The sequence below is a fragment of the Bubalus bubalis genome, chromosome 3, assembly GCF_019923935.1.
Source record: "Bubalus bubalis isolate 160015118507 breed Murrah chromosome 3, NDDB_SH_1, whole genome shotgun sequence".
Taxonomy (NCBI): domain Eukaryota; kingdom Metazoa; phylum Chordata; class Mammalia; order Artiodactyla; family Bovidae; genus Bubalus; species Bubalus bubalis.
In genome coordinates this window covers 53,765,137-53,820,083 of record NC_059159.1, presented here as the reverse complement: position 1 = coordinate 53,820,083, position 54,947 = coordinate 53,765,137, and the positions used below count along the sequence as shown (strand labels likewise).

Genomic DNA, 54,947 nt, shown 5'->3' with positions numbered 1-54,947 from the left:
ACAGGAGACAGATCACCCTTCAGGACCTACCTTCACATCTCCACTGACTAAAGTTACTGAAGACATTGGTTCTTTCCCCAAACCTAGGTTTCTAAAAGCATGTCTAAGAACCGTCCTTATCCTCAATGGCATTTTAATGATTCAACCTCTATTCAAGTGTGAATGAAGAAAACTCAGGACTTTTTAAGTCGGATTCTTTGAAAAACAGAGCGTATTTCCTTTTGAACTTTACTAATATGATTACTAGTCGTAATGAATGAGGTTTCTATTGATCACCAATTCAACAGTAAAAACAAGCAAGACAACAAGTCTAGTTGAAACACTCACTTTATTGTTGACTGATTGAAATTTTTTGTGTATAAGGTGCTGAAATACTGAGGTGCTAGTCAGGAACCTTGTCAGCCTGTATCAGACCCTACTGACTAATTTACACAAAGATTTTATGTTATCTTTTGCCACTTTTCCAAGACAGTAATGATAGCTTTAGCTGATGAGTAGCAGGCATGTGAGTATGGCAGGAGATCCAGCTCCCCGATCTGTTGTATCAATATATAAAAAAACAGTTTGGAAAGCTGATAAAGGCATTTCATTAATTAAGACTCAAAAACAACTGAAACCAAATCCATGTCAAGGTTCCTGCTTGACACATGTTCCTCTAAAGATATTATCTCTTTCAACATATATGAAGCCAAGAAAGGCATAGCTAAGGGAAGGAATATCACGATATTTTACTTATCAGCTTTTTCAACATGACAGAGAAAAGGCAAAGTTCCTTCATTTAGAAACTGGGTCTCCTCTTCACATACTCTACCAAAATACAGAGTCTGACCAAAAGATGTAGGAGTCTTGATAATCCATTCATCTTTTAAACCTTGCTGATAAAGATAAATAAATGTTCATCACATCGACATGGACTAGTCTAATCAGATAGACCAAAGAGGTCACTTTTCAGAACCTATTTTCATATCTAAAGTGAGTCACTGCAGACCAAAACAGAGTTCATCCTTTTCTAAAATACTACTATCTCTGTAATACTTCCAGGGTTTGACATCAATGGGAAGGCACAATGCAATTTAAAAAATGTATTGTTACACCCACCATGGCTGAAAGAGTATTTATGTCACATATCACTACGTGCCTTTCCTTTCTCACTAGTTTCATATTCCTAGGCTTCCCTTTTGTTTCTGCAGTGCTTATAAGGAAAACTGAGGCAGAATCCAGTAAGAAAGTTCTAGTCAACTGAAAACTTTAAAATCAGAAAGCTTCTTGCTGTCATTGGATGAGCAAGTGAGGAATCAACCACAGAAACTGGATATCCAAGATACCTCTCCTAAAAACCAGTTCCACAATTCTACTATTCGAATTTAGGATCCTAAAGAGGGGATGAGATAAAAATGTTAAGTCTATCCCACTATCCAAACTTCTCTCAGAAGCTTAAACCATACATAAACTGTTAAAGGTATAGCTTCTGTTAGGTAACTACTAATCAGTTAGTCCCAAAATTTGCACACAGTATCTTTTACAGCTGAGAATTTATACTTACTGAATGTAAGTATAAACACTGTGTTAAATCTCTTAATGGTTTTGCTCACACATTGTACATTCCCCTTTAAAAATAAAAATATTACACAGGCATCCTTTATCTTTCTACTCACAATATTAATAAAAATATAAAGCTTTAAAACTTGAAATCTACCAGCATTTATAAATACAATTATATTAAACAAGTTAAAATACTTTTCTTTAGAAGATATATTAAACAAGTGATACATTAACAAAACCTTACCATTTATGATACTGTATCATTAAAATTAAAGAAAGATATGAAAATAGAAGAAAGTTCCCATTAATAGAAAAGAATAAGGGGCTGTTAAGTGTGATGGATGGTCCAAGTCCGGATGCCCTGCTCTTGAAACAGAACGCTGGGTGAGGAAGTGAGAGCATTTCCTGGTTAATCATTTAGAAAATTAACTCTTCCCCAGAGTTTCTTCCCTGGAATTCCTGACCCATTTAGACCTGTGATCTTGGTGACCTCACATGCCTTTGCTTCTCACACTCTTCTCTAAAAGGATCACACTGCGATTTGAAACAGATAGACTGCACTCCCCAGTGGAGCTGCACTGACTACTGTTGGAAGTGGCAAGACGACAAATCAGCACACCCACACAGACTGCTCTCCGGCACCGTACACGCAGCTGTTTTTAGGTGCTTCTTGACTGTAACAGAAGGCCAGGACTTTTCATTTGAAAGGGATCTGGGCAGCAAACAAACAAACAAAAGACGGCTAGATGTTGTGTAGTTTGTCAAGGTGAACAATCTGAACGGAACAGCTGTAGTAAATATCAAATTCCAATTCTCAATTAACAAAATTCTCAATTAACAAAACAAAAATACTTTTTTTTTCCTTAACAGAACTGAAAACAATCCCAACAGTGTGTCACGCGCAGGCTGGCCTGCCTCCAGCTACAGCTAGTGCACAACGTCACAGTTTCACCCGTTCCTCACTCTTTTAATTCTTCCTCATTTGGAAAGTGTTCCTGCTTGCAGGCAACATCCACCAGCAGATGAAGATCTAGAAAGAAAAAAAAGGTTTGTTTATGCTGTTTCTCAAACTGTAGAGTTTGATAGACAAGGCTTTCAACAAGAAGAATAAGCTGCCATGTTTCACCTGTAGAATGGGCTCTAAAATTACATTATCTCATCAGATTCTCAATTTTTAGGGCATTTCTGTACCTCTAAAGCACAGATGCAGCTCAGTCATTAACCCAAAGAGACTAACAAAGTTTAAAATGTCTCTCCTTTTAGTGATGTCACTAAGCCTTTTTTCATTTCAGCTGACTTTTATTATAAGTATAAAATTAAGAAAAAGTGTCAAAAAGATCGAAGTACAATAAACACACATATGAAAATTCATTTCTTCAATGTTATAAAAATAGGTTCCAGGATTATGAAGTAATGCCTTAAGAAAAACAATGTTAAATTAAGTAAACACTACCTTTCCAAAGTTGATTGCCTCCATAAAATTTCCACCTATTGACTAATGCAGCTGATTTGCTTATAAAAGTGTCTATCTGAACTGTCGGTAAAAAAAATAACCTTCAAGGAGGTCAAGAGACAAAAAGTGGGTTCATTAAGAATGGGAAGAAGTAAAAAAGTGAGCTCTCAGCTCAGGTACTAGGTTCTATAACAAAAAAAAACTAAGGCTATGTATAGAAACAGAGTTAAACAGCCTCAGTAACTAATGTGACTTCCAGGCTTCTCAGGCGGCTCAGTGGTAAAAAAAAAAAAAGCCGCCTGCCAATGCAGGAGCAGCAGAAGACATGGGTTCCACCCCTGGGTCAGGAAGATCCCTTGAAAAAACGAATAGCAACCCACTCCAGTACTCATGCCTGGAGAATCCCATGGACAGAGGAGCCTGGCGGGCTACAGTCCATGGGGTCACAAAGAGTTGGACAAGACTAAGCAACTGAACAAACGTGGCTTCTACATTCAATCTAATTAGTTTACAACTTGTAGAATAGCATGGCTTCCCTTGTGGCTCAGCTGGTAAAGAATCCACCTGCAATGAGGGAAACCTGGGTTCCATCCCTGGTTTGGGAAGATCCCCAGGAGAAAGGAAAGACTACCCACTCCAGTATTCTGACCTGGAGAATTCCATGGACTGTAGTCCATGGAGTCGCAAAGAGTCGGACAAGACTGAGTGACTTTCACTCACTCACTCTCTCACTCAGAATAACATGACCTGGGAGCCTTTTTAAGGTTGATTTTTAAGCTTACAATTTTGTCCTAGTAGCATTCTGGAGTTAAACTAAACTACACAGAATGAATCCTTAATTTCCTACTAGACATACAGAGACTTCTGTTACGATATTTGTAAAACACAACTTCTGTGGGACTGATCAACAGCCTGAGCAGGAGAGATGAGAGACAATAATTCTACCACCACCTTTGAGAAAATCTAGAGAGCATTTGGAACAGTACTTAATTTTTGCCCTCTTTTGTAAAAGGAAGATCAATTACTAAAGAAAAGTACTAGCTCATCTGGTGAAAAGGAGTACAACCTATCCATGAAGAACAAGCAATTTCGAAATTCACTGGCAATCTGGTGGTTAAGAGCTCCATGCTTCCACTGCAGGGGGCATCAGTTCGATCCCTGGTTGGGGAACTAAGATCCTGCATGCTGTGCCTTGCAGCCAAAAAAAAAAAAAAAAATTAGTTAAAAAAAGAAAGTATAAAAAAAAAAAAAAAAGAAAGTGTAAGTGCAAGTTGCTCGGTTGTGTCCGACTCTTTGCGACCCCATGGACTTTACATTCCATGGAATTCTCCAGGCCAGAATACTGGAGTGGGTAGCCTTTCCTTTCTCCAGGGGATTTTCCCAACCCAGGGATCGAACCCAGGTCTCCTGCATTAAGAACATGCAATTTATCCAGATAAGCATCTTGCAGAAGAACAGACATCAATTTATCACTTAAAATGGGCTTCTTGTATATCTATGATCATGGCAGCATTATTTACAATAGCCAAAAGGTGAAAGTAATCCAGGAGTCCATCGATGGATGAATGGGAAAATAAGTGTGGTAGATATATGCAAAGGAGTATTATTTAGCCTTAAAAAGGAAGGAAATTATGACACATGCTACATGAATGAGTCTTCAACATGAATGATCTGCAACATGAAATAGTCACAAAAGGACAAATATTGTACAATTCTACTCATATGAAGTAGTCAAATTCATAGAAATAAAAGTAGAATGGTGGTTGCCAGGGGCTGCAGGGAAGGATGTAATGGATATGGTTTCAGTTTGGGAAGACAAGAAAAGTTCTGGAGATGGATGGTGGTGGTGGTGGTGGTACATAATGTGAATGTACTTAACACCCCTGAATTGTACACTTAAAAACAGTTAAAAAGGTAAATTTTATGTTATATATATTTTACCACAAAAATGGCTTCTTTACAGTCTAAATAACAGGGATAATGACTACAGTTATATCTTAATTTATAGAACATCTTTTTTTCAAGTAACTGAAATGCAGTTATATGGTCATCTAATTAATCCTGAGTAATAAAGAGATGACTGAAAGAACCTCTACACTAAATGATTACTAAAGCCAATGGTTTCTAAATCTTGCTGCAAACTGGAATCACCTGGGGATCTTAAAAAAAAAAAAAAATGTGATCTAGGGCTTCTACCCCCATACATTCTGATTTAATTGGTACAGAGTGCAACCTAGGCATCAGAATTTTAAAAAGCTGATCAAAGGATACAGAATGAGTAATATGTAAGTATGATCATTCTCTAAACACTTCAACTCCACATCAGAATAAGGAGGTCAGGGCATGTAGTAATAGAAAATACTAAAACAAGATTTTGGAATATGAATAGACCTAACTGCAGCCCTCTTCTGAAAGCAGAGCAGGAATTCCTGATAATGACAAAGGCTGTTGTTGTTGTTCAGGTGCCAAGTTGTGTCCAACCCTTTGCGACCCCATGGACTGCAGCAGGCCAGGCCTCCCTCTCCCTCACCATCTCCCGGAGTTTGCCCAAGTTCATGTCCACTGAATCGGTGACAAAGGGAAAGACTATAAAACAAGGCTTAAGACTATAAAACAACTACAGACCTCTTATGGGGAGGTAGACTGAAGAACAACAACAAATCCTCTTTTTTTCAGTAGACAACTGTCATTTATTAAAAACTTTATCCTACTGATAGGTTCAAACAATGAACAAGAGCACATCACAGATAGGCATGTTTAAAGTAACAGTAGCTCAGTGGATAACCAACAAGGTCCCACTGCGTAGCCCAGGGAACTGCGCTCAATGTTATACGTCAGCCTGGATGGGAGGGGAGTTTGGGGGAGAACAGATACATGTATGGTATAGGTATGGCCGAGTCCCTTCGTTGCCCACCTAAAACTATCACAACATTGTTGATTGGCAATATCCCAAAATAAGTTTTTAAAAAAAAAAAGTAACAATAGCCGGTATGGCTCTATAACAGCCTCAGAATGAGTTATGTAGTGTGAGCAACAAACCCTCTTAGCCTTAATGACTGGGATTTGTTGTTGTTCAGTTGCTCAGTCATGTCTGACTCTGCAACCCCATGGACTGCAGCACGCCAGGCCTCCCTGTCCTTCACCACCTCCCAGACCTTGCTCAAACTCACGTCCCTTGAGTCAGTGTTGCCATCCAGCCATCTCATCCTCTGTCGTCCCCTTCTCCTTCCGCCTTCAATCTGTCCCAGCATCAGGGTCTTTTCTAATGAGTCAGCTCTTTGCATCAGGTGGCCAAAGTAATGGAGCTTCAGCTTCAGCATCAGTCCTACCAATGAATATTCAGGACTGAATTCCTTTAGAATTGACCAGTTTGATCTCTCTGCAGTCCAAGGGACTCTCAAGAGTTTTCTCCAACACCACAGTTCAAAAGTATCGATTCTTCAATGCTCAGCCTTCTTTATGGTCCAACTCTCACATCCATACATGACTACTGGAAAAACCATAGCTTTGACTAGACGGACCTTTGTTGGCAAAGTAAGGTCTCTGCTTCTTAATATGCTGTCTAGGTCTGTCGTAGCTTTTCCTTCAAGGAGCAAATATCTTTTAATTTCATGAATGCATCACCACCTGCAGTGATTTTGAAGCTCAAAAAAATAAAGTCTCTCACTGTTTCCATTGTTTACTCATTCTTTTGCCATGAAGTGATGGGACTGGACGCCATGATCTTCACTTTCTGAATGTTGAGTTTTAAGCCAGTTTTTCACTCTCCTCTTTCACCTTCACCGAGGGCTCTTTAGCTCTTCTTCGCTTTCTGCCATAAGGGTGGTGTTATCTGCATACCTGAGGTTATTGATATTTCTCCTGGCAATCTTGATTCCAGCTCTGCTTCATCCAGCCCAGCATTTAGCATGATGTACTCTGCATGTAAGTTAAATAAGCAGGGTGACAATATACAGCCTTGATGTACTCCCTTCCCAGTTTGGAACCAGTCCATTGTTCCATGTCCAGTTCTAACTGTTGCTTCTTGACCTGCATGCAGGTTTTTCAGGAGGCATGTCAGGTGGTCTGGTATTCCCATCTCCTCAAGAATTTTCCACAGTTGGTTGTGATCCACACAGTCGAAAGCTTTAGTGTAGTCAATGAAGCAGATGTTTTTCTGGAACTCTCTTGCTTTTTTCATGATCCAGCGGATGTTGGCAATTTGATCTCTGGTTCCTCTGCTTTTTCTAAATCCAGCTTGAACATCTGAAAGTTTTCAGTCACTTACTATTGAAGCCTAGCTTGGAGAATTTTGAGCATTACTTTGCTAGCATGTGAAATTAGCGCAATTGTGCGGTAGTCTGAATATTCTTTGGCATTGCCTTTCTTTGGGATTGGAATGAAAACTGACCTTTTCCAGTCCTGTGGCCACTGCAGAGTTTTTCAAATTTGCTGGCACACAGTCCCCAATTTGGGGCTGCCAAAGTCCCCAATTTGGCACATAGCTTCTAATAACAAGTATCTAAACCTGATAATTTTATTATTAAGGTGAGCTTCCTTCATTAACAAAACTGCCAATCAAGGAATGAAGAGCATAGAGACCAATAAAAATGCAAAAAGACAGCAACTAGTCTGATGCTACTAGAGGTTTCTAGGACTTTATTCAGGAATCTTCTATGCTCATCAGAGAAGTAAATATTTGAGAATCAAAGTAGCTGAGTTTATCTGAGAGCCAAAAGGCCTCCAGGGACAGGAGTATTGCATCGACTCATTTGGGAATTTTTTTTGACTGCACCTCACAGGATTTTAGTTCCCCCATCAGGGATGGTACCCAGGTTCTCAGCAATGAAAGCACAGAGTCCTAACCACTGGACTGCCAGGGAATTCCCTGGAAATGCAAATTCCTACTAAGAGCACTCTCTAGGGCTTGGGGGCTATTACCTTAATGAAATCTCATCCAGAATCCTGCAATAGCTGTAGGAAAATGAGAAGTCCTTTCTTCAGGAATGGACTGAACTTTGCTCTTAAATGTTCAATTTCCCTTAACTATAAAGTAACCTATCAAAACATAAGAGAGTGTAGCTTCTACAACAAGACTAATATCTGGGTGTATTTGGTTTAGGGTAATTTCATTGTTGGAGAAGGAAATGAAAAGACCCTGTACCAGGCACTGTGGACAACCACGCTATATGAGCACCTGTTGCCCAGGCTGGTCACCAAAATGATGAGTTCCTTGTCAGCTCTGCTGAGCTGGCCTGTTTTCTTGTTACAGATGACATTGTAATAAGCAAAGAAGGCTCTGAATTCCAATGGCCGGTGAGACAACACTTGAAATACATTTGGGCTGCAGTCCATGGGGTCTCAAAGCGTCCGACAGGACTGAGTGACTTCACTTTCATGCACTGGAGAAGGAAATGGCAACCCACTCCAGTGTTCTTGCCTGGAGAATCCCAGGGACGGGGGAACCCGGTGGGCTGCCATCTATGGGGTCGCACAGAATCATTGTAGAAACTGGACGAGCATTATTGAGTCTAATTTTCTGTACTTGATTTTTTTTTATCTGAATGGTATTTTCTTAAGTCAACACGTGTTCAAACGGCCTACACAAGGCATGGCAATGACTGTCGTTAACAGCCTCCTTCTAACAAAACGCACATCTACTGAAATCAGTATGATCAGGACACCTCATCAACCTGAAGTGTTACTTGAAAAAAAAAAAGTCAAAGAAAAAGTGTGAGAAGATAAATTTTCAAAACAGTTCAGTTACAGAAGGGTCTCAGATTCAGTCTCAGTTCAGTCTCAGATTAAGTTCTGAGATACAGGACGCCACAGTTCAGTGGGCTACTGAGCAACATAATGACATCCTAACAGTTAATGTTGGCATCACAGTACTTCAGAATTTGGGGCCAAAGAAGTCTTCAGAGATGATTTTAATAAACTCTCTTATTTTTACCATAAATAATGTGAAAGCTGGAACTTCACTGAGGGAAGATACTCTTAATGATACTTACAACTGAAATTCAAGTGATACTTTAGAAATTTTACATTTAGGAATGTCGGTTCTCTGCCGTCTCGGCGTCGTGCAGCCGGCGTCTCTTCTTCACCTTGTGACCAATAAATTTTGGAAAAAGTTGCCTCTGGTGACCCTGAACTTGCGCCTTTATGAGTTTCAGCAGCAGGAAGAAAAATCCAAACCCATCAGCCGTTACCCCATTCCCTACAAAAAGGACCTGCCTTTTGACATTTTAGAGCTCATGGAGGAGATAGAAAAGAAGACAGGATTTTTACCAAATGTATTTCAAGTGTTGTCTCACCGGCCATTGGAATTCAGAGCCTTCTTTGCTTATTACAATGTCATCTGTAACAAGAAAACAGGCCAGCTCAGCAGAGCTGACAAGGAACTCATCATTTTGGTGACCAGCCTGGGCAACAGGTGCTCATATAGCGTGGTTGTCCACAGTGCCTGGTACAGGGTCTTTTCGAAAAACCCAGTGCTCTCTGACCAGGTCTGTATCAACTGGAGAAAGTCTGACCTCCCTGCCCGGGAAAAGGCAATGCTGGAATTTGCACTTGCTATTTCCCAAGCTGATGACATAACAGATGACCATTTCAAAAAGCTTGAGGTGCATGGCTTCAACCAGGAAGATGCCTGGGATATAGCTGCAATTTCAGCTTTTTATGCCATGTCCAACCGCCTTGCTCATTTTGTCAATCTTGTTCCCAATAAAGAATTCTATTTGATGGGCAGAACCAATGATGTCAAAGACATCAGGAGTGAACCTGCTGCTCCTGAAATATAAAAGCCTGAACAGAAAGGCCAGTGTTTACATTTCTAGCACATTTCATTATAAGACACCAGTTGGGAAATAATTTTTTAAAAAATGTTTAGTCAACGGATAGGGAAGAAAGTAAACAAATTTGTTCTCTGCCTCCTTAATGAGATTGATGCTAAAAGGACATGTGATGGATATCACATGTGCTTTTGCTTTCTTTTTTTTTTTTTTTTACTTTTGTTGTGATTGGAAAGGCGCATCGGGATTAGAAAAGAGTATCGGGGCAAAGGATTTCAGAAGATGCTTCAGACATTTCTATTGAATTGATATCTGTGAATTTCAGCAGTTGAAGTTGAACATTTTTTAGTTTTTTAAAAAATAGCATTGCATAGAAATTGGTCTATAGACTGCAGTTTGAAATAGATTTCTTGTTAACACAGTGGTATTTAAGGGCTCTGAAAGGCAGGTAAATAGAAGCATGTATAGAGTTGTTCTGTCTTTAATGCCTTCTCTGGTAACCTCTAGCGATTTTTTTTTTTTTCACTGAAAGGTTTTAAAATAATGGTGAAACATTTTAAGTAGAAGTGTAAGAAAAAAAACCCAAACCTAATATTGCTAAATGGTTACCACAACCACCACCTTAGATTTGTGGCTATCTTAACTTTTCAGGAATCATTTTCGCTATCTAACTTTTAGATGTATATGCAAATCTACAAAATGTTTTTGTTTCCATTGGATTTCTTTAGATTCTCTAAGTTGCCAGTGAACAGTTCTTAATCAGTTTGGGAGCAATAGTGAGTTAATTTTGAATTGCCTCAACTGTGAAACCTGATTATCTTGAGATAGCACAACTCTTGTTGCAGAGCTCTGTTGGAATTATATCTTAAATACTTTGGAATATGTAACCTTTTAACATTGAGTTTTGAGGGAAGGAGGCAGACAAAGGAAAGAAAGTTGAGTTTTATTTTACTTACTGAGAAAGTTAATAATGTTGGTGAATATCATGGTCAAAGTTTTATAGACCAAAGAAATTTTAGCCATTGGCCATAACTTGGAATCAAGCAGAGGACCTTTAATAAACATTTGTTGCAGTCAAAAAAAAAAAAAAAGAAATTTTACATTTAGTTCCTATCAATAATACTTTAAACTTGGAATTTAGTATCTACTGAAATAAAAAATACTTAGTCATCTATGAGAACTAAAATGAATACTATAGTTCATTTTGAGTGTTCCCCACAAGTATCTACTGACTCTTTTTTTTTGGAGGATGCTGAAACCCAGGAACAAACCAAGGACCCCTCTTGATTCTTAAGGGCTTCTCTGGCCATCAGTGATCAGGGCTGTGAAAAAATGAGAAGCTAAGAATTAGGACTTTCTAATGCAGGGTGCAACAGACTGAATGTTTGTATCTCCTCAAAATTCTTGTATTGATATTAAAACCTAACCCCCAATATGATGGTGTTAGAAAACAGGACTTTGGGGAGGTGATTAAGTTCTGATGGTAGAGCTCTTAAGAATGAGATTTGAGTCCTTTATAAAAGAGACCCAGAGAGCTCCTCTGCCCCTTCTGCCACGTCAGGACACAGCAAGAAGGCAGTCTATGAGCCAGGAAGCAGACTCTCAGCAGACACTGAATCTGTTCGCACCTTGATCTTGGACTTCCCAGCCTCTGAGACTGTGAGGAAACATACATACACACACACACACACACACACACACACACACACACACACATACACACACATGATCTTGGACTTTCCAGCCTGAGACTGTGAGGAAACACACACACACACACACACACACACACACAGACTGTTATTTATAAGCCACTTGGTGTGTGTGCGTGCTCAGTCGTGTCCAACTCTTTGCAACCCCATGGCCTGTAGCCTGCCAGGTTCTTCTGTTCATGGGACTTCCCTGGCAAGAATTCTGGACTCGGTTGCCTTTTCCTACTCCAGGGGGATCTTCCCAATCCAGGGATTGAACTTGCATCTCCTGCATCAACAGGTAGACTCTTTTCCACTGAGCCACCTGGGAATCCCTTATAAGCCATCTAGTCTATGTTATTTTTATTATAGCAGCAGAATGAAGTAAGACACAGAGTAAGCTACACGCTTAGCTTGCAGGCCATATAAAAACAAGTAGTGAGCTAGATTTGGTCCACAGGCTAGTTTACTGACTACTGCCCTAACAGCACACACTAGGGCTTTAATCCAGAGAAATTTAACCAAAACAGGAGAATATTTCATCGAATGGAGTATTATTATTCAGCTGTCAAAAATATCTTTTTCTCCAAAGAAGATCTACAAATGGCCAACAAGCACATGAAAAGATGCTTAACATCATCAATCATGAGGGAAATGGAATTAAAACTACAATAAGATAGACAAATCTACTTAGGATGACTATAGTGATGATAAAAAGTGAAAAATAACAAGTGTTAGGGAAGATGTGGAGAAATGAGGACTCTGGTACATTGCTGGTGGGGATGTAAAATGGTTCAGCCATTATGGAAAATAGTTTGGCAATTCCTCAATAGTTAAACATAGAAATACCATCAATTCAGTTCAGTTCAGTCACTCAGCTGTGTCTGACTCTTTGTGCCCCCATGGACTGCAACAAACCAGGCTTCCCTGTCTATCACCAACTCCCAGAGTTTACTCAAACTCATGTCCATTGAGTTGGAGATGTCATCCAACCATTTCATCCCTCTGTGTCCCCTTCTCCTCCTGCCTTCAATCTTTCCCAGCATCAGGGTCTTTTCCAATGAGCCAGTTCTTCGCATCAGGTGGCCAAAATACTAGAGTTTCAGTTTCAGCATCAGTCCTTCCAATGTATATTCAGGATTGATTTTCTGTAGGATTGACTGGTTTGATCTCCTTGCAGTCCAAGGGACTCTCAAGAGTCTTCTCCAACACCACAGTTCAAAAGCATCAATTTTTTGGCACTCAGCTTTCTTCATGGTCCAATTCTCACATCCATACACGACTACTGGAAAAACCATAGCTTTGACTAGACAGACCTTTGTTGGCAAAGTAATGTCTCTGCTTTTCAATATGCTATCTAGGTTGGTCATAACTTTCCTTCCAAGGAGTAAGCGTCTTTTAATTTCATGGCTGCAGTCACCATCTGCAGTGATTTTGGAGCCCAAGAAAATAAAGTCTGACACTGTTTCCGCTGTTTCCCCATCTATTTCCCATGCAGTGATAGGACCAGATGCCATGATCTTCATTTTTTGAATGCTGAGTTTTAAGCCAGCTTTTTTACTCTCTTCTTTCACTTTCATCAAGAGGCTCTTTGATTCTTCTTCGCTTTCTGCCATAAGGGTGCTGTCTTCTGTGTATGTGAGGTTACTGATATTTCTCCCAGCAATCTTGATTCCATATGACCACAGAAATACCATATGATCCAGCAATTTCACTCCTAGGTATACCCCCAAAAGGATTGAAAGAAGATACTCAAATATATGTACAGTGTTTATAGCAGTACTATTCACAATAAGCAAAAAGTAGAAAAAGCCCAAATGCCCATCAGGAGATGAATGGATAAAAAACTGTCATATATATACATATAATATATTAATAATATTGTTCAGCCATAAGAAGGAATGAAGATCTGATACACATTACCTTGTGGATGAACCCTGAAAACACCATGCTAAGTAAAATAAACTATTAGGTTGGTGCAAAAATAATTGTTGTTTTGCACTGCTGAACTTTGCCTTTTGATACTGGGATACATTCCTAAATAAATGTTATATTACACATCATTTAAATGCACATTTCTCACTTTATGTTTTTTTGCTTATGACATTACTTGCTGTTTATTTTTTATTCATTTTAGATTAGAGAAATGATGTTAGACAAAAAGCAAATTTGAGCATTTTTTGTTTGAATCCAAAATGGGTAGTAAAGCAGCAGAGACAACTTGCAATCTCAACAGTGCATTTGGCTCAGGAACTGCTAACACACATACAGTGCAGTGGTGGTTCAAGAAGTTCTGCAGAGATGAGTGCCTCGAAGTCGAGGAGCATAGTGGACAGGCCATCGGAAGTTGACAACGACCAACTGAGAGCCTTCATCAAAGCGGATGCTCTTACAGCTATATGAGAAGTTGCCAAAGAAATGGATGTCAACCATTCTACAGTCATCGGGCACTTGAAGCAGATTGGAAAGGTGAAAAAGTTCACTAAGTAGGTGCCTCATAAGCTAACCAAAAATAAAAAATACTGTCATTTTGAAGTGCCGTCTTCTCTTATTCTACCCAACAACAGTGAACCATTTTTCAATTGGATTATGACGTGTGATGCAAAGTGGATTTTATATGACAACCAGCAATGATCGGGTCAATGTGTGGACCAAAAAGCTCCAAAGCACTTCCCAAAGCCAAAAAAAGGGTCAGAGTCACTGTTTGGTGGTCTGCTGCTGGTCTGCTCCACTACAGCTTCCTGAATCCCAGTGAAATCATTACATCTGAGAAGTATGCTCAGCAAATCGATGAGATGCACTGAAAACTGCAACGCCTGCAGCTGGCACTGGTCAACAGAAAGGGCCCAATTCTTCTCCACGACAATGCCCAACCGCGTGCTGCACAACCAACACTTCCACAGTTAAATTAATGGGGCTACAAAGTTTTGCCTCAACCACCATATTCACCTGACCTCTTGCCAGCCAACTACCACTTCAACCATCTCAACAACATTTGCAGGGATAACGCTTCCACAATCAGCAGGAGGTAGAAAATATTCTCCAAGAGTTCATGGAATCCTGAAGCATGGATTTTTACACTCCAGGAGAATAAACAATTTTATTCTTCATTGGCCAAAATGTGTTGATTATAATGGCTCCTGTTTTGATTAACAAAGATGTGTCTGAGCCTAGTTATAATGATTTAAAATTCATAGTCCAAAACCACAATAACTTTTGTACCAACCTAACAGACACAAAAGGTCACATATCCTATGATTTCATTTATACAAAATATCCAGAATAGGTAAATCCATAGAGACAGAACACAGACTGGTGGTTGCCAAGGGCTTTGGAGAGGAGGGAACGGAGGGCAGCTGCCTAAGGAACAGGGTTTTCTTTTGGAGTGATGCACAGTCTTGGATCCAGACAGACAGCGCACGGACGCTATGAACGTCCTAAACAACACAGAACCTTTCACTTTAAAGTGGTTGTTTTATGCTATGTGAATTTCCCCTAAAAATGTATACTTTCCTCAGTCTGAAATGATGGGACAAAAAGGAGAGGAAAGCAGGAAATGGCTATAAAAAATAACTCATAACCAAACATATCTCAGTTTTCACGGTCAGAGCACAATAATGAGATGCAGAATGTTTACCTTTAGTAAGACACGTGTAGTTCTTAGTTCCGGCAGAATAGAACTGCAGAGGGCGCTACTTTCATATCCCTAGAGTCCCTAGCACTGGACTGACCCTAGGGAAGTTATTAAAAAGCACTCATTAAAAGCAACCTATGGGGTGACTGACTCCTCAGATGTTCAAAACTTATCTTTTGGTGGCTAATTAAAGACTGTTCATAGAGACAGAAAGTAAGATAGGTTTTCCAGATGCTGGTGGGTGAGAAGAAAAACAAGAATTGTTTAATAAGCAGAGTTTTGGTTTTACAAAATGAAAAGAGTTCTGGAGATGGATGGTGGAGATAATGCAGAACAGTATGAATGGACTGAAGGCCACTGAACTATACACTTAAAAAATAGTTAAGATGTTGAACTTTGTTTTGTGTATTTTACCACAATTTTTTTAAAGATCATTTTTTCCCAGGATCTTTTAAGCATATGAATAAGATCTAATGGTACATAAACACTGAGTGCCACAGGCAATCCTGCAGGGGCTGGAGATGAACACAACAGAATTCTTGTCCTCATGGAGCTTACCTTCAGAGGGAGAGAAAAATAATATAAAATGTCAAGTAGTGATGAGCACTATAGAAGACAAAGGAAGATGAAGAATAGGGACTGAGGGAGGGCAGGACATGGGGAATAGGGTACCTATTACAGACAGGATAGTCAAGACGGTTCCCACGATGAGCTGGCATTTGAGTAGAGAACTGGATGTAATGAGAAAGCCATGTGAATACCTGGGTAAAGAAAAATTTCAGGGAGGGAGAAGACCAAATGGGAAGGCAGGACCATGCTTGGTGTGTTCAGAGAATAGTGAAGAGGCTGCTGTGGCTTGAACAGATGAGGGAGATGGAAGGTGGTATGAGATAAAGTCAGAGCAGTTGCCAAAATCATAGTACGAATTTTTACATTTTCCTCTAAATGTGATAGAAAACCACTGGAAAAATTGAAGCAGGGAAATAATTTTAAGAGGATCACTCTGATTGCTGTGTGGAGAAAAAAAAAACCCAAAAACTGGAGGAGCACACAGTGGAAGAAGATTAGGCAAGAGATGCAGTGGCTTGGACCACGGTGACAGCATGTAAAGGTGGCAAGTGGTCAGATTCTGGATCTACACTGAGATAGAGCTGATAGAATTTGCTGATGCATGGGATGTGAGCAAAGAGAGTCAAGGAAGACTTCAAGATTTTTGGTTGACTAGAGGTAGCTAGAAGTACTATTTCCTGAAATAAGTAAAACCAGGAAAAGGAGTTACAATGTATTTGGGACACTACTGGACATACAAATGAAGAGGTAGCATGGGAAAAAAAGGTATGCACATTTGGAGTTCAGAGAAGATTGAGACTTAAGATATAAATTTAGGAGTCAGCACTATGAAGACAATAAAAGCAATGAGACTCGTTGATACAACCTAGGAACTGACTAGAGAGAGAAGAAAAGAGGTCCAAGAATTGAGCTCTGGGATTCATCAATATTTAGAAGTGAGGGCAGACAAAGAAGATTTAGTGAAATAAACTACAGGGTGGCCAGTGAAGCTGAAGAAAATCCAGGAAAGGGTGATATTCCAGAAGCCAACTGAAAGTTGAGGTTGTCGGTTCAATGCTGCCGAGGTGCAGGGGACTGAGAACAGATAGATCACTGGATTTGGCAACATGGCAGTAATAGAAAACTTTGATAAGAGCAGTTTCAGCTGAGTAGCAGGAATGAAAACCCGATTAGAAAATCTGGTTGAGATAAGGATATGCTTTCAAGGAGCTTTTCTCTAGCGGGTAGAGGAAAAAATGTAGTAGCTGGATGAAAATATGAATGAAGGGAAAGTGAGAGGAATTACTTTCAACACAGAACCTATGTGATGGCATGGTTGTATGCTAATGGGAATTATCTAATATAAAAGGTAAAATGTGATTATTGAAGAGTAAGGGGAGGATAACTGTTCAGGGCTAAGTCTGTGAGTACACAAAAGGGGATTTTGTACACAAATGGAAGGACTGGCCTTTTCCCATTATAAAATGAAGAAAGGCAAAGTGTAGGGTTACACAAGTGGTAGACTGATAGATTTGTTAGTGGAGAGATATGAAAGTTCTCTTCTAGCTGCTTCTATCTTCTCAGTAAAATAAGAAACAAGGTCAAAGCTGAGAATGAAAAGAGAAGAGTTGTGTTGGAAGTTGGAGCAGAGATGATATGATAGAGTGGCTTTGGAAAATGGGGAGTGTACTGACTAGGGAAATATTACAGGGCTGCCAGGAACACTAAGAGCTCTCATGAATTTAAAATGAGACCACTCATTTAGAAAAATATTTGACAGTAATAAACATCAAAATAATAAGTATTATGAAAATAACAATTTTGCTAAAATTCTATTGCTACCATGTATTTTCTATATATCAGGCACCATACTAAGCCAGTTATATGTTTTATATAAACATATGTCTCCTTATTATCCTCATTTTACAGATGAAACTGAGGCTCAGTAAACAATCCGGATTTTAATTTAGTTTTTTCTAATACCAGAAGGTTTCTTCCTGTTGACTGTATTGTACAGCCTCTAACAATATGTAAATCTTGCACTGAATGTGGTTAAAATCTTTTAATGCCATAGGACCTTATATGTACCAGTGTTCTTATAGCCCAGCTGTTTGTTAGACTAAGTTCTATCAAGGAAGAATAATTTGCAACTATTTCTCCTTACATTTGCATTACAAAAACTAATTCCTGGGAACTTCCCTGGTGGTCCAGTGGCTAAGACTCCATGTTACCAATGCAGGGGGCTTGGGTTTTATCCCTGGTCAGGGAACTAGGTCCCATGTGCTGCAACTAAAGATCCCACGTGACACAATGAAGACTGAGGGTCCTGCAGGTGGCAACTAAGACCCAACAGCCAATAAATACATTTTTAAAAATAAATATTTGTTTTAAAAGCCAACATTTTATCATGGATGTTCTAGTTTAAGCATAAGTCATTTGCTCCCTGCCCCTAATAACATGAAGGTGTCATTAGATGTCATAATAATATCAACATTTCACAACTCCTGTTTCACGGCAGGAAGCCAAGGTCAATTAAGACTCACCTATCAACACCACTGACCAAAGAATTAGGCTTTACTGAGGAATGGAGGCAGGGTTGGGGTGGGGTAGGGGGTGGGGTGAGGGGGTGAGGATGTAAGAGTTAAAACAAATAATATGCTAACTACCTTATCAGTTACAACCATAGTATGGAGGGAAAGAGAGGAAATTATTATTTTAACAGCAGGTACCAGAGTCCCTCCTGGGGAGGTAACTGTCTGTTGAAGAATATATCTTGACAATATATCCTGTTTTTGCTGGGCAAGATGAGGTCTCAAGGCCTCATTAGGAAACAGACACCTAACCTTTTCTGCCTATGACACAGAATTAAGGGCCTATTCATCTCACACGCTAGTAAAGTAATGCTCAAAATTCTCCAAGCAAGGCTTCACCAATACGTGAACCGTGAACTTTCAGATGTTCAAGCTGGTTTTAGAAAAGGCAGAGGAACCAGAGATCAAATTGCCAACATCCAGTGGATCATGGAAAAAGCAAGAGAGTTCCAGAAAAACATCTACTTCTGCTTTATTGACTATGCCAAAGCCTTTGACTGTGCGGATCACAATAAACTGGAAAATTCTTCAAGAGATGGGAATACCAGACCACCTGTCAGGAAGCAACAGTTAGAGTCTTTTCCAATGAGTCAACTCTTCCCATAAGGTGGCCAAAGTATTGGGAGTTTCAGCTTCAGCATCAGTCCTTCCAAAGAACACCCAGGACTGATCTCCTTTAGAATGGACTGGCTGGATCTCCTTGCAGTCCAAGGGACTCTCAAGACATGGACATGGAACAACAGACTGGTTCCACATAGGAAAAGGAGTACGTCAAGGCTGTATATTGTCACCCTGCTTATTTAACTTATATGCAGAGTACATCATGAGAAACGCTGGGCTGGAAGAAGCACAAGCTGGAATCAAGATTGCCGGGAGAAATATCAATAACCTCAGATATGCAGATGACCCCACCATTATGGCAGAAAGTGAAGAGGAACTCAAAAGCCTCTTGATGAAAGTGAAAGAGGAGAGTGAAAAAGTTGGCTTAAAGCTCAACATTCAGAAAACGAAGATCATGGCATCTGGTCCCATCACTTCATGGGAAATAGATGGGGAAACAGTGGAAACAGTGTCAGACTTTATTTTTTTGGGGCTCCAAAATCACTGCAGATGGTGACTGCAGCCATGAAATTAAAAGACACTTACTCCTTGGAAGGAAAGTTATGACCAACCTAGACAGCATATTGAAAAGCAGAGACATTACTTTGCCAACAAAGGTCCGTCTAGTCAAGGCTATGGTTTTTCCTGTGGTCATGTATGGATGTGAGAGTTGGACTGTTAAGAAAGCTGAGCACCGAAGAATTGATACTTCTGAACTGTGGTGTTGGAGAAGACTCTTGAGAGTCCCTTGGACTGCAAGGAGATCCAGCCAGTCCATTCTAAAGGAGATCAGTCCTGGGTGTTGTTTGGAAGGACTGATGCTGAAGCTGAAACTCCCAATACTTTGGCCACCTTATGCGAAGAGTTGACTCATTGGAAAAGACTCTGATGCTGGGAGGGATTGGGGGCAGGAGGAGAAGGGGACGACATAGGATGAGATGTCTGGATGGCATCACCGACTCAATGGACATGAATTTGAGCGAACTCTGGGAGTTGGTGATGGATAGGGAGGCCTGGCATGCTGCAATTCATGCGGTTGCAAAGAGTCGGACACGACTGAGTGACTGAACTGAACTGAACTGATAGAACAGAAAAAAAAAAAAAGGATATCAGAGAAGAGAAGCTATGGTCCCAGTACAAGGAAAGAGGATAACATGGCAGGAGTCCACATCGACTAGTGACAAGCAAAGATGAAAGACTAGTAAAGTAACTGAAGGTCTTTTAAAAAGAATAGCTAATGTTCCATTTTAAATTATTTGCAATATTTTAAATGCAAACCCCTTCTATTCCATCAAATCAGAAAAGTGTGAGACACATATGAATACCTTATGTAACTGCTGGGTGTTGTGGGCAGAGCAGTGGTGGGCGGGGTGGCGGGTGGAGGGGGCAATCAAAGCTAGGGGGCTGACTCCACACATGGTCCGGCAAGGAGCAAGCGGTGAGAAACTGATGAACTGAGAATTAAGCAAAAGCAGAAACTCAAAACTAAAAGCCACTGTAAGCCCTAGAAGTTCTCAGAAATCCTGAAAAAGAATTTTTGGTGTGGGATAAGGTTAGCTTGAGTCAATCATATCTAAATCTCAAAAGTCACATTAATATTTGGCACATAAAATTTTTTTTCAAAACACTTTTTAAATTGATCTCTTCTATTATTTTGAGGCTTTTAAATTCGTACTATAAAGTATAAAGAAACTCTTGACAGTATTTAAACTATATTAAATTTTTTTCAATTTTAAAAAACTAGAAAAATACAAAAAGATAAATTTTCCCATAATCCCACCATTATGTATACTCATACACAAATTAAAAAGTAAAAAAACCTTTCTACACCTCCAATTTTACTTCCTCAGAGGTAACCACTGTTACATGTATCAGTTTTATTCACTTTCAGACTTTTTAATATAATTTTACAGTATATATTTTTCTTTTTCCCTTTCTAGAAAGCAGGTTGTACTAGACATGTTGTACTGTAACTTGCTTCATTCACTTAACATACTGTGAACGCTATCTTTCCAAGTAAAAACATATCAACCTACTTTATTTTGTTAAATGATTACATAGTATTTCATTACATGAATTTATCACAGTTTGTCTAGTTCTCCATTGTCAGGCATTTATGCTTTTTTCCAAATGTTTGTTACTATAAATAACACACTATACTGAACTTTGTAAGAAAGATTCCTAGGAGTAGAGTTTCTAAGTCAAAGCATATGAGCATTTTAGTTATTTACAGACCATGCCAAACTGCCCTCCAAAAGGCTCTACAAATTTACATTCCAATTATCAAACAGTGTATCCTACATCTTTGTCAAACCTGGATATTATCAATAGTTCAAGTTTTGTCAATCAGATTGAAAAATAAATGTTTTTGGTTGATTTAGTACTTGCATTTCTCTCATTACTGATTTTGCTGAATTGGTTCAACATCCTTCTATACACTTACTGGTCATTTGTATCTCTTCAACTGAATTACACATTAATATAACTTTATTTCTTTGTATTGGATTGCATTCTTCTAGTTGTAGAAGCTTTTATGTATTATGAATACAATGTTCTATATTTTGTGTTGTAAATATTTTCTCAAAGTCCATGAAACAGAGACTTCTGGTTGTCTCCTAATATTTATTCTTCTTCTAAAAAGGCAAATAACCCCCAGCTAAAGATCATATTTCCAAGCTCCCTTGCAGCCTGTTCAACCAGGTGACCAAGTTCTAGTCAAACTGATGTGGCATAGCCATGATTATGCTCATAAAAGAAAGGGATGTTTACAGCAATCTGCTGGCTGATGAGGGCAAAGTGATGAGCCGTCTTTAACCATGTAACACCTGAGGGCCAGCAGAGAAGCGAAGCTGCCACATCACCTCTGGACATCTTACTCTCAGACTGTAACACGAGGAAGAAAATCAACTTCTAAATTGTTTAAGACACTGGTATTTTGCTTTTTACAGTAGCCTAATTCATACGTGGACTAACATGGAATTTGGAATCTATAGTGAGGTGCTGCTTGTAATTCAAATAAAAATATGTGATTCTAGCTCAGCAGTCAGACGGCAGGTGGTTGACACACAGTGGGCTAGAATGTTGGTGATCTCTGTAATCCACATCAAAACATTTGGTAAAATCATTGCCTGTGACACCCTGGAAAGCAGACCACATGCCAATGGGCATGTAACCAGAAGGGGAAAGGCTGAAAACATTCACAATGTGTTGGCTGTTTCCTGACACATTCAGCAAAGCCCAAAAAGATAAACTCTAGCTAGAGGTAGCTGGCATGCAAGTAGAGACGCAAGAAAATATTCCTCTGCCTGTGGTTGGTCACCAACTGACTAGCGCTCAGTAATGTGAGGCGTGCTGTAATATCCCAACCTGAAACAGTAGTAAAGAGGTACGTCTAAGCTTTTCTCAAGTACTTCTGACTATGACGAAAATCAGATTAGGAGTGTTATCTTAAAAAAAAAAAAAAAAAAAGTGTTATCTTTCCAATCAAACCCATCTTTTCAGATATCTCAATATAAACTGCCATTAGGTTGAGGGAAGAGGATGGGCAAAGTGCAAACAGTAAATCAAATACCAGACTTTTCAGGCTTAAAAACTACCTAGATGAGATCTCTAACACACACTTGGAACGACCAAAGAGAAACAAAAGTCTTCCAAGTTCTTTCGAAAGAATTAAAATGCCAGAGATATAAAAAGCCTGGCCTGTTAAAATGTGTGATTGTTCAGCCTCTGAAGTAATCCTCAGACCCTTTAGGTCCACTCTAGCAGAAGCAGGCAACAAAAACTGGATTGCTTCAAAGACACGCATATTCCCCAGCACCACTTCAACATAATGATTTGTGTGTATCAATAATGTGTTCCCTTTGATTGCTGAAAAGCACTCTATAGCATGGATAGACTATAATCTATCTGTTCACTTCTTAATGGACGTCTGCAGTAGTTTCTAGGCTCTCTGTGTATGTGTGCTTAGTTGCTCAGTCCTGTCTGACTCTGCAACTCTATGGACTGTAGTCCGCCAGGCTCCTCTGTCCATGGAATTCTCCAGGCAAGAATAGTGCAGTGGGTTGCCATTCCCTTCTCCAGGGGATCCCTGGGTTGTAATATTTGACTGCGACTGGTCTTAGTTGTGGCAAAATGGATCTTCAGTTTTCACTGTGGCATGCTGGATCTTTAGGTGTGGCATTCAAACTCTTAGTTGTGGTATATGAGATCTAGTTCCTTGACCAGGGATCAAACCTGGGCCCCCCTCAGTAGGAGCTTGGAGTCTTAGTCATTAGACACCAAGGAAGTCTCTCTCATTGTAGTTTTAATCTGACTTCCCTGATGATTAAACATCTATTCATGTGCTTACTGGTCATTTGTATATCTTCTTTTGAAAAATGTCTCCTCCTGTTGTCGCCTCACCTTAAGAGTTCTTTTCACATTCGAGATACTATCTTTGTTTTGATATATGTGTTGTCAATATTTTCTGCTAGTTTTTGGCCTGCCTTTTCATTTTCTGAAAGATATCTTTCAAAGAGCAAAAGTTTTAAATTTTGATGAAATCCAATTTACCAATTTTTTCTTTATTGATCATATATTTTGTGTCCTAAGAAATTTTTGCCCAAAGGAGCAAAGTTTGTCTTTCTTTTTTCCCCAAGATGTTTTATAGCTGTAGGTTTTAAATTTAGGTCTGTAAAGCATGTTTCTTTTTTTATTCTTTTTTTTTTTTAAGTTAGTTAATTTTTGTGTGAGGTGTGAGGTATGCGTCAATGTTAATTTTGTTGCAAACACTTTCCTTTCTCCATTGCATTACCTTAGCACCTTTGTTGAAACTCAATTGACCACACAGGTGTGGATCTATTTCTGGACTTCCTATTTTGTTTCATTCATCTGATTGCCTCCCTTTTCACCAATACCAAACTATTTTGATTATTATAGCTTTATAGTAAGTCCTCAGTTCAGTTCAGTTCAATCACTCAGTTGTGTCTGACTCTTTGCAACCCCATGGACTGCACCACACCAGGTTTCCCCGTCCATCACCAACTTCCAGAGCTTGCTCAAACTCATGTCCATTGAGTCAGAGATGTCATCCAACTGTCTCATCCTCTATTGTCTCCTTGTCCTCCTGCCTTCAATCCTTCCCAGCATCAGGGTCTTTTCTAATGAGTCAGTTCTTCACATCAGGTGGCCAAAGTATTGGAGTTTCAGCTTCAACATCAGTCCTTCCAATGAATACCCAAGACTGATCTCCTTTGGATGGACTGGTTGGACCTCCTTGCAGTCCAAGGGTCTCTCAAGAGTCTTCTCTAACGCCACAGTTCGAAAGCATCAATTCTTTGGCACTCAGCTTTATAGTCCAACTCTCACATCCATACATGACTACTGGAAAAACCATAGCTTTGACTAGATGTACCTTTGTCGGCAAAGTAATGTCTCTGCTTTTTAACATGCTGTCTAGGTTGGCCATAGCTTTTCTTCCAAGGAGTAAGTGTCTTTTAATTTCATGGCTGCAGTCAAAACCTGCAGTGATTTTGAAGCCCAAGAGAATAAAGTCTCTTGCTGTTTCCCCATCTACTTGCCATGAAATGATAGGACCAGATGCCATGATCTTAGTTTTCTGAATGTTAAGTTTTAAGCCAGTGTTTTCACTCTCCTCTTTCACTTTCATCAAGAGGCTCTTTAGTTCTTCGCTTTCTGCCATAAATGTGTTGTCATTTGCGTATCTGAGGTTATTGTTATTTCTTCCGGCAATGTTGATTCCAGCTTGTGCTTTCATCCAGCCAGGCATCTCGCATGATGTACTCTGCATATAAGTTAAATAATCAGGGTGACAATATACAGCCTAGATGTACTATCTGGAAACCGTCTGTTGTTCTGTGTCCGGTTCTAACTGTTGCTTCTTGACCTGCATACAGATTTCTCATGAGGCAGGTAAGGTGGGCTGGTATTCCCATCTCTTTTAAGAATTTTCCACAGTTTGATGTGATCCACACAGTCAAAGGCTTTGGCATAGTCAATAAAGCAGAAGTAGATGTTTTTCTGGAACTCTCTTGCTTTTCTGATCATCCTAATGATTCAGGATGGTAAGTCTGGTAAAGCCTCCTCCAACTTTTTATTTTTAAAACTTGCTTTGGTTAATCTGTATCCTTAGAATTTTCTTTTAAATTTTAGAATCAGCTTATCATTAAAGAAAAAATGTCTACTAGAATTCTGATTAGGATTGCATTGAGTTTACAGATCAATTTGGGGAGAACTGTCACTTTAACAATACTGGGTATTCTTAAATTCATGAACATGGCACATCTTTCTATTTCTTTAATTAATTTTTATTAATTCCTTTCAGCAAAATTTGTAGCTTTCAGTGTCGAGGTCTTAGACATCTTTTGTTCAGTATATACCTAGGTATCTTTTGATTTTGGTCCTATTGTAACTGTTTGATTTTTTTAAATTTCATTTTCCAATTGTGTGCTAATTTATAAAGAAGGAATTGTATCTGCATATTAACTTTATGTCCTGCTAAGCAAGACATAACCTTGCTAATTCATTTATTTGTTCTAGTAGTTTTGCTACATTCCCCAGATTTTTAACATAAGTAACCATATCATCTGCAAATACGGTTTCACTTCTCCCTTTCCCATCTATACATCTTTTACTTCTTTTTATTGCCTATTGCAATGGCTAGGTCCATGGGTACAATACTGAATACAAGTCTTAAAAGTGGGCATCCTCCTTGTTCCCAATCTCAGGGGTAAACAGCTTAGTCTTTCACTATTGATCATGATCCTTTCTATACAGATTTTATAGATGTTTCTCTATCAGTTTGAAAAAGTTTCCGCTATCCCTATGTTGTTGAGAGATTTTTATTACTAAAGTGTGCTGAAGTCTGTCAAGTGCTTTCCTTGCATCTACTGAAACTGTCATAGTTTTTCTCCTTTATTCTGTTAATATGATGAATAACATCGTTTAACATGTGAAATACAATCAAGTCTTGTATTCTTGAGACAAATTCTATTTGGTTTGTCCATCATTATTTTTACACATTGTTGGAGTCAATTTACTAATAATATTTTGTTAATTATTTTTGCACATATATTCATGCGGATTATTAGTCTGTAATTTCCTTTCTTCTTGTGAGGAAAATATTTGATAACCAACTTCTTTAAAAGAAAGATGTAGGGCTATTCATCGGGTCTTCTTGTGTGAATTCTGTCAAGTTGTATTTTTTAAGAAACGTGTCTATTCCATTTATGTAGCTGTGTTCATTGACATAAGGCTGTCCGTGGTATTCTCTTATTATCATTTTACCATTCGTAGATTCTGAGGTATTAGTCTCTTTTTCATTCTTAATAGTTATGATTTGTGTTCTGTTTGTAATTTCAGGGGATCAGTCTAGCTAAGAGTTTGTCAAAATTTTCAATCTTTTCAAAGAGCTAGTTTTACATTTGTTAGTCTTCTTAATTGTCTGTCTTCTATATCACTGACTTCTACTTTTAATTTATTTATTTTTGGCTGTGTTGTGTGGCTTGTGGGATCTTAGTTCTAGGGATCCTGGACTAGGGGATAGAACCCACACCCTTGGAGGTGGTAAGTCCAAAGTTCTGAGTACTAACCACTGGACTATCAGGGAATTCCCTCTGCTTTTATTTTTACATTTACTTTGGGTTTATTTTCCTCTTCTTTTTCTAGTTTCATATGGTAAAACCTCAGGTCATTGATTTTAGGTCTTACTTATTTTCTATTAGCCTTTAAAGCTGTATGTTTCATTCTAACACTGCTTTAGCTGCATCCCACAAACTCGGATATTGTATTTTGATTGTCACTCAATTAAAAATATTTTCTAATTTTTCTTGTGATTTTGTCTTTGACTCACAAATTATTTAGAAGTATGCTACTTTATTTCCAGATATTTGATCTTTTCCTAATTTGTTATTAATTTCTAATTTAATCTGTTATATTCAGAAAATATACTTTGTATGACTTCAATTCTTTTCAATGTATTGAGACTTGTCTTATGGCCCAGTGAATGACCTATCTGGTAAATGTACCATATGCACTTGAGAACAATGTATATATTCTGCAAGCACTGGATGCTCAGTTTTCAAACATGCCAATTAGATCAAGGTGGTTACGTTGTTCATATCTTCTTTGTCTTTAACTGATATTTTGTCTGGTTATTCTATCAACTGCTCATATAAAAGTATTAAAATATCCTAGTACATTGAGGAATTGTCTGTTTCTCTCTTTAAATTTTGTTATTTTGTTTCATGTATCTTGAAGCTCCATTATTACACAAAACACATTTATAATTGGTGTGTTGCTGTTTTTCAGTCACTTAGTCAAGTCCAACTCTTTGTGACCCCATGGACTGCAGCACACCAGGCTTCTCTGTCCTTCACTATCTCCCAGAGTCTGCTCAAACCCATGTCCATTGAGTCGATGATGCCATCCAACCATCTCATCCTCTGTCATCCCCTTGTCCTCATGCCCTCAATCTTTCCCAGCAGCAGGGTCTTTTCCACTGAGTTGGCTCTCTGCATCAAAGTGTAGGAGTAAGGAGCATCAGTCCTTCCAGTGAATATTCAGGGTTCATTTCCTTTAGGATCAACTGGTTTGATCTCCTTGCAGTCCAAGGGACTCTCAAGAGTCTTCTCCGACACCACAGTTCGAAAATATCAATTCTTCAACAATCAGCCTTCTTTATAGTCCAACACTCACATCTGTATATGACTACTGGAAAAACTATAGTTCTGACAATATGGACATTTGTCGGCGAAGTGATGCCTCTGCTTTTTAATATACTATCTAGTTTGTCACAACTTTTCTTCCAAGGAGCAAGCGTCTTTTAATTTCATGGCTGCAGTCACTGTCCATAGTGATTTTGGAGCCCAAGAAAAGTCTGTCACTGTTTCCATTTTTTCCCCATCTATTTGACATGAAGTGATGGGACCAGATGCCATGATCTTAGTTTTTTGGATGTTGAGATTTAAGCCAGCTTTTTCACTCTCCTCTTTCACCTTCATCAAGAAGCTGTTTATTTCCTCTTCACTTTCTGCTATTAGGAATCATCTGCATATCTAAGGTTACTGATATTTCTCCCAGCAATCGTAATTATAGCTTGGGATGCATCCAGGGTGGCATTTCACATGATGCACTCTGCATGTAAGTTAAAAACGCAGGGTGACAATATACAGCCTTGATTTACTCCTTTCCCAATTTGGAACCAATCCATTGTTCCAAGTCCAGTTCTAACTACTGCTTCTTGACCTGCATACAGGTTTCTCAGGAGGCAGGTAAGGTGGTCTGATATTCCCATCTCTTTAAGTATTTTCCACAGTTGGTTGTGATCCACACAGTTGAAGGCTTTAGCATAGTCAATGAAGCAGAAGATGTTTTTCTGGAATTCCCTTACTTTTTCTACGATCCAGCGGATGTTGGCAATTTGATCTCTGGTTCCTCTGCCTTTTCTAAATCCAGCTTGAACATCTGGAAGTTCTTGGTTCATGTACTGTTGAAGCCTTGGCTTGAAGGATTTGGAGCATTACCTTGCTCGCATGTGAAATGAGTGCAAGTATGTGGTAGTTTGAACATTCTTTGTCCTACCTCCCTGATAAACTGTTCATCATTATAAAGTGGCCCTCTTTTTAACACTCTAGGTCTTAAGGTCTGTTTTATCTGATATTTAAGAATAATCATACCAGCCACCTCATACTTTGTTTGCATGTTCTTTTTCTATCCACTTACTTTCAATACATGTCTCCTCTAGTCAGCCTACAGTAGGAGTTTCCCCTTTAATCTACTCTAGCAATCTCTGCCTTTGACATCAAAGACCATTTATGTATATAATAGTTGTATTGGTTGAATTTGGGTCAACCACTTTATTACTTGTTTTCTCTTTTCCTTATTTTTCATTTCTTTCTTCCTCCTTTCCTGCCTTTTTTTTTTTTTTTGGATTGTTTCTATTATGTTGGTGATTATCCTAGAAACTACAATATGTCTCCTTGTTTTCTTCTTACTGAAGAACACCCTGCAGAACTTTCTTTAATGTTTATCTGCTGTGGTGCATGCTCTTGATTTTGTGTTTATCTGAAAATGTCTTCATTTTTGCCTTCATCAGTGAAGAATCTTTTTGCTGGGTAGAGATTTCCAGGACTCCAGATTTCTTTTAGTATATTTAAAATATGATTCTACTCCTTTCTGGCTTCCATTGCTGTTGTTCAGAAATAAGCTGTTAGTCTAACTCAGGGCTTGGCAAATTACAACCTCTAGGTCAAACTGGGCCCAGCATCTGTTTTTTGTACACAAAGTTTTACTGAAATACAGCCACAACCATTCACGTATGTATTATTCATGACTGCTTTAGTGCCACAACAGCAGAACTGAATAGTTAAGCAGAGATCATATGGTACTGGCATAAATACAGAAACACAGACCAACGGACTGGAAGAGAGGCCTGAGGTAAATCCTCATACATATGGTCAATCACCTTGAACAAGGATGCCAAAAACACTCAATGGGGAAAGGTCTCTGCAACAAATGTGCTGGGAAAACTGGATGTCCATATGCAAGAGAACCAAGGTGGAACCTTATCTTACATCGTCTACAAATATTAACTCAAAATGGATTAAAGACCTAAATATGAGACCTAAAACTATAAAACATCTGAAAGAAAACACAGTGGAAAAACTGTATCATACTGGGCTTGGCAATGGTTTCTTGGATACGATACCAAAAACACAGGCAACAAAAGCAAAATTAGACACACAGGAGAATGTCAAACTTACAAACTTCTGTGCATTCAAAGGACACAGTCAACAGAAGGACTGTGAGCAGAATATTAGCTAAATTAATGTGATCTTGAACAAGTTCCTTATCCTCTTCAAGCTTAAGTTTCCTGATCTTTAAGTAGATGACAATACCACTTTCATCAAGTTTGTACTATGGCATAAAAATGAGTATGCAGTGAATATTCACTACTGTCCTTTTCGAAATTGCCTTTAAAGTCCATGCCATTGTTTTGAACATCTTCAGTGGTAAGAAATCTTAATCTCTGATTACAGATTGGATCATATACTCAACTAAAAGCAACTGTACAAGTTAAGTTTACCAAATAAGACGAGTGGTCCAGATAGTTTTTGGTCAGGAGAGAAAGAGCAAATAAGCCAAGATGGTGGTGGTCAGGCTCTCTCTCCTCACGCTCTCTCTCACCCCACGTTTCATGAATAATGATTATGTAACAACTGAGATCATTTATGGGGCTTCTCTTATGGCTCAGCCTGCAATGCAGGAGACCTGGGTTCAGTCCCTGGGTTGAGAAGATCCCCTGAAGAAGGGCAAGGCTATCCACTCCAGTATTCTGGCCTGGAGAATTCCGTGGACTGTACAGTCCATGGGGTCGCAAAGAGTTGGATAGCACCGAGCATGTGTATCATGAGGTACTTGCTTGGCCATGGGCTACTTTTGTTCTGTAAGCATATGTAAGTTCCACCTGGAAAGCCCATGAGGGAGGTTATGTTATGTCTGCTGCTATGGCTGCTGTACCAGCCAGGAGAGAAGAAATAGCTGCAGTTCCTACAGCTCCTTCAGTTTTCTTCCAACCTCTTAGCTCACACCTTGCCTGCCCTGCATTCAGCATAGAGTATGAACAGGGAGACATGGTCTAAATGGCATTTTGCAGAAAGAACCCTGTGAGTCTAAACAATACCTCGATCATATTACTATTAGCTTACTTTGGGGGAAAATTCTCCAGAAGTTCCCAAGATTCTTCCGATTTTTATAGGTTAAAATGACTGTTTGACCAGATTGCTTAATTCACTGAATTGCACACCTCTGACGTGCATATAATTTAATAATATTCACATTGTCTACTGAAGAATTTGATGACTTGGTTTTGGATCATGTAAGAAACATGTTTTATTAGATGTCACTATTTTCTTAAAAAAGATTCTGACCTCCAATTAAAATAAATAAATTTATATAAAAAAAAAAAGATTTTGTCCATACCTCTAGAAAGAGTAACACTAACTGTACTAAAACAATCACCAACTCTGGGCTCCTACAAACCACAAGAAAAATCCCACTGACAGAGAGGCATACTTTATAATATGCTCAGGGTAATATCTTTAATGTCCATCTAATTTTTTCTTGCCACAATTTAAGAACATGCCCTTTTGTACTATACTTTGCTAATAAAAGAACAAGTACTTCTGTAATTACAAAGTCTTTGGCATCTGAAGCAGTTATTAAATTGTCTTTCATCCTTGCATTCTCCTAGTTAAGTAATCCAAATTCTTTTGCTTTTACTTACTATGTTCTCTTTTCAAAAGCTCATATTTTTACATGCAATACTGAAATATAATTTGTACTTTACAGGGATGATTAAGAAAAAACAGTTAAAATTACAGTTATATTAAACAGCAATGTGATAAGTATAATTATGAATAATAAATGAAGAGCATTCAGAAATTAATTCCACACTATGATTCTACTGTGAGCATTCCAGAGCACAACAATCCTTACCAGGGGACTTTCCTTGCTGTGAGTTGCTTCTTCGCTCTCTATATCTGGCTGGAGTGGATAAACTCATGTCTTTACTAGGCTTGCTAGCAGGCCCCATTTCTGAAATAAGGAATCCCATTTGTTCTGAAGGCAAGATATTCTCAGGTGGACTGGTCTGGCATTTTATACTGGCATCCACCTAAAATATTAAACCCACTCATTATTCCAAATTTCCCCCAAACAGCTACTAAAAGTTAAGACACTTTATCAGAGGAGTTCTATTATAGAATAATGATCCAACAAACATGATCTTTTTAATCTTTATGAATAATACTATCCAATTTTGCTAAGCTAATCTGAATCTTTGGTAGTAAGACGTATATTTCCCCATACAGAAACCACTCAAATGCCTATGGAGCTAAAATATTTACTTATGACCAGAGGAAGATTCACCATGAAGCTTCATTTTTTTAATAAGATTCACACACACAATTTATAACTAGTTAATATCACTATCTTTTCCCATTCTAACATCTCTTCCATCAGATTTCCTCTCTTGGTGATACTGGAATGGCCATAGGTATGATCCTGTTGGATGATGTCAGAGGGGCTGTGAATACTTTATTCTACTAATTTTGTTTTGTCTTAATAAAGCTTTCAAAATTGTATAAGCTTCAGCCTGTATAAAATCTAGATCTGTCTTGCTTATGATACATAGATTTCTTTCTTGGAGTTCCTATGTTTTCTTCAGAATACCTAATCCCTTTGTCAAGTTGACCAATTTCTGATATATTCTATTTATTAATGAATTTATTTTAAACTAAACTATATAATCAAGTAGGGCTAGAAGTTCAAAATACAGCTTTCAAAAGCTGTGATACCCACATTTTTTTAAAAAGAAACTGTGTGAATGCAATTTTAAAATATGAAATCTAATATTTTGGATGTGACTATGAAGGAATAAAGACACATTTCATGGTCTTTTCACAGGCATATTTGAAACACAAAGGGCCTATCTTTGGTATATTGAATGTATAATATTATTTTAATACATAGTACTCTGGGTCTCAATGTTTGGGCTCAAAAAGGACAATGAGTTGATAGAAACCTTAAGACATTTGACCCTTAAGTTAGCCAGAAAAGAATGCATTAAAAAAAAACTGCCCAGGTGACTTCACTCACTGTCCAGAGGTTAGGACTCCACGCTCGCACTTCTGAGGGCCCAGGTTCAATCCCTGGTTAGGGAACTAAAATCCCACGAGCCACATGGTGTGACCAAGATACACACACAACTGCCAAAAAATTATCTTGTGAACCTCTAAAAATGAAGACATTTTCAACACCATTAAAGAAAAAAATCCAAAATGAAAAACATATATATATCAGACTAGGATTGAGAAAAAAAAATCACAAAAGTGATTTTAATTTGGATATACTTTTATTTTTTAGAATGCGAGTTTATTCATTTTCTGGTCATAAGCTAGCAGTGATCAAGGACTAGTCTCTACCTTCAGAATATATCTCTCAAACCAGAGTCAGAATTCTGCTTTAGGAATGAGAATATTAGCAAGGAAATTCACACACAGTATGCTCTCAAATCACATTAGAATTCAATAATGTTGTAACAAAGTATGAAAATACTTCCAACCATCTCCTTACCTCCATGCTACAAATGGCCAGGAAAGTCCTGATGTTATCTATGAGATAAACCATCCATCTGAGAAGTGGAATTTAATCAGGCAGGCACACCTAGTCCATTCAAATTAAATTTGGAAGCGAAACTCAAAGGATGTTTTTAACATGAAAATATTGATAAGTCTTATACCACATGCTCATTCAAACCATAACATAGTGAGAGCAAGCCCGACAGTTAAGGTTACTTCTTTCTGAAATGCTTTGTGCAGAACCACTGGGACATGATCCTTCTGGAAAGCATAATGAACTCGTATTAAACCCAAATAAAACTGGGACAGGGTCCCCACTACAACAGTCCTTAGCAAGAAGCACCAGGTATCTCTGAACATTACTAGGAATTTTTCTTTGCCTCTTACCTGGTGTGTGCTGAATGGTAGCCCTTCCTGAACAAATACTACTGAAGATGCAGCTGGATTATGACTTAGCTGCTCCTTCAGTTTGATGTGAGCTTGCTGGTTGATTGCAGACTCTTGCATTGTAGTATTTTCAACAGGCTGAGCTGGGTGGATGGTATAGATGTACTCAGGTGACTGTGGTAGTGAGCTGGTAATTGCCTGTTCTGTTCCGACCACAAAAGACGTAATATCTGAGCCTACAGGAGTAAGTGGCTCCAGCTGGCTAGCCTGACTTGTGGAAGATGGATTGCTGTTGTTTGAATTAGCTAGGATATGTTGGCTTCTATTAGACTGGGATGTTGAGCACTGATTCTCAACAGGCTCCACCTTGACCATCTCCAATTTAGGGGAGGAATGCAACTCATCTACTATCTGAAAAACAGCCTCTAGGTTTACTTCTGTCTTTTTATTTTCATCAGTAGCACTGCAAGGCCAATTAGAAGGCAGAAATTCAACTGGATAGGAAGACTGCATTGGAGGATTCTGTGAAAAGAGAAAATAGGATTCTTTGGATAGAAAATCAAATATGAGATTAAGGAGGAAAGCAAAAACATTTAGCTGATGAATGCTAAACATAAACAAATTAATCTTAAAGTTCACTAAGAAAACTTGAATGCCAGTCAAGTTTTTGGCAGTGGTACCTTTAACTCTATTGTTAGCATTAGCACACAAACTACTATACGTCAACCACTATGCTAAGTTTTAATATTGGAATGGACCAATAATTCTCAGGGTTAAAGTATACAAAATCGAAAAAAAGCTACAGTATCCAAATACCTATTTGCTGATAAAATGTCTATGTATCAAAGTCTTTCGGAAAGGTTAACAGACAAAAACATACACTGTTTTAGGAATGTAGTAAGGAAATAAACACAGGCTGCTCACAAGTCCACCAATGCTTCAACAGATTCAGGGGGAGATACTGATATTCCGTTCCAAATAATCTGGGGAAAAAATGGATGGAATATCGAATGTCCCTTGTTGAGATTATTTTAATACTAAAACAACTGATTAAAATAGCTGTCACTTTTAGACTGGTATCTTCAAGATGTATTCTCTTATACACAGTATTATGCACAATTACATCTGATGAAAAACAACCTCAAGCTATGAACACAGAATTCTGAAGTAATGATTAAACAAAACATGTAATGAGTTGTTGCCAAATGCAGAGCTTTGCACAGAGTAGGTATTCAATAATTGTTTGTTGACTATATCAGGTTATAAACACAAGATAGGGAAGAGTTAAAATTGAATAAAATAGGTAGTGAGTCAATGTCGCCAAACACACTACAAAGATTGTATCAATAATTCGAAGGCCACTAATGCCAAAATAACGTAAATCTAAATGGCTTAAACATCAAGCTACTGTACTATAGCTGTACGCCATTTATTGAGTTCTTACTATGTGCCAGGCATACACAAAGTGCTTTCTGTACATTATTTCATTTAATCCTCATAAGAGGTCAATGAAATGTGATAATCTCCATTTCCAAATAGTGGAACTGAAGTTCATAGAAACTTTATAATTTATTCAAAGTCACAATGAAATAACTAACAGAGCCAGCTTTCAAACCTAGGTTTGCCTGACTCCAGAATTCTTGCTCTTAACCATTACAATATACAGATCATTCATACACAGTCACAACATCTACAATCCAACAAAACTTAACTGCAATTATTTCCAGAACGGCATCTGAAATACTTCCCTTTTTTCCATTTAAAAATTTTATGTCAGACTTCCCTGGTGATGCAGTAGATAAGAATCCACCTGCCAATTCAGGGGACATGGGTTCTATCCCTGGTCAGGGAAGATTCGACATGTTGCAGGGCAACTAAAGACCACATGGCATGAGTACTGAGCCCGAGTGCTGCAACTCCTGAAGCCCAGGAGCACAGAGCCTGTCCTCCGCAACAGGAGAGAGTAGAGCAATGGGAAGCCCTTGAACCATAAGGAAGAGTAGCCCCCACTTGTCACAGTAGAGAAAGTCAGAGCAAAGCAAGCAGTGAGGATCCAGCATACATAATTTAAAAAAAATTTTTAAATAAAAGTTTTATGTCTACTTATCTCTGTTTTCCTACAATCAACATGTATTGCCTTTGCAGTAAGAAAAAGTCTTTAAAGATGTTTTAAATGACTTATTTAAAACATCAGATCAGATCAGATCAGTCGCTCAGTCGTGTCCGACTCTCTGCGACCCCATGAATCGCAGCATGCCAGGCCTCCCTGTCCATCACCAACTCCCGGAGTTCACCCAGCCTCACGTCCATCGAGTCAGTGATGCCATCCAGCCATCTCATCCTCTGTCGTCCCCTTCTCCTCCTGTCCCCATAGTATGACCCAGGGGAGAGAATCCCTGAATCTACAGATAAGATCATCTAATTTGTGAGACAGACATGTCCTTCCAGTGAAAATGAAACAGCGAGACTAACATGCTTGATGATATCTGCCATTAAATATGTCCACCTAAGTCCCCTTCATTGGATTCTGTGCTCTCCAAACAACAATCTGATTATAATTTGACTTCCAATGTATATTTTCTAAATTAAAAAAAGGAAAAAAGGAATGTTCTTTTGAGTACTGGAATGCCACTAATAAGTTATTTTCTTAAGAATGGAAACTATCATGATTACATGATATCAAAGGAAAACAATTCCAATCTTTAAGCAACTGCAACATAAAAATACAAACAGGATTTAATTTTATCCTAAAACTGGTAGTCTATAACATTTCAATCAAAGAAATTGCTTCCTAATAAATAATGAGAAAATGATTCAAGTGTGGTGTTTACAACACAGGGGTTTCTCATTTTTTACATCATTTTCCCTTTCTCCTTAAAAAAAAAAGTAATTATCTGTTGCTATCTTGGAAGGATCTGTCATTTGGTGATTTATATACTTTTAGAGGTTACCTGGAAAAATGAATTATTTTACCACGGTAGTCAGTTTTACCACTGCTGACAGTTGAACAACATTGTTTCAACTGTCAGCAATAATGAAAATGTTCTGTGCGCTATAAAATTCGGTAGCCCCTAGCCATACAAAACTATTAAGCATCTGAAATATGGCTAGTGACTGAGGAATGATTTTTAAATTTTATTTAATTTTAATTAATTTCAATTTAAATAGCCTACATGTGGCTAGTGCCTAACAGGAGGCCCAGAAGAGACAGTGTAGGCCTGGAAGAATCCTCAGACATCATTTACATCAACTCTTTTTTTTTTTTTTAAGAATTGAGAAAAACTGAGGCCATAATCCACAGCTTACCTCTGGCTACTCATTAAGATAAAACTACACGCTGAAACTCTGCGTGGTCAACTGGTCAACCGTATTGTTCCTGATGCAGAGATTGTCCATGGCTCCCAGCCTCTTACCTGAAAGTAGCTGCAGTGTGCGTAGGAGGTGGCAGGCGGCGTGACACAGCTACTGAGCGCGTCCATGCGGGTGGGAGGCGAGCAGCACTGCAGCACAGCTGCAACAGACAGACACGGAGAGCTATCAACCCACGCGCGTCCCCGCGGCCTTCAAGGCGCACCTCTCTTTCAACCTGGAGCAAAAACTTCCCAAAGTTTCCCTTTGTGGGTGCAATATATTTAGTCCAATGAGGTGCCATTATTTGTTGAAAACAAACAGTAATAAAGCAATATTAAAAGTCACTTGAAAGGGTCATTTCTACTTTTATAAATGAATCCTTTAGCACCTAAATATTTTGCTACATTTCTAATCAAAAGTCTATTCTTACTGAAAGTAGTAATTTCCTTTTATTGAAAATATCAGAACATATTCAAAATTCTAAATTAATTATTTCAATCATTTTAATAGTAACAAATATTTGGAGGAAGGTGTGCTTTTAAGTATAAAATAAGTATAAAAACTCTCCAAACACTCCTACTGTATATACAATGCATCCAGTTAAATCTATGGAAAAAAGTTTTATTCATTTAGCCACGTGGTTAGGAATTCAGACCTAGAGCTAGACTGCCTGCCTTTGGAGCCTAGCTATATAAACCTGAGGCTTCCCTGGTGACTCAGTGGTAAAGAATCTGCCTACCAACGCAGGAGATGCAGATTCAATCCCTGGGTCAAGAAGACACCCTGGAGGAAAAAACGGCAACCCACTCCAGTATTCTTGCCTGGGAAATCCCAAGGACAGCGGAGCCTGGCAGGCTACAGTCCATGGGGTTGAAAAAGAGTCAGACACAACTTAGTGACTAAACAACAAGAACATAAACTGGAGTAAGGTTAATCCCTTTGGGCTTCCATTTCTGTATCCTATTATTAATAGAATAGGAATAATAACAGTACCTACTAAGAACAACACTGGCATACAGTAAGCAATCAGTATACAAATAGCTAATGATTTTAGCTAAGGAAATACATTTTCCAAACTTCCTCTTTATAGTTAGGATACCTTGAAAAGATTGAATTCTTTGTACTGGTATAGTCATACTTACAGTGAAGTTAAAGTTGCTCAGTCGTGTCCGACTCTTTGTGACCCCATGGAATAGTCCACGGAATTCTCCAGGCCAGAATACTGGAGTGGGTAGCCATTCCCTTCTCCAGGAGATCTTCAGGGATCTTCCCAACTCACGGATCAAATCCAAGTCTCCCACACTCCAGGAGGATTCTTTACCAGCTGAGCCACCAGGGAAGCCCAAGAACACTGGAGTGGGTAGCATATCCCTTCTCCAGATCTTCCCAACTCAGGAATCAAACTGGGGTCTCCTCCATTGCAGGCAAATTCTTTACCAGCTGAGCTACCAGGGAAGTCCCCATACTTACAGATGCAGCCTTAATAATTGGTTGAGTCTCCTCTTTTCCGGAGAGAGAATCTCCAGAACGAATGAGAATCAGTTATAACATCACACCTTTGGATTAAAGAGTGTATGAGATTTACTGAGCACCTAACATATTCCAGGCACAGTCCAAGGTCCTTTACATGTATTGCCTCATTTAATCCAAACAACTGAATGAGATATTAACATTACAAAAATCAGGAAATTAAAGCTCAGGGATGTTAAAAAATGTGCTGAAAGTTCACAAAGCTCATAGTGACAGAGGCAATCATCAAACTGCAAAGTACATGCTCTTTAATGTATCATGATATTTCCCTAATCTTTCTTCCTAAGATGTTATACTTAAATTTTACTAGAACTCCACTTGTGGAATATTTTTAAGGTGTCTTTATTTATAGGTGGCAACATTTTTGGTCCACATTTCTCATATTCTGAATACGGTAGTAAAATTACTAAATAATCTCATTCTATAATCTTTGAAATAAATTAGTCTAACAATTGCAAAAATTCATCAAAATGCTTCCCTTTTATCCATTACTATGGATTTTTTTTAAAATTTTATTTTTAAACTTTACAATATTGTATTGGTTCTGCCATACATCGAAATGAATCCGCCACAGGCATATATGTGTTCCCCATCCTAAACCCTCCTCCCTCCTCCCTCCCCAAAATCTGTGGCTAATGCCTGATTTTTGGAATCCCGCATCTTGGACCTTCAGTCTCCTCCATAGGGACGGCTCCATCTCGGATTTCTATGCGCTACCTTGCTGGGCCTGTAACTTTGTTTACTCCTACAAAGCTATGAGCTCCAGAATGTTCCTAACCTCTCCTGTGGTTGGCCTTCCTCAGTTTACACACTGCAGTAGCTTGAGCAGCCACTGGCAATTTTCTTCTCAGCAGTCTTTGCTTGGGGAGTCATTCCAAGCTTGTTCAAGCACCTTGCTCTTTATGAACATAGCTTATCCTGAATGCCTAAAGGTAATACTGAAGATACTATTAAGTCAACAAGTTGCAGGAGTAGAGTCAAGCCTTCTGTCCCCATTGATGATCTAATATGAAAAAACCCATTGCCTTGTCTCATAGGGCTGTTACACTAGTAAATCACAAGAATGAGATACAGAACATTATAAGGATTTTAATAAATGCATCTGAAAAATCATTCATAATTCTCTATAGTATAACAGATTACGTATAACTATAATTGTTTGAATAACTAGATCTTAAGGTATTGATGAACTAATTAATGTTTCCCTAAAATAAGGCATCTAATGGTATACAAGAGGAGTCTAAACTTGGCCTAACCCTGCTGCTGCTGCTAAGTCACTTCAGTCGTGTCCGACTCTGTGTGACCCCATAGACGGCAGCCCACCAGGCTTCCCCGTCCCTGGGATTCTCCTGGAAAGAACATTGGAGTGGGTTGCCATTTCCTTCTCCGATGCATGAAAGTGAAAAGTGAAAGTGAAGTCGCTCAGTCTTGTCCGACTCCTAGCGACCCCATGGACTGCAGCCTACCAGGCTCCTCCGTCCATGGGATTTTCCAGGCAAGAGTACTGGAGTGGGGTGCCATTGCCTTCTCCTGACTATGGATTTTTAAAATGTCAGAAGTTCATAAAGGTATAAGAGAAATATTTTATATCATGTGCATTTTAAGGCATTAAATTTTACACATGGAAATAAAAAAATAATGGATAGAATTCTAGTTCAAGTAAGAATATAAGGGTTGATGTTTTCTGAATTACATAATTTTAACAATTCCAGTGGTTAAAAAAGCCAGATATTACTAGGATGGCCACATGAAATTCAAGCAGCTGTCACTTTCCATATCCTTTGAGATTATTCAAATACACAATTAAAAATTTTTGGATTGGAATTTGGTTTCCCAGAATATTTAAAAGCATAAATACCCTGGGAAATAAGTTAAATCCAAAAAGCTAAGGAGGGGTCTGCAGGGATTGCTGAAACTGAAAAAAACTGGGATCTTTGTCCGGTTTTAACAGCTAAGAAAAACAACCCCCTAGTGGCAGAAAGGACTCAGTCAGGGGCTGCAGATTTTCCCCTATCGTGTGTGTGTGCTCAGTCATGTTGGACTCTGTGAATCCCCAGACTGCAGCTCCTCAGGCTCCTCTGTCCATGGAATTTTCCAGGCAAGAATGCTGGAGTGAGTTGCCATTTCCTCCTCCAAGGGATCTTTTCACCCATCAGGGCACCATAAAAGTGTTTTGTTACAAATAAAACAATGAAAGATATTAGCTTTATTTTTCTGATAGTGCTATAATCAATCTGATGCCACAGTTTACATATTTTGAATAGTTGTTAAAGTGTACCTTAAAATAAATTTCTTAAAAAAATAACATAGAATATATAGCACTAAAATATAACATACAAGTCAATAATATATTAATATATAGTTGATAGCTGACTTGGTATCTAAGGAAACAGCAAAACAGTGACTGTCCTTTAAAGTGTCCAGTTACAAATGGAAAGTAGAAAGGTGCCTGCATGAAGACAGGGAGGTGAACAGCTAATCCAAAAAGACTCCTCAATGGCTAGTTCCTTACCAGAGCAGTCCTACTTCATACAGTCAACAAAACAGAACAAAGTAAAGTATTAATAAGTTCACTGGATATGAAAATCTAGTTATAAAAATACAAATGTGTGCTTCATACATGAAAAATTAATCTAGTGTGTATTAGGAAAGCACTGTGAAAGTACTAACACTTCTAAAACTGAGTTTATCACTACGAAGACACGTTCATCTCCATAAAGATCCTTCAGTATCTTTCTGAAGGCAGTGTTCATTTAAGGCACTGAATCGCATGTAGAATAAAAAGCTGGAAATAGTGAACAATTTCTATTTCATATATAAGAGTTGATGACATCTTTTATGGTAAAAATAGATTACTAAAAATTTATCTAAAGGTAAAAATTTTCACATCCACTATAGGTTAGGAAAACAAGTTCATATACTTTATCCAATGTAGGTAATTCATATTTATAATTTAAATGTTTTAAAAAATAAATAAATAAATAAAAATAAAATGTTTTGGACTTGAAGCTACTCTGGAATAGTACAGTATCAACAGCAAAGAAATACTCAAAAGGAAAAATATCCTAATAGTAAAGTTAATTTCAAGGTAAGTTACGACAGCAACTAGAACCCCAACATCTCATCTACAGTGAGGTAAAGAAAGGGTATTCGAGTCTATAACCAAAAGAAGTGAAAGCAGAACATATTATTGTAGAACCAAGTTCAGAGCACCAATAGCCAAAAGGTAGAAGCAACCCAGCGTCTATCAACAGGCGAACTGACAAAATGTGGTCCATACCTATGGAAATTTCAGAAAATTATTCAGCATTTAAAGGAAGGAGATTTTGACTCATCCCACAATATCAATGACTTGGAATAAATGAAAGATGCCAATCACAAAAGGACAAATAAACGATTGCCCTCATATGAGGTTCCTAGAGTTAGCAGATTCTTCAAGACAGAGAGCAGGACGGCAGTCGCCACAAGACGGCGAGAGGGGAATGCGAAGTTAGTGTTTACTGGGTACAGAGTTTCAGCTGGGGAAAGACGAAAAAGTTCTAGAAAAGGATGGTGGTGATGCTAGTATAACAATGTGAATGTATTTAATACCACAGAGCTATACACTTAAAAATGGCTAAAATGGTCAATCCTGTATGTATTTTACTGCAATGAAAATAAAATATAATTGTGCTTTTACTTAAAAATCCTCCTAATGTATATCCTCTCTCCATAAGAACAAAATCAGACCTTTCCAGAGAAACTGACAATACAGGCTCCCAGAGCATCAGAAAGTTCTTATAACTTCATATTCTATACTTGTTTATGTACATTATGTAGAATGAAAAGCCTAAAGATCAAACGTTTAAAATTTAATGTACTTCAAAACAGTAATCATCAACCTTCTTTGCCCAAGAGTCAATTCAGAAAATAATAAAACACATGCACCTTCATGAGAAGGGTATATTCTTTTAAATCACTTCAGTCAGCCTTTAAAGTCTTAGTAGCTAGGACTAAGCTAGGACTCATCTGAAATACAGCTTTTAAAATGTTATCCTTTATATGTAAATATAAAGTTTTTAAGTGTTTTAATTTTGAAGTCTATTCAAATTCTATACATTAATTCATTTAATCCCAGACCCAAACTATTACTGCCACTTTTTGGAAAGGGAAATTGAAACCGAGTGACATGAAATAATCCACAGAACGTCACAATGTCCATCATATGACTAACTGCAAAGCTGAGGCTAAAAGTACTTCGTTTACTCAATAAATATTTACTGAGAGCCCATTATGGCCAAGCACTACACCAGGTGCAGGGGGATACAGAGATGAATTAGACACAGCTGCAGACGGAATGTCCCACTCTAGCAGCTGGATGGAGTCTGTCTCTGCTCGAGCAGAGTCAACAGCCCAGTGCCCTGCCATCCGTAGCACAGAAGGCGAGGTCCCCCTGACCAGTATCTGTCACCTACCCTATCTGGAAGGAACTAACTCTGGGGAAGAGGTATACCAGGAAAAAGCCTCTCAGAAGAAAAACAAAACAAACAAAACGTCCTCTCTGTATTACAAGCAGGCCGGCAGCAGCAAGCAGAGTATAATGGCCGAAGGAATGAACTCGAGAGAATTGGCCTCGATTTGTTTCCTAGCCCTGCCTGTGCTGAGCTGTGCTTCGGCTTCTAATCTATGAAATGAGGATAACTACTTTCCCTATCTTATAAAGTTGTTTTGAGGATTAAATGAATTAATATTTGGAAAGCACTCAGCATAGTACCTGGTCACAGTGACTGCTACACAAATATACGAGACAAAGGGCAGCTACAAATCACCAATCACTGCTTTGAGCTTAAAACTTAACCTGGGCAAAAAGTCAAAGTTAACTTTGAATCAGTTCAGCATTACAACATGAGTCAAAGGAAAACAATTCCTCAATACAGGATTCTGTATATAAATATGAATATACTAATATTCTTATGTATGTTCAAATACATACAGAATGAGCAAAACAAAAAGGTCTAAAATAAAGTTTTTTTATAAAAAAGGGAAATTATAGTAGCACCCTGAAAACAATATTAGAGAAGAAAACTGAATTCAAGATAGGGCAAGACTAAAAAGAGTCCACTAATGCTGGATCTATAACATTTGTCTTTGAAGAAGTGGTTAAGAGTGGAAAAAATGTAAACGAGCAGGGCAAAGAAAACAGATGCCTCAAGAGAGGAAGGGCAAATGTGAGCAACAACTCAGGTGAGGCCATTTACGAGTCAGTCTTGAGAGCAGTTTTTTAGTCTCAAAGTTTGGCTTTACTAGAGAAATAATTTATGAAATATTACAAAATACAAATTTTACTGGTTATACCACATGAAGACCAGATCCAAGTTTATTTTCAATATAACTGATTTTTAAATGAAGTTGAGTATTGTTTTTTTTTTTTAACTAAAATTTGATCCAAATCTCAAGTCATATAATTCACTTTGAAAGGATTCAAGTATGATCATTATTCCAAAATTAGTTACTTTATTAGGATTTGGAAAGCTGGATTGAGAGTGATTATTATCCTGCCTCTGAGAGTAGCATTTTACTTAACTTTGGTAAAGTCATTTGTAAAGCCCTTCACAAACAGGTATTCACTAAATATTGGTTAAACTGCTCACTATGTCTTGCCTCCTTCACCCAAGATTTGCAGGAATTAAGTACTTGTTACACTTATTTCTTTGGCATTTTCTTCCCCTTCCATAGAAGGTCTTTTGTATTTAACAATACAACTTTTTATTTCTATAGTACTTCAGAATGTTCAAAGCAATTTTCCTACATTATATCATAGAACTACTCTATGTATTAGAATTCATTATGAAATCATGAGATTTCTTTCTTTTTCTCATAACCTCAGAACCTTCACAGTAATTTCAATCATCCATATCAAAGAAGACAAAACAAAAATTCAGATAATACAATATTCTATTTCATATGCACTCTATTCTATCAAAACATCAGCAGCACTTCTTCTTTTAATGTGTCTCTTTCCTAGTCCTATCTTGGACTCCTGAAGACAATTTTCAATGTAATTATAAAATTAATAAGTTTATTTATAAATTTAAATCCAAGCTAACACAAAATATTTTTTAAATGACACAGATCCTAAATTGTAATAATTTAACAAATAGTACTTCTATAACAAATGAATAATATTAACTATTTGTAGTATTTTCTAATAACATACAACTAGTTCTCATAAAATTTAGAACTAGGAGTTTCTAAGAGGATTGTTCGGAACTTGGAATACATTTTCCCGTAGAAACATCATCATACAGGCTAGTCTGGCTCCTAAGCCAGACTATAACCACCCGTACCTTAACTGCAGCACTAATCGTAATAAGGAACCTAACCGCCGTATCTAATATGTACATAGGGAAATTTCTCCAAAATTCCAAGTTAGAAGGCCAAGCCCATTTCTCTCTCTCTTGTAGTCCTCCTAAATTTCAACTCCCCAGTTTTTGAGTCTTTAGAAGTGTAGAGGAGGGGCGTTTAAGGGAGGTTAGGGAGAGAAACATTCATTGCTAAAAGGAAGAGAGGGGTGTTGTCCAGTTGATGGGCTATAGAATGTAAAGCAAGTATAAGAAAAACACAGACTGTCTCTCTCTCATATATATATATACTCTATGCATTTATGGAATGCAGCCAAATTATAATTTAGATAGAAATGCCTAATTTATCAAATATTGATTAAAAATCCCTCAGGAAAGATCTGACACTATTTGTTGCTATACATAAGATATATAACATAAAATGTCATCTTCTAGCTTTCAAGATCACCCAGGTATTTTTGTTCTTCAAAGAATTAGCTGAAAGTCTGAAAAAAGAGAATTAAGCCTCCACTTTTTTTATATATAAGGTTAAAGATTTTTAAAATTTCTAGTAGGCAAACAATTAAAGTGCTATATCATCTTACTCCATATAATTTCTTCCCCTTATCCTTCTCCATCCACCAAAACAGTAGCAGATCCAAAAATCTATAGAACTCAATCTAATTTAACCTCTGGTTTTATTATTTTAATATTATTAAACTTAAGTGCTTTGAGAAAATAAAGCAATCCCTTTTACTGGATTGCTTTATTTTCTCAAAGCACTTTTACTGTCTGTATTTAGGTAGAATGCAATGAGCCAATAATAAATAAAAATGGTTGCATATTACCAGCATTATTATAAACGGAACAGTTTTCAAATTTATAGCTTTTAAAAGACAACCAATCATTTAACCCCCTTATCTAATTTACATGCCTCCCACTCATTTTAGTTTTTGATTTCAGCCTGCCTGGGAAAAGTGGTCTAACAAAAATACCTCTGGAGACTGCTTCCAGCTGTACTTAATTAATATGCCTACACTCTTAATTCAAAGGGCAAAGGACTGCCCCCTTTTTTCTCTTCCTGGTCTTTTCTGAAAGCCTTGACCCTTGACTTTTTTCTATTGCCCCATTTCATCACTCTGTGTAAACAATAATGAAAACACATATCACCTCTATGGTGCTTCTGCAAAACAATAAATTGTTTTTAATTAAATGGTAACATTATCATTCTGCAAAAATGTATCCCCGCAAAAACATCCCCTGGCCCCAAGAAGCTAAATGGATGGTCACTATCACATGGATTCCCAATGAGTGGCCTGAGCTCTACTGGCAGGTCTTCCATGCCCTTGGCTGAGCTCTAGGTCAGCTGTCATTGTCAGGCTCTTCTCGCAGCTACTCCCAGCTGCTCGCTGGCTGAGATTAACCCTGCAGTGGTTTGCACTGCTAAACCACACCATTACATTTTTATTAAAAGGATATAATTTAGTCTTAAGAGATGGTGAGTAGGCTCTTTTATTAAACTTCATTACTGAGATACTAAGATTATTTCATTATGAGGTAGTCTCAGCTATATAACTAAAAAATAAACAATATGTAATATAAGTAGTTTTTTTCTAAAAGGAAAAAACCCACAAAAAACTACTACACCAAGAACAGTGTTATACCAAGATCTGGTGTACTAAGTCTTACCAGAACATATTTTGAGGATACCAAAGTTTCACTAAAATATACACTTCTATGCTCCAACAATTTTCACAGCCTTTAAGAACATAATGAAATTTCACATATTGCTAAAAAAATGAGTACTCATGAGAAATCTTTGACATTTCTTAGGTGTACATTCCTATTTTTGTTTAGGCATACAAAAATGCATTTAAAAAAATATAAATTCTCATTATCAAGTACCTTAAAAGAAACCACTGAATTTGAATTTCTCATACCTGTTGGATAGTAGGCTTGGGAGTACTGCGCTGAGGGCGTGTAGTTACTGTATTTTTGGGAGGAGCTGACCATTGTTTGAGGACCTTGCTGAACGTGTACGGATGTGGCACTGGGCTGCAGGGTATACGTAACCTCAGTTGGAAACCTCTGTAGTACAGGAAATGGAACCCCTTTATCTGAAAAAGTAGGAGACGTTTCCACTTGTCCTGGGTGCATTCCAAGAGAGTTCTGCCATGTTCTAGGAGGGATCTGGGTCCGATCTAAACCTTTCAGAGGAAAAGTACTGTGGTTGTGGGATGAAGTCGATACGTAGGAGTAAGGAGACAAACTATCGCGCCGGAACGACCGGTGAAATTGTCCTACAGCCACTGGTCCTGCATAAAAGAGGAAGAGCACATTTACTAATTTTATATTACACCACCAGACGTAGTAAACCAAAAGTCACAAAACATACACTACTCTTCACTTGTGAATATGCTGAGTTTCCAGCCATTCTCAACACAACAGAAATTTATTGGTAAAAACAAGTTCAGAATACACAACATGAAATTACAAATATAATGCTGAAAAAATAATCAAACAAATTTTGTTTGGTTGTCAATATGATTGTGATAAGAGACAAAGTGGCCAAACTCTAACATTAAATCAAATTAAACCAAAGGTTAAATGTCATCTTACCTTTCACCTCAACTGACTGACCCAGATTTTCCCAATCTGTAAACTATCAGTACTTCCTAGAAGTTTTAGAAATTCCATTTGGTCTTTTAAATCATTCAGGAATCTTAATAATAGGTACAAAAATAAGCACTCAACCATATTCATGAAAGATGTAAGTATGGAAAAAATAAAAATTATCCCACAAAAAGAAATTTCATGTTCTTTGCTCCCTTTCAATTTTTAAAAAAATTTTAATAACAATCTTTGCAGAAAAGTCAAGCTTGGAAACTCTGACTTGGTCATTCCTGAATCAAAAATTTTCCATGGTCTCTTTTTCTTCAGACTATCTCTAGTCCCTTCCTAGATATCAATGGCTCTCAAACACTGATTTACATTTGAATCACCTGGAGAGTCTGTTAAAAATCCACACACTCAGGACAAGAGATTCCTATATTTGCTTTTTCTTATCTTGCAAGGTAGAAAGGAATTAATCAGTGGAGATGAGGAAGAGAGAGAAAGAGCAATACTACATAATGAAGAAAAGGAAAATATAAAAGTTGCAAGCTGAACTTATTTTAAAGACTGTGGTTCTTGAAGATAAAGCTAGTCTAATTTATTCCTAGGAAGGATTTTACCTATTAAATTATGTGGTTCACAAAGCCTTTTCAATTTGTTTTTGTTGTATTAAGCTATATCTATAAAACTATATCTATATAAATAAAATATATATATAAACTATACCTATAATCTATAAAACAGAGGGAAAGTCTAATTTATGTGCTACTCATCTGCTAAAGATGGCACTCACATACCTACTTTTCCAAATATTTAAATATGTTATACATCTTTTGTTCTAGTATTCCTATAATGTTTGATTTCTTCTAAAGAATGAAGCATTAAGAAGTGCTCATAACCACTTCTGTTTTGGTGCTGCCTGATTCAAATTGATTTTGCTCAAATAAACCCTTAAAATTTAAGAAGAATAAAGCATTAATGCCAAAAATAAACAAATATAGGAGTTTGGGGCAGACATGTACACACAAAATGGATAACCAGTAAGGACCTATCCTGTAGCACAGGGAATTCTGTTCAATGTTATGTGGCAATCTGGATGTAAAGGGAGTTTAGAGGCAAATGGATACACGTAGACTGAGTCTCTTTGCTGTTTGCTGAAACTGTCACAACATTGGTAATTGGCTATACTCCAATATAAATTAAAAAGTTAAAATAAGAAACAAAAAACAATTCTGGAAATCAAGAGCTAATGGAGAAAAAAATCTAATGGACAAAAAAACTCCTCCTTCAGAAGATTAAATGTATTTAAATGATACACCTTTTAAAAACTACTTTTAAAATACAAAATAGTTTTTATGCTGACTAGCAAACACATGTATACACACTTTGAACTACCACTGACGGTTCTTTGCTTTAAGACCTAAAGAAACATTTTTTGTTTGTGAGGTCCCAAACTGCCCATCACTTGTTTTTTTTTTTTTTTCTTTCTTGGATGCTAAAACTTGATATTGCTAGAGTGTGGAATAGCTCACTAACCCTTCTTTACCCTCTTTAAGGTTAAGTTGTTGATGAATTTTCAGACTGTTGATAACAATAGATAATTAAAGAATACTCTAACCTGATTTCTCAAATTCAAATTTAGATCTGAATTAAAATACAATTCTACTTCTACTATGATAAATTCTGAGTGATGCCCAAATATTTAAATATTTTAGATACTGCTAATGTAAGGACACAGGACACAAATTAGAAGGACATTTGTTTTCATTTTTAATTAAGAACTAAAACATGTTCAGCTCTTATTCTTCTGTTAGAGGTTACTTCGCAGGGTTCTAGTCTACCAACTTTATAGAACATCACCTACATGTCTTTAGGACATCTAAGATATATATTTGGCAAAGCTTAAATCCAGGATCCTAAAAATGTAAGGTAGGCTGAATTTCTGTTGTTCTTTCTATTCCATCTGTAAAAGTGAATCTGAGCTAATCAGTCCCCAGGAGAGAACTTGCCTCTTTCCCAAAACTTGGTTCTTGAGAGTTAGTTTAGAAAGCTTTAACAAATATTATGAAATAAACTGCCAATAAAAACAAGGTAACAATAGCAGGCAAACAAAAACAGGAAAAACATGTGACCCTCACATTTCTTATCAAGTACAGAGGGGTGACGGAGAAGGTGATGGCACCCCACTCCAGTACTCTTGCCTGGAAAAATCCCATGGGCGGAGGAGCCTGGTGGGCTGCAGTCCATGGGGTCGCTAAGAGTCGGACACGACTGAGCGACTTCACTTTCACTTTTCACTTTCATGCATTGGAAAGGAAATGGCAACCCACTCCAGTATTCTTGCCTGGAGAATCCCAGGGACAGGGGAGCCTGGCAGGCTGCCGTCTATGGGGTCGCACAGAGTCAGACACGACTAAAGCGACTTAGCAGCAGCAGCAGCAACAGAGGGGTGACAGAGGATAAGACGGTTGGATGGCATCACTGACTCAATGGACATGAGTTTGAGCAAACTCCGGGAGACAGTGAGGACAGGGAAGTCTGGCATGTTGCAGTCCATAGAGTCTCAAAGAGTCAGACGTGCCTTACCAACTGAACAACATTCTCAGAAGGTGAACAGGACAACTGGCTCAATGGACCTGGGTAAAAGAACCAGGTCCTAACACAGAGGATTCTACTGCAAAAGAGAAGTATTTAAATCAGAAGCTGCAGTAGAACACAGAACACAAAAAGGAAATGAAGAAGGAGCAGTATAGTCAGGCATATAATCAAGAATTAAGCAGAATAAAAATTAGTGAGCCGAAAGAGAACCAAGGACTTAGAACATGGAGATAAAGCAAAACAAAGTTGGACCTGTATTCTTAGAATTACATTCCACCCAAGTCAGTAACACAATTTCCTAATGAACCAAGTCTATGTTGTGGACAATCCACACCTGACATATTTTCTATACATACCAACAAGCAGAATGTATGAAATGTATGAAAACTATGATAATGGAGGTAATATGAACTTATGTATTAGCTATACCAAAAAAGTATGAATTACATTTATGTTTTTCAACAAGTAATCTTTAAAATGCTGACCAACTGAATTATAAGTGAGAAAAATCAGATTCTACATAGCCCCTGTGCTTCTTCAACCGAAATGAACTCTATACTTAAACTACAACTAGGTGTAGGATAGGGCAGGGAAAAAAGAAATCGGAGAAGAGGAACAAGTGAGCAAGAATTGGTCTCTATGTATGCATGTGTGTTTCTTTCTTTGAAATAGTGATCCTGTTTTTCCCAAGAACACATTTTCAGTCTTTTCTCCTTACGCCCACCAGATACACAATCTGAAAAAACAAATATCTAAATGAATGCCAAGATATTGTATCCACTGCCTTTCTCCATTTGATTCCCCACAAAAATCAATGGACATCACATGGAAGTAAGTGGCTTAATATTCCTTTAGAATTCCTTTAGAACATTCCTATGCCACTGCTACTTTTCCAACTAGTTCCTAGAACTCTAACCTAATCCCTTATCTTCTAAACTCCACAGATACACAACCTAATCCATCTTCTAAATTCCAAATGAAGATTGCTCATTCCTAACCCTGGGCTTACATTAAACTGAACACAGTGTTACTTTTATTTGTATATTTAAAATTTTCCCATAACTGAAAAGTAAGCCAGACACTTTTCTGTTAAATCTCTTGTTAACACGATGAAAATGTCTCTATTACTCTCCTGGTTGAAGGTAAAGAATGAATTCTCATAATTATATCCTGTTGCTTTCTTGGTATGCTGCTACACATCACCCACTCTTTAAACAAGGAAAGGAAATATTGCCACCCTCACCTTCCTGGAAGAAGGGGGAGGGTATCAGAAATCAAGTTGAAAATAATTTTAAAACTCAAAGTAATTTTCTATCACAGAGAGCTTTTTAAGTTTGAGTAAACATAGACTTGCAAGCAAAGATGGGCAATAATAAAGGACAGAAATGGTATGGACCTAACAGAGCAGAAGATATTAAGAAGAGGTGACAAGCACACACAGAAAAACTATACAAAAAAGATCTTAATGATACAGATAACCACGATGGTGTTATCACTCACCTAGAGCCAAACATCCTGGAGTGCAAAGTCAAGTCGGCCTTAGGAAGCATCACTACAAACAAAGCTAGCGGAGGTGATGAAATTCCAGTTAAGCTATTCCAAATCCTAAAAGATGATGCTGTGAAAGTGCTGCACTCAATATGCCAGCAAATTTGGAAAACTCAGCAGTGGCCACAGGACCAGAAAAGGTGTTTTCATTCCAATCCCAAAGAAAGTCAGTGCCAGAGAATGTACAAACTATCACACAATTGCACTCATCTCACATGCCAGCAAAGTAATGCTCAAAATTCTCCAAGCTAGGCTTCAACACAATACATGAACCGAGAACTTCTAGATGTTCAAGCTGGATTTAGAAAAGGCAGAAGAACCAGAGATCAAATTGCCAACAATCGCTGGATCATAGAAAAAGCAAGAGAATTTCAGAAAAACATCTACTTCTGCTTCACTGATTATGCTAAAGCCTTTGACTGTGTGGATCACAACAAACTGTGGGAAATTCTTCAAGAGATGGGAATACCAGACCACCTGACCTGCCTCCTGAGAAACCTGTATGCAGGTCAAGAAGCAACAGTTTAGAACCAGACACGGAACAAATTGAGACTGGTTCCAAATTGGGAAAGGAGTATGTCAAGGCTGTATATTGTTACCCTGCTTATTTAACTTATATGCAGAGTACATCATGTGAAATGCTGGGCTGGATGAAGCACAAGCTGGAATCAAGATTGCTGGGAGAGATAGCAATAATTTCAGATATGCAGATTACATCATACTTATGCAATGGCACCCGACTCCAGTACTCTTGCCTAGAAAATCCCATGGATGGAGGAGCCTGGTAGGCTGCAGTCCATGGGGTTGCTAAGAATCAGACATGACTGAACGACTTCACTTTCACTTTTCACTTTCATGCATTGGAGAAGGAAATGGCAACCCCTCCAGTGTTCTTGCTTGGAGAATCCCAGGGACGGGGGAGCCTGGTGGGCTGCCGTCTATGGGGTCACACAGAGTTGGACATGACTGAAGTGACTTAGCAGCATGGCAGAAAGCGAAGAAGAACTAAAGCGCCTCTTAATGAAGGTGAAAGAAAAGAGTGAAAAAGCTGGCTTAAAACCCAACATTCAGAAAACTAAGATCATGGCATCTAGTCCCATCACTTCCTGGCAAATAGAGAAGGAAACAATGTAAACAGTGACAGATTTTATTTTTCTTGAGCTCCAAAATCACTGCAGATGGTGACTGCAGCCATTAAATTAAAAGACACTTGCTCCTTGGAAGAAAAGCTATGCCCAATCTAGACAGCATATTAAAAAGCAGAGACATTACTTTGCCAACAAAGATCCGTCTAGTCAAAGCTATGGTTTTTCCAGTTGTTATGTATGGATGTGAGAGTGGACCATAAAGAAGGCTGAATATTGAAGAATTACTGCTTTTGAACTATGGTGTGGGAGAAGACTCTTGAGAGTCCTTTGGACTGCAAGAACCAGTCAGTCCTAAAGGAAATCAATCCTGAATATTCATGGGAAGGACTGATGCTGAAGCTCCAATACTTTGGCCCACCTGATGCAAAGAGCTGACTCATTAGAAAAGACTGATGCTGGGAAAGACTGAAAGCAAGAGAAGAGGATGACAGAGGACAAGATGGTTGGATGGCATCTCAGACTCAATGAGTTTGAGCAAGCTCTGGGAGATGGTGAAGGACAGAGAAGCCTGGCAGGCTGCAGTCCATGGGGTCACAAAGAGTCTGACATGACTGAGCAACTGAACAGCAACAAAATATAGACTTACACATAGAAACTTCTTTCAAAACTGAAAGACTGAAGCCAACAGTGAAAAATTCCAAGGTTGTAAACATGAGCTTTATAAAATCATTTTAAACTAAAACTGGACATTTGTACACACACACACACAAATTTGGTTTTACCTGTGTCTAACCATAACACCTTAAATAAGCACTGGGTCTAATCAGCTTCTATGAAAGAACTGTTTAGCCAATTCATTCTACCTATGAGCAATACCTGGTAAAAACAGGAAAATATATTATTATATTTTTGCTTTCAAGTTATATAAACAACGCCTACGGTTCTACACATTACTCCGGAACCTACAATATGATCACTGTGAGAACACTTCTTCCAAGATTTCTTAGATGTGTCAATGGGTGGAAGACGGCATGGCTCATCAAGGACAGACACTCACTCAAGTTACCTTGATCACCACTTTCCCTGGTCTGGCATAACTGTTCTACGTTCTCTCGGCTGCGACTGTTCCTTCCCACCTTGACCTTTGCCATATCCTCACCCTGTATAGGAACTCTGTTCTGCTTCCTATCAGAACGCAAGAGCCAGTTCTGTTTCTTCCAGACCCAGGGCTTCAACAAAGGCCTACTTATTTTTAGGTATTCGCTGTGAAAAGACCGGGTCTCGAGAAGATACCTGGCGATAGAGGTTTGGAGCCCACGAGGGTTCCGAGAAGACTCAAGAAAGCCAGCCTAACGCAGAGGTCCCCGTGACCGCCAGTGGACACAGAATGGCCTCATCGTCCATGGGCCCCGTCCAGGAGAGGTGCTGGCGGGAAGGCGGGTGATTCCGTGCCGCGCCGACTTCTCGGCAAGCACGGCCGACAGCGGCTCCCGGGCGCTTCCCTGACACCACCAAGGAAATGCCCGCAGGCGTGGCGGTTGCCCCCTCACGGCAGAGCAGGAGGGACGGGACTCACCCTGCGGCTCCGGCCGGGGCCCCGAGGGCGGCAGCGGCGGCTCCTGGTGCTGCAGCGGGGAGGTGGAGGCAGAGGCCGAGGCCGACGTGATGAGGAGCCTCTGGAAGCGGTTGGGCGGGCGGCAGGGCACCTCCAGGCCGGCCGCCAGCTTGGCCTTGTTGGCGCTGGTGAGCCTCTTGAGGTGCACGAGCAGCTGCGGCTGGTCGCGGCGGAAGTGCGGGCTGTGGAAGTGGTGGAGCGGCCCGTCGCCGGCCGGCCCGCCGCCCCCAGGCCCCGGCCCGGGCCCCGCCGCGCCCGGCCCGCCCAGCACCACCTTGCGGAAGCCGTAGAGGTTGAGCTGGCGGATGAAGCTGGTGAAGTTGGTGGTTTTGAAGAGCTCGGGCTCGGCCCCGGCGCCCCCGACGCCGCCACCGCCGCCGGCGCCCCCGGCCCCCGCCCCGGGCGGGCTGAGCAGCTCGGCCTCGAAGAGCGGCTGGTCGATGAGCAGCCCCTCACCACGGCCGTCCCAGCGGATCGAGCGGTACCGGGGACTGTTCACCAGCCGCCACAGCTTGGCGGGGAAGTTGTTGGGGTTGATGGGGGTGGAGAGCAGAGCCTCCTCCATCGCCCGCCCGGGCCCTGGGCCTCGCCCCGCCGAGCCTGGCTCTCCCACCCCGTTCTCGATCTCCCCCCTCCCCCCTCCGCGGCCTTCGCTCCGCCCTGCCCCCTCCAACCAGCACCCCGCCGCCGCGGACCCGGGGACCGTTGGCGCACGAGCCCCCCGCGGCGCCTGCCAGCGCGGCCAATGGGGCCTCGAGTTGCCGCTGCGCGGCCGCACTTGGCGCGAGCCGACCCGCCCCTTACACCCGGGCCACGTGCACCACGGAGAAGGCACGCTTGCTCGGCGGCCTCGAGAGGGAGCCGGAGGCACTGGGGCCCGGGGCCCGCGGGCCGGTGTCGCGTACTGCAGAGAGATCCTCTGGGGTATCCGC

General features: G+C 38.9%; 1 protein-coding gene across 5 annotated transcripts; it reads right to left on the bottom strand.

Moving 5' to 3' along the window:
* Positions 1-309: 309 nt before the first annotated feature.
* HSF5 (heat shock transcription factor 5) lies at positions 310-54,613 on the bottom strand. 5 transcript variants are annotated; one of them, XM_025281217.3, is made up of 7 exons: positions 53,977-54,613; positions 46,494-46,868; positions 36,766-36,863; positions 33,353-33,874; positions 31,323-31,500; positions 20,153-20,281; positions 310-2,572 (listed from the first exon to the last, which is right to left on the bottom strand). In XM_025281217.3, the coding sequence occupies exons 1-6, from the start codon at positions 54,578-54,580 to the stop codon at positions 20,154-20,156; spliced, it is 1,905 nt and encodes a 634-aa protein (XP_025137002.2). In that variant the 5' UTR covers positions 54,581-54,613; the 3' UTR covers positions 310-2,572; position 20,153. The 5 variants fall into 5 exon arrangements, 4 of the variants coding, with proteins under 4 accessions (XP_025137002.2, XP_025137004.1, XP_044795566.1 ...); XR_006549691.2 differs by lacking the exon at positions 20,153-20,281 and adding an exon at positions 10,999-11,087 and having other exon boundaries at positions 53,977-54,611; XM_044939631.2 differs by lacking the exon at positions 310-2,572 and adding an exon at positions 10,702-11,087.
* Between the last annotated feature and the right edge of the window lie 334 nt (positions 54,614-54,947).

Bases quoted from the DNA above. Each gene is read 5' to 3' on its own strand.
- HSF5 (XM_025281217.3), bottom strand. From the start codon at position 54,580: ATGGAGGAGGCTCTGCTCTCCACCCCCATCAACCCCAACAACTTCCCC. The intron at 36,864-46,493 runs GTATGAGAAATT...TGTCTGTTGCAG, and splicing joins CCAAGCCTACTATCCAACAG to CTGTGCTGCAGTGCTGCTCG. The intron at 33,875-36,765 runs GTAAGAGGCTGG...CTCTTTTCACAG, and splicing joins CACACTGCAGCTACTTTCAG to AATCCTCCAATGCAGTCTTC.